At 38.0% G+C, this 72089-nt stretch overlaps 1 protein-coding gene across 1 annotated transcript; it reads left to right on the top strand.

The window, feature by feature from the left end:
• Nucleotides 1–23532: 23532 nt before the first annotated feature.
• On the top strand, nucleotides 23533–68696 carry PLCL1 (phospholipase C like 1 (inactive)). The gene is made up of 5 exons (XM_015813031.1): nucleotides 23533–25968; nucleotides 33556–33759; nucleotides 43845–43920; nucleotides 49279–49388; nucleotides 68497–68696. The coding sequence occupies exons 1-5, from the start codon at nucleotides 23548–23550 to the stop codon at nucleotides 68677–68679; spliced, it is 2994 nt and encodes a 997-aa protein (XP_015668517.1). The 5' UTR covers nucleotides 23533–23547; the 3' UTR covers nucleotides 68680–68696.
• The last annotated feature ends 3393 nt before the right edge of the window (nucleotides 68697–72089 follow it).

The raw sequence follows: 72089 nt of genomic DNA, 5'->3' as shown, positions 1-72089 counted from the left end.
TCATACATATTTTAGGGAAAACTGGTTTGAAAATGTTTGATCTCTTTTGTGTAAATATTCATCTAAAATAGATGAATAACTTAGCACTTGTCCTTGGTTTCCATGACCTGATTTAGAATTCAAGCTTTCCCCAGAAAAACATATTTACTGTGTGATTTCTAGAAATCTGTGTTCGTTACCAGTATCTGCTGAGTGAGAAATCACTTTGGATGATTTCTTGATACAATAAAGTTGCCACCTAATGAAGTTCAATTGCTTTTATTAATCACACTGAATAAGTAGATCCAGTAGAGGAGGAAGTCCATGAAATTTTTAGTAGGCTATCTCTGGTTATAAACAAATTTGACATATTTTTGAATTTTGCAAGATTTACATGCGCAGTAGAGAAACATCTTTGGAAATTGTATTCTGAAAACAGCTGAAATTAATAACTAGAAATATTAGGAAATATTTTTTTTTATTCTTGCTAGTTCAACAGAATTATGTAAAAGGGGTTGGATGCCATCTATCAGTAGGATTAACTCTAAATCCTCTTACTGAAGATGACAAGATGACATTTATTTCTTCCATGGTGATAAAAGAGTAATCCCCAGTGTAGAGACCAATATGACAGAAAACTAATTCATGAAGTAAAAAATGACCCAGTTAAAAGAGCTACTAGTAAATTATAAACAAATAAGACAATGTATTCTCTCGCTGTGTATTCTCATAATTATATTATTCCCATTCCTGTGTATATGTACAAAGAACCTGATGAACTCATTTCTGAAGAAGTGGTAATGCTTGCTAATTTTAGATGTCTTCAAGAAGGATTCAGCAAACAAATTATTTTAGCTACAGGTCAAAGGCAATTTTATCAAATATCCCTTTGAATGGAATTTTTCAACTGAATCACCAGATTATTCTGAGGAGTTGAATCAGTTTTGCAATTGGATGGATGTTTGTACACATGCACATATAGATTTGTAGGTGAGAATTTGAATGATTTGATTTGATAATTCAATCAACTACATGAGTAACATGGTCTTGACACTTTGAATTAATGAACAGTTTGAATTTAATTGATTTTTTTTTTAAAGCTAACTACTCTAATTGGATCAGGAGGGATTTGCAGACTCCTATTAAATGTGCTAGTCAAAACTCTGCCAAATTGTTATCTACTTTTATTATCAGATTCTAGGAATGGGCAACAGGAAATGTTAGCTTCTCACAGGCACCTACAGTTGAAGAATTCCAAACTGATCAGCCAGGAAGCTCTGCAGTGTCTAGAATGCTTTGTTGGTTTATTTCATTTTAAGCAACCATTAACAAATATCATCTGGGATAAAGTAATTCTATATGTGTGTTCTTTCAAGTAAGTTGCCAGTAGGATTTATTCCCTTGTAAATGTAAATGTGGTTCTGGATATCTAAGTAAGAGCAAACTGTTTCCTGATTTGCAAAATATGCCCCAAATTTCAGTTTAGAATGAAAGGTTGTTCAAAGGGAACTATGTTATATTAATCAACAACTCAGAGATAAAATAACACTTCCCGTGTACCATAATTCTTTAAAATACTTTTGTGTGGTTTGTGAATGAAGTCATGGAACATGAAAGAATATAAATTTTAGAAAGGATTAGAAAGGGAACATGTTGCATCGTGGGGTTATCAAAAGGACAACTTAGCTATAAAATGAAACACATTTAAATGATATTTCAGGCACCAGCAAAAACTGAGCTGGGTCATTGCTGTTGATACTGAGACCACACTTTACCTGTGACACTAAACAGGCCACTATAACTACCATTGATAGAGGTGAGGTCTCTAATTTGAACCAGATCTCTGGTGCTTACTTTCTTAGTTTTCGTAGCATAAAATGAAAGTGGTTTGACACTGTCTTCTTCTCTGATGTTTTTTTTTTAACTTCCCTTGGGATTTTCTAGTGGTCTTTCATCCAAGTAGCCTGAATGATTTTAGCCTTGCCTTAAATGCTATGTATGAGAAGGCTGAGATATTCTTTTCTTTCTGTCTTGGATAGTGAAAATGGCTCTTTCACAGACACAAAACCTCTTGGTTTGAGAAATCATGGCATAATAAGAAAAAGTTCATAAACTCACCTTACATGTCTGCATAAATTCTTTTCTATTTTTTTAAACACTGTAGCAGCCCGTTACTCCAAATGAAAATGACATAAGATAATCCCCTCCTTTCTCTCCTTTCTGTTTTTTTAAACAGAAAAAAAAATGCCTTCATTAATGTATGTTCACTGAAATTCTAAAACTAAATTTGGGAAGAAAATATCCTGGGGGGGGGGGTAAGTCCATTATTTGCACAGTGCATTCAGTGTCAGGTAGTATGGATTGTGCTTGTAAGTAAAAAATAATTCCCTGGGAAGGTGGGTGAGGGGAGAAGGGGAGGGGAAAGCAATAATGTACAAGTTCAATGGGGAAAACTAATGTATAAATGTTTGTAGGACAGGGGAAGAGACAGCCCCTTCTTAGGTACATTTCAATATTTTTTTCAAAAATGTGCTTGTTTGTGTTATTCCTCCTTTCCTTTGCCTCCATATGCTCTTTTTCAATATTTTCAGTGTTCTTTCTGAATTCTCCCACACCGCTGCTTGTGAGAATCTCTCACTGCTGAATTAAAGTGCTATCCCTTGTCCTTAAATTAGCGGAAAAGTACGTCGGCATAACATTTGCTGCCTCTGTGCCAATTCCTATCCTGCCTGCATTGTTTGTGTTGACTTGCTTCCAAAGGGGATTATCACGTGGACGTCTTGTTAAATAAAGCTCTTGGTGGGTCCCTCCTAACTTTGCTTCCCAGTTCACCTATCCTCAATGTCATCAGTCAATCAGTGGGAAAATATCTGCCATTTGCAATAGCCATGTATGGATGAGATGAGATCTGATGGCTATGGCAGAATATCCCGGATGTGTTGGAACTTTGAGGAAATTTATTGGCGGCTATGGAAGTTATAATTTAAATACCCTTTGAGATTAGGGAAGATTGTTGTTGAAAAAATAAATTAATTGGCCTTTCATATATGATATAGAAGTTATAATTTAAATACCCTTTGAGGTTGGGGAAGACTGTTATTGAAAAAAATCAATTAATTGGCCTTTCATATATGATAGGGGCTGCAAATAGGGAAATTACTTTTTATATATTGCATAAAAACAGAAACATCTTCCATTTCTGCTTAGATGATAGGACGTAGGATATAAGCTTATGTCATTATCGCATGTGGGGCTCCCAGGATCCGACAATGAGGAAAAGGCACTCTGCATATCTTTTAAACATGGTTTCCTTCATGAATAATGGACTTTAATATGAAATGTAATGTTAAGGTAAGCTTTAGCAAGCTCCAACTTCCTGAAAATTGATGTGGTGGTGGCATTGTTTTCAGTGGACTTGTGGAGATAACAGAGTTGATAAAGAGGGCTAGACCCTTACTACCCTCATTACTGCACTCTCTGGTAAGGATACCAGATGTCTGGCCAAAGAAGCACATCTCCTCCTTTATGTCCTCATGTCTTCTGTACAGCAGGCATAGTCTTAGGATCAAATTTTGTCTGGTTCTTTAAGTGTTTGGGAGCAGGGACTGTATTTGTAACAGTAGTAAATGATACTTTCATGTGTGGTGACCTTGTGAATTGTCTTCTTCTTTCTTTCCCTCATCGATCAAAGGACTCTTTAATCTAGAGTTACCTAATTTAATTTATTTCCTGATTCCTGCAAACAGCTTCAGTCTAGTACCTTCAAGTCTATGATCACCGTAACCTCTAGATCACATAACTTGTCATACATTTGGTGAAACTTGAAAAGAGCATTGTTGATTCTCTATTATGCTAACCTATGTTCTTGAAAATAATGATTTGTTGAAAAACACAGCCAGTCCTCAACTTATTGAGCCCAAAATTTATGTTACTAAGCAAGACATTTGTTAAGTGAGTTTTGCCCCATTTCATGGCTTTTCTTGCCCCAGTTGTTAGGTGAATCACTGCAGTTGTTAAGTTACTAACACGGTTGTTAAGTGAATCTGGCTTCCCCATAGACTTTGCTTGTCAGAAGGTTGCAAAACGTGATCATGTGACCCTGGGACACTGCAACCATCATGAATATGAGTCAGTTGTCAAGCATCTGAATTTTGAGGATGTGATCATGGGGATGCTGCAACAGTGGTAAGTGTAAAAATGGTCATAAATCACTTTTTTCAGTGCCGTTGTTACTTTGAACAATCATTAAATGAACTGTTGTAAGTTGAGGATTACCTGTACTGCCATTGAAAAGCCAGATTTTCTAATGATGGAAAAAATAATTTCATATCCATTTAGATCTAAGTACTCTTTTTTTGTAGTTTTTCAATATAATTTTTGTCTTGGATGCCAAGAAATTTAACCAGATAGTGTATGCTCCCCCCTCTATTTGTTCTCTTTTTCATTTGTGTATGTCCTCCTTTGCCTGTTCAGATATATTATAACCTTATCACAGAAGAATATGAACCTAGTTACTTTTACATTCATGTATCAGCTGAATATTCCTGCAATCTCATAGCTGTGCCCAGTTCTTTCAATGGGAGAAAGAACCTAAAATTTTAGTTATCAGTAAAAAGGCATAAAATACAATCACATAATATAACATAATAATATGAATAGAATCCAGATAACAATGGCAATCACTAAGATTAGCATTAATCTTAGCCAAAGGTGGGATGAATAAAATAGAAAGAGAGAATCTGACAACATGGAAAGATTTGCCAGGGTTCTGGTCAGATAGAAGAAGTGACAAATGAGCATCTTGATCTCTGTCAGGTTATTTCTTTAAAATAGGACAGGTAAGCATCATTTGAGATTCCCTATAAAGAAAGCAAGAGAGGTAGGTCAGGAACTCTACGGAGCTGTTCTCTCATGGGAATATGTGCTGCTGTGAGGGTTGTTTTTATAACAACCCTGCAGGACTGAAGAGGGCATTGCATCCAACTTGGCCATGGTATATTCCATGCAGAATTTCAGAGTTAGAATAGAGGAGAGATGGAATGAAGGCCCATGCCCATTTGAAAAGAAATCCACAGCACTGGATGATATGCTTAGACTGGTTTGGAAATCAGTATCCCAGATATGCTGCTTAAGATGACTCCTGGCATTTTTAGAGGCTAATGGGCAGAAGATCTCCAAAAAGGGACCTAAAGACTGAGCTGGTGAAAGTTCTTGTTAAAAATTAATGAGAAATTAATGAGAGCAGACCAAACTTTGGCAGCCACAAAAACCATACCTGTCTGTAACCATAAGGCAGCATTATTGAAACATCTCAGAATTGCAAGGATAGCTCTTATAAATCTTATAAATCTGCTTCCACACAATTCCTCTCCCTCTTCCCTCTGCTGCCTAGTTTGTGATCTCCCATGCCCCTTGGTTTATTAACCTAACAAAGTGTCAGCTGAAATCCTATGACCTCGCATGAATGATCTTATGAGAGCCAAAAAACTTATAATAACCTAGAACAGTTTTCCTTATATTTGCCTCCTGTTTGTCTTTCTGCTTTAGACCACTCTTTATATGGCTTCACCATGCAGTATTTGTACTATCTTATGTGCAGTTGTCAGAGTTAGCTGAGGGAAATCTGGGAAATTATCTAGACAATTATCTAGGTAATCCAGGTTAGAGAGCACTGAACTTGTTTTCTTGTGAAAAGATTATAACCCCAGTAGGCAAAGACCATTTTGTTTCTCTTCCAATACAAAGCAATGCTTAGCTTAGTTTGGCATCATATTAATGACAGAATGCAGCCAAGTGTAAAAATAAAGATATAAATAGACAGTCCTGGAACCTGAGTGCAAAAACAGAACTAAGGGGTTACAGAGATGTCAGTAATAAGTAGGTAGAAAGTTGCAGCTAGGATATTATTATTTTTTACTTCTGTCTGTATTTGCAGTTACCAGGACTGCATAAATTAAATAACACTAATTTGCACTGTAGAAAGATGTTTTGGACATGAGATTGAAGGTTATTAAGGACAATGGGAAACTAGGAAAAGGGATCCCAAGAGATTCTCTTGAAAGAGTTCCTCCTCTCAATTTTTTTTTTGTCCTAAGACACATAAGGAAAGGTTTGGGAAAAAAGAAACTATCCAACATGTTGATATTTATCGGCTAGCTGTATCTAATATATCCATGCATTCTTTTTGTTTGTTTTCATTTCCTGTGTTTTTGAGATTAGCAAGAAATGTTTGCAAAAGAGATATATTTGCCATGTGACTACATAAAGTAACCTAGATAAGAATAAGAGTAAAGCATTGAGTTGTGCTTCAGGTTACCTGTTTTAGACCATTACAGATGGAAATTAGAAGCAGCCCACATAGCAGAACTCTCCTGACCCCCCCCCCATTAATTAACAGAGTTAAATAAAAAAAAATCAATTTTCTTTCATGCCTTCCCTTTGACCCAAAGGATGTAATGCAGGCTCAAGGGCTTGCTTTTTTGCTTTTTTTTTTTTTAACAAAGGCTACTTGAGTTCTAAAACATTACCAAAATAAAGAAAAAACATATTTTGATTCTCTTTGTCTCATGGAGTCAACATAAGGCATGTGACATGGCCACAGACATTAAGGAAAAGACAAAATTAGGTGGCAAAATGGCGGGAAAAGGCCAGCTAAGAGGAAATGGGAATTTAATTCCCACACATCAGGGGCCACTAGGTCGGGGGAAGCTGATGTAGACACTGGAAAAATAAATTAATAATAAGAAGTACTCCTTCTCTCAGCTGGCCTGGGAAAGAAAGCCGTAGATTCTTTCATCATCCTGAAGTACAGGACTAACTAGAGCAGGGGTAGTCAACCTTGGCTCTTTTATGACTCGTGGACTTCAACTCCCAGAATTCCTGAGCCAGCTAGAGTAAAGAGTGCTTATGCTGCTACTGAGGCAGGACTTGGCCATTTGGCCCTTGGTTAGGTATATTTTGAAATATTGTAATTAGAAGAGTTAAGAAGCAAAATGGGACCTTTGGTTTTACAGTCCCATCCACTCCTCGAATATTGCTCTTGACTTGTTGAGCAAATCCTGGTGCACCCCCCAGTTTAACAGAATTGTTCCCCTCCTGGTCTGTAAATAGATCTGGACCGGAGGAAGGGGTGCGTTTAAAGGGTCCTCATTTTCCCCTTTATTGGCTAGGCTGCATAACACTCAATAATCCTGGTTGTATTTTCTCCATCCCATCCTCAATTTTGCAATCCCCTTCAAGAGGATCTTAACTTTTTAGCTGTTTTGCCCAGTATAATGATTGGGGAGCAGAACTGTTAGGTATTGCATCATAAGGTGGTTTTTTACAGGATAACAGTTGTCTCCACGTGTTTCTATGACATCTGCTTTTTCACCTCCCCCCCTAATAGGGTCCCCATTGTTGTGAAGATGAGGCCTTTTACTACTGCCTTCCTCCAAGGATCCAATCTAATCGATAGTACTGTACTCATCCTTCCCAAAAGCTTGAATGTCTGAAGGTGTTCGTGCTAAAGAAAGCTATTCCTCTTTTGATTTATGACTTCTTAGATTTTGCTATCATTACTGGGCTCTTGCAAGTAGCAGAAAAACATCATTTTATAAATAGGTTCTTTTAGACCACATTTCAGCTTGTACATTTCTTCCAGGTATGATGTTATATGGGGTTATCAAAAATGAATTGTCTAGTTTCCAAAATCCATCTTTCTTTGCTCTTTGATTTTTAAGATATTGAGCTTTTTTAAAAAAGATTTTTTTTTAAAAAAAACCCAGACAGTACTGTTGAATGAATTTCAGAAACAAATTGGTATGGAAGTCATAAGAGGGTAAGCTTGTATATTTCCAAAGAAATAATTTGTTAAGGACTTAATGCAACTGATTTTTCTTGTAGACACTTAATATTGCATCACCTTTTGCATATTTTAGAACCGAGGGAAAAAAACTACAGAAAAGACGTTACAATATATGAAAATATACTGAAATAAGTTAGGGTGCCATCTTAAACATCACTTTTATCAAAGTTAGCCTCCTTGAATTTGATCAGAAATGTATAGGACTCTTCTTAAAGTCTTTAGAATGGCTGTGCAAAGCATTCAGAGGGGCATCTAACAGTGAATCTTAATCAGTGGTGGGATTCAAATATGTGAACAACCAGTTCTCTGGATGCCGCTTCCGGAAGTCTATTCTGGGCCTGGGCAACAAAAAATTAGCTACCGGTTCTGCCGAAGTGGTGCGAACCAGCTGAATCCCACCACTGACCTTAATGTGAGAAAGGACTTGTTCTCCAGCATGATTGGATGGAGAATTCACCAATGGGTTATCTTAACCTTCCTGCTCCAATCAGGACTAAGTCTGAAGTTTATAAATATCAGGACTGCGCCATGTGCTCCCCAGTTTTTTCGACTTAGTCTTCAACATGTATGTATCAACACTTCTTTCAGCCTTTAGCAAATGTCTGTGCACTGTATGGAGAGGAACCTATGCCAAATTCTGTATCAAGCCTTCATGGGTCATGCAGCCCTAGAACCTAGTTGAATCTTCACGGTACCTACAAACAGTAGTCGCAAGATTGCATTCATCTTTCCCAAATAATTAACTTGATTGTTATGATTCACAGAAGAGGATTTGTCTGACTTAGCTGACTTGGTTAAGCATGTTGTGTGAATAGGTTGATTAGTTAAGCATATTGTTTATTTAATTTAATTTGTAAGGTCACCTGACTTCACTGTGACTTTGGGGACATCCAATTGTTGAAAGAAAAATCTTCATCAGGGTCCAGGCCAAGCCAGGAATAAACAAAATGGAGACTGCTTTAGAAAGAAGGTTGTAGTTTATTGAAGAGCAGAGCCAGACAGAAGCATGACTCTGGGAAACTGACCACATGTTGCTGGGAGTGGTGGGTTTTTATATCTTCTGGGGCTTTTGAGGTTGTTTCCTGTTCCTGTTTTGAGGCTTTGTATTTCCTGTGTCAGGTCCTGTCCTTAGAGTTTGGATGGGGTATGTAGATTTTAGGGGTCTTTGTCTTTCTAATTTCAATAGCTTCTAGCTTCCTGGCTCCAGCCTTTCTGAATGGATTATCACATCTGCATTTCTAAAAGCTGGCCTCTGCCTAGTTTCTGCTTGGGGGAGAGAGGCTGGGGCTAGTTTTTTTTTTTTTTTAAGATCTTCTCCATTATTCCTTTGGGGAAATATATTCTGCCTTTTTAATAGTCCCCAAAATATTTCTTTCTCTGGATTCTTCCCACACAATATTAAATTGAAAATATAAAAAACACTCCATAAAAATTCCACAAGCTCTAAAAAGTGATATATAACACATAAGAGGCCTGGCCACCCATTCTAGGAAAGGCCTGTGAACGAGCCAGGTTTAAAGAGCTCATTTGAACAAGGTCTGTATAGGAACCCAAACAAATCTCGGCAGGTGGGGGGTGGGAATGTTGTTCCAGAGGACAAGCCAGTTGAGAAAAGGCACCCTTCTAGGTCTCATCAGATGACACTGTTTAGTAGCCTGCCAATTCTGACTGATCATATAGGGTGGGCTCAGTCATAATTCAAGGCTCAGGACTCAGATGTTGAATCTGAAAAAGCTGCTCCAGCTGAACCTGTGGAATGTCAGCCTCAGGAGACACCAAGGCAAGAGTCGCGTGAGACTGATCAAAAACAAACACCACGTGGGTAGCTGAAGCAGTCAGAGAAGGATGACATAAGGTTTCCCAGCCCTCCCATCCAGCAAGAGACCTTGTGAATTTTATTCAGCCTGCAGACTAGAAGTTCCTTGTGCCTGGATTAACTTGACAGCATTCCTATTGTTTCTGTATCATTGGAGCAGCTATAAATCACTTCTAGCATTAGTATCTTATGAAAGTCTTGCTTAGCCGTGAGTCTCTTACCTTCTATTTTTAGCATTTGTGCTGTAAGAGAACTCCCATGGTTACCATTCACTAAGATTGCAGATTATATTCTTACAATAGAAAGACATTGGCTCAATGATTTTCAGAAGGATGGGAATTTGTGCAGCATTTTGAAATAGCGGATACAAATGTTTCTTGGAATTACAACATCATGACGACTAATATTCTGTGCAGAGATATTATATAACAATAAAAGTGTTTTTCTCCTTGTACTTTCAAAAGAGTATCCGATGTTTAAAGTAACTGCTTTTGCGTCTCTACATCAGGCTCTGTCACCTAGACAGCAGATCTGGAGGTGCTGAATTATTTACTTTACAGCATGGGAGATGCCAATGGGGAGTAGGAAGGAGTTCCTATGGCTTCTCTCCCAAAAGCTTTTCATCCATTTCTGATCTCACCTGGTTTCAGAGATGTAATGTGGTGTACATTAACATGCATAGGATGTGCTGACGTGTCCACTTCCCCCCCCCCCCAGGAGAGGTCCTAAATCATCTCCCATATCCTCACTGCACCCTTCCTGAGAAGAGCTGGCTAGGCAGGCTACTACCAGCCATTTTACTACTGCAAAATTAATGATATCACTAATTTGCATTGGAGAAAGTAGATGGTAATCCTAGTCCTTCATTATCCTGACCTGGGAGAAAGCTGGGTGCTAAAAGTAAGCCTCTTTCCCAGAAGGTTAACACTGGGAAAGATGTTGACAATGCAACATCTTCCAACAAAATGAATACCTATACAATTTTATCAAAAACTCTCTGACTATTCAGATCACTACAGCATAACCAACACAAGCCATGAAAAGAATAACAGTACCATACATCAAAAAAAATCTCAGAAGTCACAAACTAATTACCTGCATCATTGTAGCACACAAACCAAATAAAGCCCTTCAAAATATTGTAAATAAACCAAAAGACTCAGTATCCCAAGAAAAAACAACAACAGGAAATTACTTAGTGTAAGGATTGTGATAACCCCATGTAGAAAAGACAAGACAGACAGAAGACTAGTCGAGTGCATCCATGAACACGAATTATCAATCAGAAGATATGATAAAAACTCAATCTTGTGGACAGACTCAATCATAGTTTCAAGTGGGAAACTCTGAGCATCCTAGACCAAGCTAAATCCCAAAAGACTAGGGTATTCCTGGAAATTTGGCATTCAGATAAATCCTCTATTAGTAGACACATAAAGATAAGATTACACACCATTCAAAAGAGACAATACAAAAGCTAAGAAGGGAACAAGATGACCAGAACATACCTTTTCTAGCCTACACCTAGAGAAGCAAGGATTAACATCAAACAAACAATCCATCAGAAAACAATATCGCAATCAAGAAACTACCATGGAGAAAACCATACACCCACCAACACTGGCAGAGCAAGCTATTATAGAGCCACACACCACACACACATCAACACTTGTGGAGCAACCCCCAGGCTCAATAGCACTGATGTAATCTAGATGGAAAATGAAATGTCTGCAGGCAAACATTCTAGCTCAGAGAACACCAAGGACTCCATAATAAAAGCTAGAGCAAATTTGTTAGGTTTTTAGTACTCCTGAAATGTAACAGCATAGTGAAGCAATATTTATGGCAATAGGCACTATTTATGAGCATTCTGTTTTTATAAAGAGAAATTAACTTCTGGAGTTTTGTTCAGTATTTCTTGGTCTTTACTGCAGGGATTTGTAGATACTTTAACACAGTGCAGAATCCTGTTTAATAAGATGGGCAATTATATAAAGACAGAAAAAATAGAGATCGGGGACCTGATATTTCAAGCACATTGGTCATTTAGGTATAGTTTTCTTTTCTGTGGTAATTATAGTTCTACTTGAGTTGTAATTATTTTAAACGATTAATCTGTACATATACATGAAACATGCATATTTTGTAAAATCTTTGTTTTATTTTATTTGTACATGGATCTGGATAAATGAGCAGCTGTAGACATAAGACCTTCCAATGAAATCAATATTATGCTATTATGCTTTTATGGAGATGGATCATATCTAGAAAGGGGCTCCCCAGCTCTCTATATTAGTTTTTCAGAGTTCACTTCCAAAATATTGTGAGAGGTTTATGGGAAAACAGTATTGTTTTATCTTGCAAATTAATGCAAATGGTGGTTGACATTTCAAAAGGTTTCTGGATAATCTGCAGCTGATCTGAACTTTAGCCCAGATGTTGAGTACAGTATACAGAGACTGCCGAGAATGACAAAATTAATAAGCATATTCTTCATCAAATAAACCGCTTGCTGAAAGACAGCCCTTCTAAATTTCAGTGGAAGTCTTATAAGGATATTTAGCTCCCATAGAAAATGTCCATAAGGCAGCATGTATGAAAAAATAAAAAGAGTTCATGGGAAAAATGTGTGATGTGCTCTCATTGACTTCTAGTGAGATTGTTACTTTTTACACAGGAACTCTGAACCTTTTGTTTAAAGGATGTAAGAAAGAGAGCCAGAAGTAAATATGGAAACAAAAAGTTATTAGTTCTTTCAAAGAGTGGAAGGAGCAGAAAGTACATTCAGTTTACTTTATACAAATCTGTTACACTTAAACCTGAGTTTTCGCTACATATGAAGTTCCTTACTTAGTATTAGCAATATGCATAGAATCATATTAGGCTGGAATTTTGAGAGATTTGTACTCAGTGGTTTCTCTAACAAGAGAATCAGTGTTACAATGGGATGAAAATAGTTTAATTCTCAGGTCATGTTTATTCAGGGAGGGGTTTGCAGATACTCCTGGAATAACGTGTATATTTCAACATGATAGAAGCTTCTCCCTCACAGCTCTCAGAAACAGCTCTTTGCAATGTAACTCCATCAGAGATGTATATTGAAATAATATTGTATATAATTCTAAATAGAATAAAATTGTTTACTTTTTACTTCAGAACTACGTATCTGAGTGCAGCTATAGCACATCTCATACATATCAAAAGACACCAGATTAGATAAGCATGGTTGCACAAAGAATTTTCTGACAAACTGAGGGACAAAAAAAGACAAGTGCCAAAAATGGAATCAGGGACATGTAACTAAAACAATATCCAGAATCTGCAGGGATGGTATCAGGAAGGCCAAGACTCTGAATGAACCAAGACTTGCAAAAAATGCCAAAACTAACAAAAAATATTTCTTTCAATGTATAAGGAGCAAGAAAAAATCAATGAAACAATCAGTCTCTAATAGGAGAAGATGGCAAAAAAAAGTAATAGGCAGCAGAGATAAAGCAGAGCTACTCAATGCCTCCCTTCCATTTGTCTTTATGCAAAAGCAAAGAATAGCTCAACCTATTAAAAGCAGCATAGTAGCAGACAGACCAGCAATGCAGGTCAGCATAGATAATACATTGGTAAAACAACACATATCCACTTTAACCAAGTTCAAATCACCAGGACCAGATGGTTTACATCTCAGGGTACTGAAGGAGCTGGCAGATGTGTGATCTCAAAACCACTGAACAAAATCTTTCAGAGCTCCTGGAGCACAAGGGAGCTGCTAGAGGACTGGAAAAGAGCTGATGTGATTCAAGTCTTCAAGAAGAAGAAAAAATGGATCCAGGAAACTAAAGATCAATCAGCTTGACATCAGTACCTATGGAAATTCTGGAAAAGATAATCAAAACAGCAGATTGGTGAGCATCTATAAATGAACAAAATGATCACTAAAAGCCAGCATGGGTTTGTTAAAAACAGACTGTGCCAAAGAAACCTTATTGCCATTTTTGATAAAGTGACTAAATTAGTGGATGAGGGAAATGTTATGGCTATAGTTTACTTGGATGCCAGTAAGGCATTTGACAAAGTAGACCACAGCTTCTTTCTTGATAAGATAGATAGGGATATGGGATAGACAATACCACCACCAGATGGATCCACAGTTCATTGACTAACTGCACTGAGCATGTAGTCCTCAATGGGACTACAGGTAGCCTTCAACTTATCACCACAATTGAGCCCAAAATTTCAGTTGATAAGCAAGACAGTTGTTAATTGAGTTTTGCCCCACCTTTATAATTTTTTTTGCCACAGTTTTTAAATGTATCACTGCAGCTGTTACGTTTGTCTTTTTCTTAAATATTTGTGTATGTATCGAGACCAGCATTCCACATCTTTTATCTTACAAAATTCAAGAGGGTACTTGGTTGTGTGGTTCAGGAAACCATTTCAAGATATGGACATTACAGAAAACATTATTACTTAAGTAAACCCTCTACCTTAGAAATAAACATATTCACACATTTGTGAATAAGGTTTAGAGAAGTCATAATGATGAATCATATTTATAGTATTGGAATTGGGCAGATTTAAGCCCATCAGAACTAACTGCATGTATTTCTCTTTATTTCTTACTGAGCATTAGCAGAAAGTTATTCTGCCATTTTGAGAATTAATGGTATGGTCTTTTGGTCTCCGGTCTTCATAACAAAGGTGTTTAGAGACTTCATGTAATATGTGTATTGCCCATCCTTCAAATAAATACATACATTTTATATATTTAAAATCTCACAGAGTTTATATTAATGTAGAAATCGTAATTTTTTAAGATAAAGGGACAGAAAAGCTAAAGTACCTAATACATACCTGTTTTGATTATACCTTTAACTTGGAATTCAGTTAAATTTATTTGGTAGACAATATGCTTATTATTTGGCAGAAAAATACTCTGAAATTCATTCCTTCCTTCCCTCCTTCCTTCCTTCCTTCCTTCCTTCCCCCTCCCTCCCTCCTTTCAGATTTGCATGTTATTTTTGATTATTCGTTGATGTAAAATTTATTGTAAATAATAACTTAATAGGTATTGTGTTTGCTGTACTTTGAATTTTTGTGATTTTAAGCAGCTAACATTGAAGAAGACAGTATTGTTCAATTATCAAAGCATAGTTTTAATTAATTAGCAGTTTATTCACGCTAATGGGTTTCTTATGTGTTGACATCAAATTATTTATAATGCTTTATTATAATAAAGTACATTCAGATCATCACTTCTAGAAAGCACTTGAGTGGGACCCGTGCTAATTGGCTTAGATTAATGAACAGCCCATTATTGGATTGAAGATATATGTGGTTATATTCTAATTAGGCCCTCCCCAAACTGTTGTTAAAAGATACATTTATTCACCTTCTTAAATTTTAAGTTATTTTTATATATGTTTGGGGATTATTTTTCTCTATCCAATTAGGGATGTTGGAGCGCTGTTCTCCATTGACCTTGATTTATTATACTGTATTAACTTTTGGGTAAATAGATGCAATACTTTAGTTTAAGCAATAGCTTATTGTTGACTAGCAAAGTACAATATGGAGAATTATGTGATATAGATGCTGCTGTGTTGTACACTTACATTGTTAGGGCAGGAACTGGATATTTGAACTTGGAAAAAAAATATTATTTTTTATTTATGGAACAATCTAGTGGGTATTAAGGTAGCATTCCTAGTGTTATCATTTTTTAAGGACAAGCTGTTTCCCTTTGTCAATGTGCAGGAAGGCCTTCACATTTTTCATAACTTTCTCCTGAAGTCTGAAGTGGTGCAATCCAGGAAAAGCAGCACCAAATGATCTCCAGAAGGCACAATTTAAATCTCAAATACATCCTGGGAAAGGAATGAGAATCTCAACACAATCTTTCTCCTTTGATTTAAAACCACAGATAAATAGAGACTGTGTGGTACAGTAAACAAAAAGTTTTCTCAGGATAGGCAAGTACTTGGATCAACTCTCATTCAGCTATGAAACTCATTAGTTGGCCTTGGAGCACTTCATAGCTTTCATGTTAACTAGGGTGGTCAAAGGTTAACAGGGGAGCAAAAACCAAAAAGAGGGATAAAAAAGAGGGTTTGCCATTATTAGACAAACAAACCAATTAAATAGTAGATAGTCTGTGTTGTAAGAGTTAATAATAAATATTGCATAATATCGTGGTACATAATTTATTTTTCACCATCACCAAGGAACAGGGAACTGGGTTAATTTAGAATCTCAGAGATGTAGCTTTTTTTCTCTGCAGAAACTTCTTGAATAACATTTATTCCCTCATTATTAGTCAGTTCACTTGGGATGATTAATCACATACAAATAATGCATTTGTAAGGAAGCTATGTTAATTCTGTATAAATCACTAACCTTTGCTTCTAATCAGTGCCAAGTTGGGCTGTATGGTTTTATAAGAAAGGGGTGGATAGCTGCAGTTGATATAATATATTATATTGTGAATAATGTCACTTGCTTAGTTTGATTGGGTTTTTTTTTAAAAAAGCAAGTAATATTTTTTTAATGAGCAGACATGAACTTTTTGATGTACAAAAATGTCTCCTAAGCAGCAATGTGATTGATGTTCTAACCATCAGTTGTTAGAAAATGTTTAGAAAATTATATTTAATATGTTCTTTGTTGCTGTTAATGAGCATGTGCAAATATATCACATACTATCTCCATATATATATATATGTTGTTCCCCATTATTACAGCTTAATATTATGGGAAACATTTTAAAGTTTTGTCTAAGGCAGGCATGTCAAACACAAGGCCCGGGGGCCAGATGCAGCCCGCGAAGTGGTTTCATGTGGCCCGCGAAGCCATCCTGGAAACAGTGAGGGAACAGCCCCCGCTGCCTTGGCCCTGGCCCAGGCCAGCTGGGAGCTAATGTACAATTTTGTGGTGGCCATCTATGCTGAAATGCATTCAGTCTTAGCTCCATAACCCCCCCCCCCCCGCATGGCCTGAGAGGAACAGTGAGGCTCCTCCAATGGACCATGCCTTGGCACTTGCCCTGGTTCCCCCACCTTTTGCCAGAGACCCTCAGATCTGTCCCACTCCTGCCCAGGCCCCCACAGGCACCCTTGACACAAACAATGTAGAGCTGGCCACACCCACCCAGTAGGCCATACCCACTCCATCCACGCCCACCCAGTAGGCCGCACCCACCCTGGCCACACACCCCCGGCCCCCTGACGGCAACCGCAATGCTGATGCGGCCCTCAATGAAATTGAGTTTGACACCCCTGGTCTAAGGATAGAACAAAAGAAAAATCACTCATCTGGCTCTAATTTTAAGATGCTTCATCTTCAGGATTTGAAGTCCGTTCTTGAAACCCATTGAGGGATTTATGCTCATATGATTAGTATCCAGTGGGAATAATTTCCCAAATCTTTTCAAAGATTTTTTTCACTGCTTATCAGTATTGTCAAAAGGTTTGGTAGCCTATGGAGTATGGATATTGGAGATCTGTTCATAACATCAGTGCTCAACTAGCTCAGCCGAATTTGTGATATAACCATATTAACTTTCATCATCTGTTTCGTCTTTAAGATTAGTCTGATGCACTGATAATTGATACTAGAAAATAAAATGCATTTCTTCTGCAGGAAATCTTTGATGAGATTAGAGATTTATATTGATCACTCAAAGTCATTTCCCATAATTTAATCAACACATTTAAAATGTTTCCTGTTATAAAACTCTTAATAGCCTTAGATAATTTATCAGGATTCCTTGGTAAATACACTTCAGAGTTATTCCACATCTTCAGCACAAGCTAGAATAGTCTCATTATTGCTTTCATGATGATAAAGATTAAAGGATAGTATATTTGATATATCTAAAATTATCTGTTTTTGTATGATCAGTTTGCTGTTTTGTTGTTTCTATTTTTGAGTGTTGTGTATTTCAGTTCTTCAAGAGTATTATTCTCATAGTGATGACATGATATTGTTATCTCTGACCTGAAACAATATGGAATTCCAAAGTTTGCCTTATGGCACAATCCTGCACATCTCTATTCAGAACGATGTCCTTTGTATTTAATGAGATTTATTTCAAGATAGGTGGAATTTCTATCCTATTTTCTATAGCATGAGAAAACACTTCATAGTTTTTCTTCTTCTTTGGTTACTTATGAGGTTATTGTGGCTGACAAACAGGGACCTGAAAAAGTTCTCTGTAGAGTAGAATAGAATAGCATAGAGTAGGAAGGGACCTTGGAGGTCTTCTAGTTCAACCTCTTGCTCAAACAGGAGACCCTATGCCAGTGATGGAAAACCTTTTAAAGACCGAGTGCCCAAAAACTGCCCCATGCCCCACCCCCACACCGCCCCCCGGTCTGCCCGACTTCGCCTGCCCATAGGCCACCCACCGCCTCCATGGCCTGCCGCAGCAGATCGCCCAGGCAGTCCTACAGTGCCATGGTGGCCACGCCCTCCACCCGTGCCCCACAGTATCATCGTGTGATGGGGGTGAGGGCGGAGTCTTGTCCCTGCTGCCCAGCTGCCATGTCCCTGGCTGCGCTGCTTTGTGTGGGCCGCACCCAGGGGCGATTCTCCGGGGGGCTGCTTGTGAGGAGGGGGCTGCGGGGGAGGTGGGACTGGGGCGACAGCGTGTGTGCCCACAGAGAGGGCTCTGAGTGCCGCCTCTGGCATGCGTGCCATAGGTTTGTCACCACTGCCCTGTGCCACTTTAGACAAGTGGCTGTCCAGTCTCTTCTTAAAAGGCTCCAGTGATGAAGGACTCCCAACTTCTGAATCTTTTCCACCACTCTTTAAGAGAGGACTATTTTTCTTAGACAGGACTGTGTTACATATTTGTTAACCTAGGCTCCCAGAGCCACAACTATATTTAGAAAGCATACACCATACAGAGTGTATTTTGGAGTGGATCCTGCCCTGTGTACTATTCCTTTTTAAATAAAATAACAGCATAACTTTATCTGTTTGGAATTCAGCCCCATCATGAAAGTGGGCATAGGATTGTAGCTGTCTAGATTTTTTTTAACCTACTTCATCCTTAGATGTGATGAAAAGAAAGAAAAGTTGATTCACTAATAAATGCAGTTCTGAGAAATGCAGGAAATGTATAGGCTTATCCTTTGGGAACAATTTACTGAGGGTGCCAGCAGAGTTTGACGTGAACAAAGGAAGCACTAAGCTGTGGAAAATCCCTGTTGCATCTGTTTTAATGCTGGGATTTGCCTGAGAAGTTGCATGTAGAGTTCTCAAAATATATTTGTGGTCTCTTGGAGATTAAAATTGTATAATAATAAAAGGGATCGTGATAATAATGATAAATACTGCACAAAGCAGCTTCAGCAGAGCCTCTAAAAAAGTTTGTTCAAGAATTTTGGCTACTGTAATCTGGATAAAAATGAAATGTGATGTTATTATTTCTAGAACTTTCTCTTTGATTAGCTGTTTACTAGATTGCCATCAGAACAAATGCCAGGAGCAAGCATGTATTAATAATATTTGTTATCCATCAGAATACATAAACTGGACGGAGCAAGCAGTATCTATGGAAGAACCAGAAAATGCAGCTAATCCCTTGTAATCCTGGCTCCAAAATAAATGGGCAAATGATCTCTCTTTCTTAAATAAAGTGCCTTTTTGGAAAAGTTATAGAGTTGTTCCTCTATAATTAAACATGGTTCACTTAGTTTTTCCTCAAGGTAATCTTGGAAAAATGGAATGTACCTAGCATTCATTCTTTGGTTGCCACTTAAAATTTTGTGGAGTGTTATAGCATAAGTGTTATAGTTAGAATAGTATATTTTATTTGGCTTGAATTCAGAGGAAAAGATACACAGGTCCACCATACATAATATTTATTAAGCGTGAGGTTTACTTCTAAGTTCTACTTTAATACTTCTACATCATAAAAGAAACAATGGTACTCTTTAAAGCTGTCATCCATGTGTTTTTCTTCCCTATATTTGCTTTGTATTCACTGGGTTTTTTTTAGGACCAGAAATCCTCACTATGACTTCTCCTTCTTGTCTTGATATTCATGAGAATTTTTCTCATGATAACTTGTTTATTTAGTAATGTCAAGATTTGATCTCAGACTACCTTTATCCAGAGCATATGCTATATCATCTAGCTACGGCCCTACTCTCAGTGTAATTCTATCCACATGAGCAATTTACCTGTATACACATAATCAGAGGGATATATCGATTTAAAAGATATCCCTTCATTCATTTAGGTGCTGCTCTGGGAAATTTCTGATCTCTTAGAATGTTTTTTAAAGGATAAGTTTTGCTAGTGATGGAAGTGGGGAAATAAAAAGCCAGCAAGTCCAGACCAATATGCTTTTTTACTTCATGTTCAAAGCCTACAACTCTCAGTTAAAATATGGTCTATATACTGTGTTCCTCTATTCACCATTTTCTTAGCGCCTGGCTGCGTTTTCTGCTCCTTTTCAAAATGACTGTTATTGACTTGATATATCCCTTTAACAGCAACTCTGTATCACTGTTGACATTTAATTTTCAGTTTAAATGTTTTAATTAAAATCTGACATCTTTTGGCATGATAATGAAAATGGCCTGGAATTACACTTGCAGATTGCATTTACGTGAATGTATGAATTTCTTTCAAGAAAATTGACTTTACATTCATTCCTGTAGCAGCAGTACTGTAATTTGGCTACAGAGAATGCTTCCTTGGAGAGAGGACTAAAGTTTCTAATAATATTACAGATATATTAGACTACAATAGAAGCAAAGTAACTAATGTCGCTTATTCATCTATATTAACTGCGTCTTCATTGGTTAAGCTTATGCCAAGCTTCAGCCAAAAATGTAATTATTCAAATAATTAAGAACCTCTCCAATGCTGAGTAAGCAGCTCATTATCTGACCGCATTATCTAAATCATCTTGCCTCAGTCACTGCTTTTTAAGGAATGTGAGCTCCAGATGGTAGTCATGAATGAAGGCAAATATACATGTGCCAGGATAATTTTGCAGGATCCAATCTGGATCAATCACCAGATTAACCTCTGGTCCCGGTGATCATCCCAGATTGGATCCTCTAGACCAGTGTTTCTCAACCTTGACAATCTTAAGGCATGTGGACTTCAACTCCCAGAATTCCACAGCCAGCAATGCTGGTTGTGGAATTCTGGGAGTTGAAGTCCACATGCCTTAAAATTGTCAAGGTTGAGAAACACTGCTCTGTCTAGACAATAGTGATCATGGGTAACTATCACATTTCCTCACAACTTATTGGCTACAGGTATTTATCCAATGCTTTTTGGCAGGAAGCTCTTTTATAATCTGGACTATCCCAAGAAACATCTCAGGAATATGGAAAACACCAATCCTAAATTTACTTAAGTACAGAATTTGTTTAAGTATAAAATAAATCTCATCAATTTCATTAGTGACTGAGAATGTAAATAGGTTATATGTCCTAATGAACAAAATAAAAATACTGTACACATCAACCACTTCTATATTTCCCCCCTCTCCCCCGGTTCTTTACAATAGATGTAAAGTACTGATATTCTGTATTTTCTGTGGAAGAAGCTGTGTTCACATATTTGCATTTCATATATAAATGTGTTCAGCTTTTCTTTGTTTTTCTGTTGGGCAAATTTTTAACTGAACTGGCAGAAATATAAATAACTTAGAGTACTTTTTTGTGCATGCCTTGGCGTTTTATTTTTAAAAAATGAACACTGGATTGTCAATCTTGCACTACTTGTACAGTGATTATCAGAGTGAACACAGAGAAACAACTGTAAGGTTTCTTTTAAAATGTTTTCATCTATTCTCATGCAATGTTTTCTCTTTATCCTCATGATGAATTCTACTATCACCCAAGGAGAAGCTTACAATCACGTTCCACTGCTTTTCCCCATTGGTTATTTCTTTTTCTTTAAAAAGATGGTGCTTTGGATTGTCAAAAGCCATTTCAACAACAGTGTTAAATCCTGCTACATACTGGATGATCTTATGGATTCTCCAGTAAAGGCTTCACCCAGTGTTATCAGAGATGCTGTGAAATACCTTGCCATAAATAGCTGGGGGGGAAAACCTCATTTTTTCCCTGCATTCAGCTCTCCCTTGTCTGACTATTGTGTAGTCTCTGCTCTTCCACCTGTCTTCCAAGTCTTATATGGGAGGCCTTATAAAATTACAGGTGCAGTCCATAGAGTTGTTGTGCCAGTGTCTTGCTTTCCAAAAGCTTCAGAACAGATGGTATTCCTCTAATGTGCAACACACAACCTCACCCACCTACTGAAGTGCTCCACAGTTTGAAGCTCCTGTTTTCTCAGATATATCCCAAGGTCATTTTCTTCTCACTCTCAGAAGGTCTGAAGAATTTCTTTGCCATGTCCTGGGGCCAAGGCTTTTTATTCTGGGAAAGAATATCAGAGATGTTTCTTTCTTGCTCTCTTCTTTTTACATTTAAGCAGTTTTATGACATTGACATCCCCTATAACAAAAGGTAGCAAATTTAAAGATGTGCCACTCTATTTCCTTGGCATCTTATTTTAAAGTAGGAAGCACACCATCAGATGAGTGAAAGCAAAATATTACTTTATTTTCAAAAACTGCATCTTTTTAAATGCAGTATTTATTTATGATGTCCAGGTTTCCATTGATTACGGTAGGTGTTAGAAACTGGGAATCAACATTCATACATAAAATGATGAACACAATTTTTACAAAAATCACACTAATTCTATCTCTCACTACCATAACTAAATACCAAATGCCTTTTCCCCTTATGGATAATATATTCTCCAAAATACAGATAAAGCCAAAATCATCTGGAAGGTATGATATGGTTAGTAGCCAGTAGAATAACTGGTTAACAAATTACTGCACTGAATACTTAGTATTAGAAATACAAATAACCACAGAGCAAGGTGTACTATAATTATTTGGATGGGACACTTCAGTTCCTAAACCCGCCAGCTGTCCTTCATTTCATTTGTGCTTCAGTGTTAACTCTTTGCCCTTTGTATAATCGATATATATTGCCTGAATCCATAGGTCCCATTAATTTCAATATAGGTAGTCCTCGGTTTATGTCCATTTTCAGTGAACATTGAGGGTTTCAATGGTGCTGAAAAAATGGGGGTATCACTGGTTCTTGAAGTTCTGGCCATGGTAGCACCTCCAAGGTCACTTGAACGTGATCTGCATGCTTGGGTGCCCAGCTCACTATTATGCCCTTGCAGGGAGCCTCATGATCACCATTAGTGACCTCCAATGCCAGCTTCTAACAAGCAAAGTCAATAGGGAAGCCAGTGGGGGAAGGTTGCAAGTCACTCTGAAAAACTGCTCCTACTTTTTCCTCCTACTTACAGTAACCTCCTGCTGGCATGCAGCCTGAGCTGACACTCTCCCAGTCTCTTCTCTTCTTCTCCTCCCTATGGCATCCTCCCATCTGCAGAAGGCATGTGCTATCTCTCCCAGGCCCTCCTCTGACCTTCCCCTCCATGTCACCTTACCTGGAGCTCCTGCCTCTTTCCACTTAATGATTTGGGGTTATTATGGCAGCTGGGATTGATTGGGATTGCTGTTGCTAAGAGATGCAATCACATAATGTCATGCTTTATGCCTGCATTATTTAGCAAGGGCAATCCCAGTCCCAATTGCTGTCATAACCTGAGGACTATCTGTGTGATGCTACAATAATGATTCCAGTATGGTAAAACGCTTAGCCTAAAAATGAACTATTGTTCATATATCAGTTGCCAGCTGTGATTTTTTTTGTTTACTATGATTGTCACCTTTATATTTTGTATTTTATTTGTAGCTTGTCACGAGATCAGACAGGATTAACTTTTTTTTCCTTTTCCTTGACAGGATCCCTCAAAATGTGGACGCAAGAAAACAGTCTCCTTCAGCAGCATGCCCTCAGAAAAGAAAATAAGTAGTGCAAGTGACTGCATCAGCTTCATGCAAGCTGGCTGTGAACTGAAAAAAGTCCGACAAAACTCTCGTATTTATAATAGATTTTTTACTCTTGACCCTGATTTGCAGGCACTTCGCTGGGAACCCTCTAAAAAGGATTCAGAGAAGGCAAAACTTGATATTTCTGCAATTAAAGAGATCAGATTAGGGAAGAACACGGAAACATTCAGAAACAATGGACTTGTGGATCAGATTTCGGAAGACTGTGCCTTTTCCATAATTCATGGAGAAAATTATGAATCCCTAGACTTAGTTGCCAATTCAGCAGATGTGGCCAACATTTGGGTATCAGGTTTACAGTACCTGGTTTCTCGTACTAAGCAATGTTTGGATTTGATAGAGAGTAGCCAAAATACTCCACGGTTTGCTTGGCTTACCTCTGTATTTGAAGCTGCAGATGTTGAAGGCAATGGGATTATGTTGGAGGACACAGTTGTAGAATTAATAAAACAGCTGAACCCAGCCTTAAAAGAGTCCAAAATCAGATTAAAATTTAAGGAGATTCAAAGGAGCAAAGAGAAACTAACAACTCGTGTAACAAAAGAAGAATTTTGTGAAGCATACACGGAGCTTTGTACAAGACCTGAAGTTTATTTTTTGCTAGTACAAATATCTAAAAACAAAGAGTATGTAGATGCCAAGGACCTTATGCTTTTTTTAGAAGCTGAGCAAGGGGTTGCAGGTATCACTGAGGACGTTTGCCTCGATATCATTCGTAGATATGAATTTTCACAGGAAGGGCAGTTGAAGGGTTTCCTTGCAATCGATGGATTTACACAATATTTGTTGTCTCCAGAATGTGATATTTTTGATACCACACATAAGAAGGTTGTTCAAGACATGACCCAGTCTTTATCACACTATTATATTAACTCATCTCACAATACTTATTTGATAGAAGACCAGGTCCGAGGGCCAGCAGATATCAATGGCTATATCAGGGCACTGAAGATGAGCTGTAGAAGTATCGAACTGGATGTTTGTGATGGGCCAGATAATGAGCCCATCATTTGTAACTGTAATAATAGGGCATCACCTTTGTCCTTTAAATATGTAATTGAAGTAATCAACAAATTAGCCTTTGTTTCTTCAGAGTATCCTCTTATTCTCTGCTTGCAAAACCACTGCTCTATACAGCAGCAGAAAATCATGGCTGAACATATGAAGAAGACTTTTGGGACCAAACTGTACACAGATGCACCACTAGTATCAGAAACGTATCTGCCATCTCTAGAGAAACTGAAAATGAAGATTATTATCAAAGGAAAAAGACTGCCTTATGGTAAGGATTTATTAGAAGGAGAAATCACAGATGAAGATGAAGAAGCTGAAATATCTCGCAGAAAGTCTGAAGAATATTTAGGGGACCCAAAAATGTCCTGGCTATGCAAAGAGCTTTCTGATCTTGTAACTGTATGTAAATCAGTGCAATTCAAGGATTTTGAGAACTCAATGAAAAATCAGAATTATTGGGAAATGTGTTCCTTCAGTGAAGGAGAAGCCAGTAAAATTGCAAATGAATGTCCAGAAGACTTTGTCAATTATAATAAGAGATTTCTGTCTCGAATATATCCAAGTGCCATGAGAATAGATTCCAGTAATGTAAACCCACAAGACTTTTGGAACTGTGGTTGCCAGATAGTGGCAATGAATTATCAAACACCGGGGCCAATGATGGATTTACATACTGGATGGTTTCTACAGAATGGGGGTTGTGGTTACGTCCTTCGACCTTCTGTTATGCGAGAAGAGGTGTCTTACTTCAGTGCAAACACAAAAGGCATCGTCCCAGGGGCTTCCCCACAAGTTTTACATGTCAAAATCATCAGTGGACAAAACTTTCCAAAGCCCAAAGGAGCCTGTGCCAAAGGGGATGTCATAGATCCTTACGTGTGTCTAGAAATCCATGGTATTCCTGCAGACCGTACAGAGCAGAGGACTAAAACTGTTCAGCAGAACAGTGATAATCCTATTTTTGACGAGAGTTTTGAGTTTGAGATCAACTTGCCAGAGCTTGCCATGATCCGTTTTGTAGTCTTGGATGATGATTATATTGGTGATGAATTCATAGGCCAATATACGATTCCCCTGGAATGTTTACAGTCAGGCTATCGACACGTACCTCTGCGCTCCTTTGTAGGGGACATCATGGAGCATGTTACACTTTTTGTGCACATTGCAATAACTAACCGGAGCGGTGGAGGGAAGGCCCAAAAGCGTAGGCTGACGGCTAGAATAGGAATGAAAACTAGAGACTATACTATGCTGAGGAACACAAGCCTTAAGATTATAGATGATATCTTTAAGCTAGCAGTACACCCACTGAGAGAAGCAACTGACCTGAGGGAGAACATGCAGGTAAGGAAAACTGAGTTTTTTTTTTATTTTCATAATTGAAAGCTTGGTTTAACAAACTATCATATGAAATACAAATATTAGTGCTATTCCTGGTTGTTAGGTTTTTTAAAAAATAGCTAGGATTATAATCACCATTAGTAAAGATTATACTGGCTAAATTAAAAGAAATTCCTGTCTACAGTTTCTGTCTTTATAGGGTCAAAACACTGAAGCTTAGGATTTTTTTGCTTGCCTTGAAGTTGGAGGCTTCCAATTTCTCCATGTTATTCTTACTCTCCCAAATTTTTCTACAACAATGAGCTAGTTTTTATTTTTTTTAAGTGCTCCTCTGTGGTTGAGAAATGAGATTACAATGAACCTGCACTATTATTTGAGATGCATTGTTTGTACACTTCTATATATAATTCTTATAATAGCCTTCCCATTTTTTCTGGAAGGGAGGATGCACATATACAGTGCTGGATAATACAATTCTGTGTATGAGAGAGAGAGAGAGGGAGAGAGTGGGAGGGAGGGAGGAAGAGACAGACAAAGTCATACTATTTGGTGCTGTCCCATGAATTCAGAATTCTAGAAACTAGAAAATATTACTAATTGTAGAACACTGCTATTCAGAGAATATTATTATACTTATAAATCCATGAAATGATCATAAACCTGTACTTATTTAAAAGTAAACCCCCGCTAAATACAGTGAGATTGTTTTTATGTAATCAAGTTTGTAATATTAAACTCTTCTGAACTTTTATCTTCTTCTCAAGCTTGTTCTCAGTTATACATGGACTTGCACGTATAAATGTCTTTTTAAAGCATCAATTCAATTGTTTAGATAAGCTGTTTCCTCTTAATTTTTCATTTTCAAGATATTTAGAAAACAAGGCTTTACTTGTAGAAGAGTCATGGAACATTTCCCATCACAAGAGCAAATATATTAGTAATAGGTTCAGTTACTGAATCTATCTATCTATCTATCTATCTATCTATCTATCTATCTATCTATCTATCTATCTATCTATCTATCTATCTATCTGTCTGTCTGTCTGTCTGTCTCCCACAGTATGTAAACTTCAGTGATTTATGATTGGAGACCAAATAACAAATAGCAATGTGACACATAATATAAAACAAATAGCAAGACAGATTCATGACAGATTGTTAAGGCTCTTCTGGGCAATCCCTCTGCTAAATGGTCACCAGGCCCCACAACTCCTGGTGGTAGCATTGCTACTTTCCTGGAAATTTTTAGTGAGAGATTGGAGAGTAAGAAGCAGCTAATTTTTGTATTTGACCAATTCATACAGTAGGAGAGGTGGGGATATAAACTCTGCATACCAAGTACAGAGGAGGAGACAGTGGCGTATGATAAGCGTTCCTGACTTAGTAGTGATAATAGCATCAGAACAAATACAAAATGATTGTATTAAGAGAATGCAATTAAAGCTTTTCACTTCCAATATGGAAGGTAAGGGATTAAATCATGCAAGCGTGAAGTATTCTTCTGGGTAGAAAATGTATTGTTCTGTAGATCGAGACAGCCAAAGACTGGAAATGATCTGTAACCATCGCAATCATTAAAAAGGGTGACATCTAACCCAGTATGCTTACTAATAAATGATATGCTAAGAATTTTTATGTAAAACTGAATATTAACTGTCTCAAGAAAAGATTTTAATTGTGGAACAAACTGGTTTTAAGCGAGGCTTTTTGATTTGGGGGAAACACATCAACATTTTGAAAACAAAATGCTGTTTTTAATTGACCTGAAAACAGATTTCTGTTCAATTTTTCCTGAGGCAAAGCCAGCTTCTTCCTTTATTGGCAATCATGAATAACAGCTAATCATTATGTTCTGTGAAGGTATCTTACTCCAGTCAAATGTAACATTCTGCCACTCTCACACCCTTAATTTGCATGCAAACAGGAGTTAAGCAAGGATATATCCTTGCCCCCATCTTATTTCATTGTTATGCTAATGGTGTTATATGGACCATTTCTAAACATGAATCTTGATGTCCACTAAAGCACAGATTATTTTCTGTGCTTCTTTATACTGATAACACAGACTTTTTTTCTTGAAACCAGGATGGCTTTTTTTTATACGTGTTAATCAAATACTGTCTGGATGAGGATTTGGAAATAAATCATTCCAAAATGAAGGTGTTCCTTTTCACTGAGAAACAACAGCAGTAGAAATAGTAAAGTAGTGATTTTCAAATTGAGCAAGCAAAGCTGTTCCAGTACTCAGGTATTTTCTTCCAGCCCTTCTCCCTGAATACATGGGACCCATGAGGCAACAGTCCTGGCTCAAAAGGCTGCAAACACAATTATTACATTTGCCAGATGCAATGAGAATACTTTAGTTCCTGCTGCAAAGTAATGATAAAGTTTTGAGGTTTGTTGTTTTAGTGTTCAGTTTTTCATTGATTCTGACCTCTCTCCCTCTAAAATGATTTAATTCAAATGTATTACGAATCTATTGTAAGTGCTTTCTTCTATTCCCAATACTTTGGATAGAATTAAAAGAATCTGCCACCTTAAGTATTGGCTGAGACAATACTTTTAGGGTTTTTGGCTGGCTCAGCTGATTTTTGATAAGTTTATTTCTGCTTGGAAAAAAAAACTTTTGCCATTTTTTTTCTTTTGTGGCATTTCTTCTTCAGTTTTAATATTATATATCTTGATAGAGCTATGCTGTTATGATATGAATAATGAGTGATTTTATATGTTGCATTACAATGTATATTGTGTTGTACAGAAGTATAGAAATTCTATGCAGCTTACACTTTAGGATTAACAACAATAATAACAAAAATAGATAAGCAGCCTAAAGAAATAATATGTAGTAATATGTTGGAGGGGGAAATTGCAAACAAAATTCAGTCACAATTATAAGACAAAAATCCAGTATCAGATAGTAGATCCAGGGCTTTTTTTCTCATAGAACGCCCAGAACGGAGTTCCGGCACCTTTTTTGGATGGAACCTTGTAGGGTAGGCAAGGTGGCTTGTATGATGTGTGTGAATTCCGGCACCTTTTTTTTTTTTTTTTTTTAGAAAAAAAGCACTGAGTAGATCATACTCTATTCCAAGTCCCCTGGAAGAGCCAGATTTTTAGATCTTTACAAAAACATAACTGGATCAGGCTTGTATGCCCTTCAGGGGGAGTGCAGTTTCATAGTAGCTTACAGCCCAAAGAAAGCTAGATCGCCTAGATCAGGGGTGGGGAACCTTGGCTCTTTTATGAGTCATAAAAGAGCCAAGGTTCCCCACCTCTGGCCTAGATCCTCACAAGAGACATTGATTTACAGTTTGCACCTGGACTATCTCAACTGAGGCAAATCTTACTATCTGAGAACAGGAGAAAGTTGATCCTATAGGAATACAAATCTGAGGTTATGAAGGGCTTTATAAGTGACAACCAAGTTCTTGAAATGCACCTTGAAGGTCACCAGCAACCAACACAGCCCACAGAGTCAACCTGTGTAAAATGGGGAGTGCCTATAACTATTCCCACTGCTGCATTCTGGACCAGCTGTAACTTCTGAATGATTTTCAAAGCTAGTCCCATGTAGAATACTCTAGTAGTCAGGACAGGAGTTAACTAAAGAATATATGACTGTATGAAGGACCTTCCAATCCAGGAAATATCGCTATTGGAACATAAGATGGATCCATTCAAAGGCCATCGTGATCATAACTGCCACTTGTTCATTGAGCTGGATCCAAAAACCCTGAAGGATCTTCAAATTATGCAGAGTTCCTCTGAGAGACTACAACCACGTCATAAACTAAAAGTGGTGAATCTCTGTAAATGAACGTTTCTTAATTTCAAAATGATCAGTCTTGTAGAGTTGAGCTTAAGGGTATTTGTCCCCTCCAAATCCTCAGCCCCCGGACCTGGATGGCATTGCCTGGATAGTCTGTATCTGTTTCAAATCCCCCTACGTATTTTTCCAGTATGTAAGAAAGTGGTAAGAATCTCAAGCAAGTGCATTGAGCTTGCTGGATGGCCTGGAAAATTCTGAGAATTGCAATTCCTAAAAATCTGGAAGGCTCCAAGTTGGGGAAAGCTGTGTACAGCAAAACATCAGTTGTAATTAACATAAAATGAATGAGCTTTTAAAATTTTCATTTAAACAGCAATGTTCTGCTAATATTTGTAGGTCAATGAAGAGAATGGCTTGCAAGCATTCTTTTTATTTAGCCATAAAGTTGAGGTTTGCTTAAATTCTTATTGGGAAATTGTTGGATTTCTTTATACAAAGGAAGCCTATTGTAAACTAAAAATAAATGTTAATATTGCCAAACAACGGAAAGTTGCCTCTTCTACTGTTACAGGCTGTAATCAGTTCCATACACACAGATGTTCCATTCAATTTCTGTTCTGTCTGGATTACAACTATAGTAGCCAAATGTAGGTTCAGAGCCAAGTTGGCTGGAAGCAATTCAGGTGGCTTTTTCAGGACTCATGTCTGTAAAGGAATGCTGCATCTCGCCAAATTCCCTACTGCTGAATTGTGATAAGCAACAAAAAGTGTTCCTCAGAATTAGGGGTTAAAGCTTGTAATAGATCATGGCTCTGTTCAAACTTCTTCAGTTCATTCTTTGGTAGACCCAGATCTGGAAAGGCTGTGCAATTTGAGACCCCATTAAACAAATAATCCATCAGCAAAAGCCTATAGCCAGCTACTACACATCATCCCTGCATTTGGATTCTCTGACATACAGTTAAAAACAAACTCCTCGTGAACTGGATGGTGGGTTGAAATCAGCCTGCTGGGTCTGAATTACAAATGGATATGATAACAGAGAATATGTGATTAATTACTAAGGCCCAATCATAAATGCAGTTCACATTTGTTTGATTTTGTGATTACTCATTTATTGTGGTATTCAGTACAATTGTCCTGGGTTAACAAAGTCAATCTAAGCTCAGAATCAGCTAGATACTCATTTACATCAGTGCTGCAGCTCTTCTCTCATAGAAAGGGCCAGGCTGTCTTCTGACTTACTAATACCATGTCGGAAAAGAGCACCATTTACTGAGTGCCTTCCCTTCCCCCCTCCTCAAAAAAAAAGCAAGAGTGGAGAAGTCATGGGCCCTACACAGCTCCATAGCACCCAGACACGGCACCACTGAAACTCAGAGGTACCGTATTTTCCGGCGTATAAGACGACTTTCTAAACCCTGAAAATCTTCTCAAAAGTCGGGGGTCGTCTTATACGCCCAGTCGTCTTATACGCTGGAAAATACAGGTATTCTATTTTATTCCTTTACACATGTGGTTTGGCATATTACTCATCAAGTTTTCTCTCCCCCCCCCTCTCTCTCTCGCTCAAACTCTATATTTTAACTGGAAAAGTTGGGGGTCGTCTTATACGCCCAGTCGTCTTATACGCCAGAAAATACGGTATATGAGTTTTCAGAGGCCCATTAAGATTTTTTTTGTATTTTTATTTTCAAAAATAGGGGTGGAAATGGGAGGATAGGAACGGGAATGGAAAGCCTCTGAAGACAAAGTACTGTAATCTCCACCTTTAATTTTTACTTGTTTCCCCAAATGGTTTAAAATATTGTCAGAGTTCTAGGAGCTGTTTGAAGAAGAATTGAAGGTTATTATTATAGGTGGAAATGGGAGCAGTTTGCTTACCAGAGGCTTTCTGCTCCCATTCGTACTCTTAAAAGCTCAGAAAAACAGGTCAAAGATTAGCCCTGTTCCTGTGACATCACCACCTTTCTTGTAATATCACCTAAAACAGTGATGGCGAACCTTTTAGAGACCGAGTGCCCAAACTGCAACTCAAAACCCACTTATGCATCGTCGGGTGCTGGGTGGGTGTGGCCCATTAGGTGGGTGTGGCCAATTGGGTGGGTGTGGTCCATTGGGTTGGCATGGCTGCGGTGGTAACAGCAGACTGGATGGGACTAAAAAGTTCAATCAATCAATTCCAACTTTGCGAGAAGTTGAAATTGACTAACTGATTGAACCTTTCTTTTTTTTACACATGGCGGCAGAGGCCTAAAGCGAAAAGATTTTATAAAACCTAGCTGAAGGCCTAGGACTGGGGGCGATGGTGCGCGTGCCCACAGAGAGGGCTCCGAGTGCCGCCTCTGGCACCCGTGCCATAGGTTCGCCACCACTGACCTAAAACATTGCTACTCCATTCTTGGAACTAGAGTAAGACTAGATTTCCCATTTTGTAAGACTTGGCTCCAGTAATTCTTTATCGCAATAGCTAAAGGCATCATGTTTGAAATGTAATTTGGAACAAGATTTTGGGGTTGAATTTTTATCTTCAGTACCTGAAGGTAGAAGATCTGCCCCCTCTCTTTTAGCCTTCAGGAAAAGCCTTAACACTTGGCTATGCTGACTGTCATGGGGCCCAGAAAGAGAAGCTATTGGCTGGAGCTAATTGGTGCACTTAACAGAGAAGACATCCCCACCTCTCTGCTCCAAACCCATGTTTTTATTTAGTTTTAATTTTCGTAATGTTAATTCATTTTATATTTATAATTGTTTGGATATTTGTATATTTTATTTCAATGTAAGCTGCTCAATCTCGTTGAACTATGAGATGGATGGCAAATAAATTTAATAACAACAACAATAACAATAACAATAATTTGAATATGAATGATAGACCTAAATGTGTTTAGGACTGTTGTCATTTGCAAGAAACAAATACAGAAGAACGCAAACAAAAACATTTCATGGGGTGAATATTGGACATTATCCATGCACTAGAGGATGGCAGATACTAGTTTTTCTCTTATTGTGCTAAGTTCAGTCCACTTTCTTGGCTTCGTCAATGGTCTTTGCAGCAAACCACAGGGTCACCAGTATAATGATACATGCACAGTGATGCCATTACACACATGCCCCCATTACATACTTGCATCCTAGTGTCTGGTGCAACTATGTAAATAAATAATGACATATGTGTGTTGATGTTGTTACTCATGTTTTCATAATTTGCCTTGCTCTCCATCCATAGAGTGTTGTCCCTTCAGTGCTGCAACCCAAATTCTCTAGCTTTAAATAAAAGCTAAAAATACTAATTGAAGATGCTGGGTGTACCATTTCTTTCTCTTCAGTGTTATAGTGAATACACTGTGGTTCTGATTTTGAATATTTCAAAGTACTCGAGCCTTTTTAAGTGCTATTTTGGTTTGAAAAGAAATGCACAGAAGTATTTTGAGTTTTATAGCCATAGTTCTCTTCAAAGCAGTCAAAAACAAGATGAATTGGTGTCAATCAAATGTATATCTCTGTGAAAATTTGTTCTTGCAGTTTGTGTATCCTATTTGAGATATGACCCTCTAGTCTAGAGGTCCTACCAATACTGAATGTGATAGCTACACTTGTCTTCTTAATTTATAAATTATGGTAGTCTGTGGAAATTAAGATAGCCTTCGAAGCCAACAGTGCCATCCATCCCTGCTGCTACCTGCAATGGCACTGTTGTCCAGTCATGGAGACACTAATAATATAATACTGATTCTGAGTCTCACCAGTCTGTAAAATACTGTACATAGTGATAATAGTTTGCAGTGAGAATAACTGGCTTTCTTTCTTATTTTCAATAGAATTCCATTCTCTCTGTGAAAGAACTTTGTGGCCTCCCACCGATTACAAGTCTGAAGCAATGGATTTTGACCTTGGTTTCACGGCTTGTGAACAGTGACAGTGTCCCTTCAGTAGCGCTCTGCATGAAGGACAACTTTCCTTATCTAGAACCATTGGGAACTCTGACAGATGTGCAGAAGAAGGTTCTAGCTGCTTATGACCAGGTTTGAGCTTGCCTATAGTTTTTATTTGTATTATGAAAAATATTTGAATTCGAAAAAAAGGAAGCAGGCCATTCCATCTGCCTTGCACAGTACAGAACAAGCGTATGCTCTATTAGATTTTCTATTAGTGTGGCAAAAAATAAGCTTTTTGTCAGAAGAAATCCAATTCTCAGTCACATTTTAATAAGAGCTTTAACAACCGATCCACAAATGTTTTAAAGAGCTAGATATATTTAGCTCACCAAAGAGAAGGTTAAAGAAGACTTGATAGGCATCTTTAAATATTGGAAGTGCTGTTGTGCAGAAGATATGAAAAGAGACAAGGTTAAACAAGATCAAACCCAGTAAATGGAAATTTAGAAAGCATATTTTCGCAGAACATTTAGAGATAGTTTTTAACATCATGAGGGTTTTTTTTCCCATAGAAAAGACTATTTTAAATGGTGATATTTTTTTTCTGGAAATATTTAAGCAGAGTCTGGATATTTTAATAATATTCTGCACTGGATGAAGAATTGGAATAGCTGGTTTTGACATCAATATCCAATTTTTTGATTCTGTGATTCAGATTGTCACTGAAATTACTTTAGGACAGAAATGGAACAGTTGGCAGATTTAAGAGAAGAATTGATATCGGTTCTAACAAAAAATACATCCCATATTGGTAAGAAGGGAAATTTTGGGAGTTGATGGGGAAGGCTAATAGAAAGCAGTAGAGAAATTGTGACAATGAAAGACAGAGAGATATACCTAGGAGAGTGCATCCCTGAACACCAGCTAGTAGTTTATTATTTATTTAGGATTTGATGAGAACATGACAGAAAAGCTGTCAGAAGATAGAATGAAAACTTAATCTCCCACCCCTGGATAATCTCAATCATACTTCCAGCTGGGAAACTGAGAATCCTAGACCGTGCTAAATTCAAAAATGCCATCAAGCTTGGCATTCAGACAAATCAGAGATCAGTAGACACATAGAAATAAACCACATTTACACACCATTCAAAATTTAAAAAGCTAAGAATGAAACCAAATGACCAGAACACATCCTATCCATCACCCACCATTCATATAAGCAAGTATTAACACTAGGCATAATCATCAATCAGAAAATGATAGTCTAATCAAGGAACTACCAAGGTGAAAATCACACCCCCACCAACAAGGCAGGACAAGCCTTTGTATGTAAACTGGGAGCAAACTCCACATTGACTCACATTGAGGATGTTACCTAGTTCGTAATGAAATGTCTGCAGCCAAACAACTAAGTTCAGAGAGCACCAAAAACTCCACAGTAATATAGATTTTTTATACATTGCCTCGTATTTGATGATTATTCAACAATAATGTATATCTTTCACATTGCCTCATGATGTGCCTATTAGCAAGTTAGTTAAGTGTGGGCTAGACAGTATGGCAATCATATTTATTTATTAAATTTATATGCTGCTCATCTCAGCGATAAGATGATTCTGGGTGGCTTATAGATGATAAAAAAGGTGAATATAGAAACAACTAAAATTTTAAAAAGTTATATAAGAGCTAATACCAAGCAGGTGGATTGCATGAGGGTGAGATCTTCTTCTTATCCCATCAACTACCTCCAACAAAGAAGGCCTCCATTGGGTCCCAAGCCAACTGGCAAAATCAGATTTTACCCCTCCTCCCCCTCAGAAGACCAAAAGGGTGGGGGCAGATATCACCTCTGACAGTAGAATCTTCCACAGGGAGGGGCCACAGCAAAAAGCCTCTTCTCTTCTACACTGAAAGCTGAAATTAACATCCAGGGTCCATATCCTTTTCTGCTGGAGGGAGTGGGACAGGGTAAACTCCTTGGGCCCCGGATCCATGCCATATATATTTATTAAATTTATATGCTGCCCTCTTACTATCAAAGTGACTCCTATACAAGTACAGATAGTCCTCACCTTACAATCACAATTGGGACCAGAATTTCTGTTGTTAAGCAAGATGGTTGTTAAGTAAGCTGTGCCAAATTTTACAACCATTTTTTACCATGGTTGTTAAAGCAAGTCACTGCAGTTGTTAAGTGAATCATGGCTTCCTCCATTCACTTTGCATGACAGAAGCTGGCTAGGAAAGTCATAATTGACCATGATATGATCCTGTAAATATACATATGATCATTGTAAATATATGCTGATTACCAAGCCAAATTTTAATCACATGACTATGGGGATACAGTGATAGTCGTAAGTGTGAGGACTGATTATAAGTCACTTTTTTCATGGCTGTTGTAATTTTGAATGATCACCAAATGAATGGATGTAAGTTGAGGACTACCTACATTCAGAAAATGTTACAACAAGGATCAGACCTGGGTCCTTTTATGTTTTAGTATTTTATTTGTGTTTTTGAATGAAGATGTTTATGAAGTTTGCAGATAATACAAAACTGAATAGTATAGCTAATACTAGAGTCTAGAAGACTGAAAGAAAATCACAACTAAAATAATAAAACAAAACGAAAAAGCTTTAGTGTAGGGACAATGCCACAACTGATGAGGTTAATCCAAGACACAGTTATTCCTATTGTTTTATCCAAGCCCTCATCTCAAAAAATAATGTTAAGATTATAGCTCAGATATTTTAGAACAGAACTGTGAGTTTTTAATGTAGTAATTGGCATATTATTGTTATTTGCAGAGATTTATGATAGATCTGATGTTTTAGAATGTACAGGTGATTTTGATTGTATTGTTGCCTTGAATTTATACTCCGAATTGCCACAGACAGGCTTGACTAGGAGCAAGCAGGATAGAAATATGATAGATAAATAAATCACCAAAACATATTTTTTTCTAAACCAGTGACCTTAAGTTTGATTTATTCCAGTTTATAGGTAATAGACAGCACCCCAAATTTACATATTAATGAAATTAGAAAAAATACTTCTCATTTATTTACAACTAAAATATTGGCATATAATAAAATGTCATGTTCTCCTTGCCCCTTCCACTTCCGAGTAATTTCTCTGATATTTCCAGAATTTAGATTAGGTAGGCAGAGGATTCTAAAACCAAATTTAAATAAAAGGCAAAGGAATGCATCCTTGATACACCTCTCAGTATAAATGAAATGAGAAAGCACGTGATTAATAATCACCTGTCATTCAGGAGCTGACTGAAATACATCAATCCAAAATATAAAACACTGCAGAAATAAACCAAAATAAATCAAAACTTATTTCAAAAACTGCCAAGAGGCTATTTTAAAGCTTGCTTGACAGCCTATGAAATTATAGCTGCTAGAAGATCTAGCCTGTTTTGAGTTAAAGCAAGAACATCAGTGAAAAAAATCTGTTATTAATGGCCATATATAAATACAACCTCATATTGTGCAGTACAGTGAGAAGAATAACCTATAATATGTAGGCAAAGTAGCTTTTAAAATCTTAAGCCTCCATGTTTATCAAGGAAGCGTAACACATGTAAAAAAAAGGAGAAAGAAACTCATTTAATTCACATTTGAAAGTGATCCTATCTACTTTAAAAAATTTTTAACAATGTATAAAGTAAAAAATTAATATTCAAAAGTTTACATTTCCTGAATTTTGCAATGCAGTTTGTCAACGATTTAAAGATGCATGCACTCAGAATGTACAAAATTTATGTTGTTAAGAGACTGTTCTTTATACAATTGTGTTAACCAGGCCATTTTTTAAACTTAGAAATGCATATACCTGTATTGAGAAATACAATCTACAGTATGCTACATGAAAATTTTAGTATAGACTTTTTTGGGGGGAAAAAACACAAATGGTTGATTAATAGAATTTCACAAATTGCAAACATGACAAGGTGGAAAGAACCTCCTATTCTTATTGGAAGTAAATGTCAGATGCTTGGCTCCTAGTGAATAGGAGGCAGAGACTTCATTGTTCCCATCCCAGTTACATTCTATCTCAAATCTTCCCTTGGTTCTGCACTATAGTTAGAACAGGGGTCTTCAAACTTGGCCGTTTTATGACTTGTGGACTTCAGCTCCCAAAATTCCTCAGCCAGCGTGCCTGGCTGAGGAATTCTGGGAGTTGAAGTCCACAAGTCATAAAACGGCCAAGTTTGAAGACCCCTGACTTAGAATGAGGAGTTCAGTTGCTGATATGGGAGGCTTTTTAAAATTCTTTGCTTCAAAAACCTATTCCGCATTGGGGTGAGAAGATGATTTTAGGATGGACGTGCCACCCAAAATCCCCTCATCTTTCCATGCACTATGGTGAAAATTGTCTTCCACACCAGTTTGGGGTTGTGATTGGGCTGCAGAGCTAAGATCATGGAGACAGAGGCCCAGGTCTACTTTTAAGCCATGGAAGTTTGCTAGGGGATTTTAGGCATCTTGTCCTCTTTTAGCTCAGACTACCCTTGGGATAAGTTGCTGGGTTAAAATCTGAGTAGCACTCAAGGAGTTTACAGTAAATACAGCACATACTGGGACAAAATAAAAATAAATACATAATTTTAAAAGCATCATAACAGGGGAATGCAAGCATGTATAAAATAAGGACTTTAACCCTTAGTCACACTTCTGTTCTATTACATTTAAACATTATATTTATTATGAAAAGTAATATAAAATAGCTTGTGAAGCAACTTGTTTCCCATGCTTTAAAAGTATTTTGACCAGGTAGCCAATCTTACAGTCCAGAATGGGCCAGTTACCAGGTGGTTAGTTTGTTTGACTAGCTTTTCATTTGGGGGGGGGGGCGCGGAGTATTTTTAAAATATTCCTTTAGAATCTGGATTCAGAATACTTCGTTTCAAATTGAATGTATTCTTTTTCCTTTTATGACCTCTACTCACATATATGTAGACACTGAACTCTAACATATTTTTATCTTATGCTTTGGGTTCTTTTAACATCATCTTTCCTTTAGCTTTCATGTAAGATTCTTCACTGAAATGACTCTGGATTCATTTGCATTCCAATTTCTCAGACTATGCAGTCATCTCCTTTATTGTGTAGTCTGAGGAAGTGGCTGGCAGCAAGGCCCCATAATTAATTTTGTTCTTTTTATGGAAAGCAAAGAATTTATGCTGTGTGTGTGTGTGTCCCGGTAGGGCAATATCTGGAACATAATTGCTCTCTCACTTGTCCTGCAGTTTCTCCCTATACTGGTCGGATCTGTTTTATTAGAGTTGGGTTTTTGTTTTGTTTTTACAATTTTTATTTCATTGCAATTTCCAAAATTATGTCTATTTGAATATAGTAATGCAACTTGTATTAATGAGAATATTCTCAAAGCTATAGAACTATTTGTCATCCTACCTCACAGGGTTGCTGTTTTGGGGAAAATAGGTGGCAGGAGTATTAGAGCTACTCACCACACACACAAGCACACAGACAAACACACACACACACACACACACACACAGAGAGAGAGAGAGAGAGAGAGAGAGAGAGAGAGAGAGAGAGAGAGAGAGAGAGAGAGAGAAGTAATAGGTGGGATAAAAATCTAATCATCAAAATCCCATCCTCCTCTTTGTTCCAAAATGGAAAGAAAATAATTTGTTTTTCTTTTTTTTTCTTTGAGATCATTGTAGATGACATGGGGTTATTTGGAAATGACTGGGCAACATTTTTATTTTAAGATTTGCTTATCTAGCTGAAAGGGGGGGTTGGAGTAGAAGACCTCCAAGGCCCCTTCCAACTCTTTTAATCTTTTATTTATTTAAAATATAGTATTTATTTAATCTATTAAAACATTAATGTTTAAGCCAGAATATAGTTTTTTAACTAATTTATATCTTCTGCCTCTACTTCTGTTGCATGTATGCTGTATATTTTAGCCATTATTTTTAAGTTAACGTAGTGTTTAGATGCAGCTTTGGAAAAATATTGTTTTAAAGGACAGCATGTACATTTTAAAAGTAGAAATAATGTATTATAGCAGTGAAGTGATTGTTATACTCTGCCGTGAAAGTTCCTGAATGATGCCATCATATATTTTAAATTAAATTCATGCATGAATAATTAAAAACAGGCTTTACAAAAGAGAGAATCTAAAATGACCTATATCAGGGGTGTCAAACTCAATTTCATTGAGGGCCACATCAGCATTGTGGTTGTCCTTGGGGGGGCGGATAGGTGTGGCCAGGGTGGGCGTGGTCTACTGGGTGGGCGTGGCTGGAGTGGGTATGGCCTACTGGGAGGGCATGGCCAGCTCTTCATCGTTCACATCAAGGGTGCCTGTGGGGGCCTGGGCAGGAGTGGGACAGATCTGAGGGTCTCTGGCAGAAGGGGGTGGGACCAGGGCAAGTGCCTAGGCATGGTCTACTGGAGGAGCTTCACTGTTCCTCTCAGGCCATGCGGGGGGCGCTGGATGGTGCCGCGGGCTTCCTGGAGCCCTGGGCAGCAGAGGTCAAATGCCCAGCTCAGCCCTCAAGCACCCACGGCACCACGCCCAGCCCCACTTCCCCAACGGGATGCCCAGCTGCACTTATCTCCTCAAGGCTGCTGCTGCTGTGCTTGCTCTCCTTAGCCAGGTTGCTCATGATGGGTATGAGGGCAAAGTCAGAGGGAGGCCCACTCCCTCTCCATGGGAGGAGACTCGGCTTTGTATCCAAAGCTTCCTTAGCAATAGGATGGGAGACCCCCAGGATAGGCCAGGAGGAGGGGGCAAGGGTATGGTGAAAGGGCAACAGGGCAGGACTAAGGTAGGACTTCCCTCAGACCCTCCCTCTCCTTCCTTCCTTCCTTCCTTCCTTCCTTCCTTCCTTCCTTCCTTCCTTCCTTCCTTCCTTCCTTCCTTCCTTCCTTCCTTCCTAAGAACAGAGTGGTGGGAAAATATTTGAGATGAGGGAGGGAGGAAAAACAGGCAAGAAACGCAGCTGGGGAGGTGTCACCCTTCGTGAGGAATGAAGAAATGCACCATCGCCTGGAAGTGGCCAGCACATGGCCCTCGCCTACTTCACGTATCTGGCTTGGTGGGCTTTGGGGGAGGAGACGCCATGAACAACGTGAGAGTCGACGTTACCTGCGCAATGCCGTCCAGCCTCCAGCCTGCCTGGTTTCAGCAGGCAGCGAGGTGCTCTCCTCACAGTGCTGAGAGGCTGAGCCAGGCCGCGCGAATCCGAAAAGAAGCGTGATGCCACTTAGCCCCCACCCTGTCCGGTTTCGGCAGGCAGCGGGGCGCTCTCCTCACAGCGCCGAGAGGCTGAGCCGGGCAGTGCGAAGCTCGCCAGCTTTGCACCTTGCTACCTGCTGAAATCGGGCAGGCTAGGGGCTGAGTGGCGGCATGCTTCTTTTTGGATTCGCGCCGCCTGGCTCAGCCTCTTAGCGCTGTGAGGACAGCGCCCCACTGCCTGCTGAAACCCCTCCCCCCGGAGCCCATGAAGCCGGATATGTGAGGTAGGCGAGGGCCATTTGCTGGCCACTTCCAGGTGATGGTGCATTTCTTCATTCCTCACAAAGGGTGACACCTCCCCAGCGCGCGCCCAGGGGGCAGGGCCAACACGGCGGGGCTGGTCCCTTGCTGTTTTCAGACGGCCTTGTGGAGCTAAGACTGAATGCGTTTCAGCATAGATGGCCACCACAAAATTGTACATTGGCTCCCAGGCGGCCTGGGCCGGGGCCAAGACCACGGGGGCCATTCCCTCACTGTTTCCAAGATGGCTTCGCGGGCCACATGAAACCACGTCATGGGCCACATCCGGCCCCCGGGCCTTGCGTTTGACATGTCTGGCCTATATGATCTCCTCCTTCTCTCGCAGATATAGGGGACTGTGCATAAATGGCACATCATCCTGAGATAGAAAGACAAATGTGTTGACACGATACAGTATTTCTCTCTTTACTGCAACGTTATGTATTGTGTAGAACATTGGACTGCATTATAAACATGATCAACACTGTACTGTACCAGAGTTGTGTGAAAATACAAGCATGTAGCCTGGGCCCACTGGCCTCTGAAAACCCTTTTTTGTAGCTCCTCAAACTCTCAGAAATTATGCTTTCAAATTTCAGGGGCTCAATGCCAAGAAATAAATGCTATTTCCCGTTGTTTTTCAGCTGTCCTGTATATGCACGAAAGAGCAGGAGCTGCAAATTTTTCCCATGAAAGCTGCAGTTATGTTGTACAAATACTGCATTTTCCTACCACTCAAATGTATATTTTTAAAAAAAAAATCATAACACAAATGCCTTTAAAAAAAATCCCAGGGAGTGTACACTGTTTTTGTGCTTGCTAGAATGTTGTATGGAATGTGATTGAGCAAAAATCTTGGTGTCTAGTAATGCTTCCACCAGGACACTTTCTTGATTTTTGCACTTTTATTTTGTCTTCCTTTCTTTTATGTTGTAATAACAATTATTGGAAGCCATATGCTCTCCTATTAAGTAACAATATTTTGACATCCATTCAGTATCGTTTTTTTAAAGTGACAAACTGCTACAAGATTCCCCGCTTTCTCCTAAGGAAGATTTGTTCCCTCTCTCCCTTTCTGTGTGTGTGTGTAGAGAGAGAGAGAAAGAGAGAGAAAGGATTATCTACTACTAAAACTCTTGTTATCATGACCTTTAATTGGCCAAAACAGTGCCTCATGGGGCAACATGGTTTTAACCAAGGTACCTCAAATAGGCTAATTTACAGAATGTGTCCAAAATCTGGGAGCCATAATTCCCAAGGGATTGAAATTTGAAAGTTGTGGCTGCTTCAGTGCTACTGGCTTCTGCTTCAGTCAGGTGATTTTCATTTTCAACAGTCCATGACAGTTTCTATAAGGTCCCAAGAACCAAGAAAGACATGTGGAACTGCTTCTGAGCCATTTTCTTTATTGTCCCTCATCTATAGTCAGAAATCTTGCTAAACTAAAGCAACTATTTGCATCACTTTAGCTATACATTGAGAATTGCTAGGGAGGACCCCTAACGCTTTCTCCCAACTACACTGTCTAAGCTTTACTGCCTCTTTGATGCTGAAATGCAGCCCCTCCCTCCTGAGTATCCAGACCATATTCCACCACAGTTTCCCATCCAGTCTTGTAATCCCTCACTCTCTCTCTCTCTCTCTCACACCAGCAGCAGCCACCTACTTGCCTGCTGGGAAGAGGAGGGAAAGGGAGGAAAGAAGGAAGGCAGAGCAGGGGAGCTTTCCAGTGCTCTCAGCTGGATTCCCACAATCCCTGCCAGATTTCCACAGACTCAGTGGGGAAGCTGGCAGGAAGTCAGAGCCCCTGCTCCCACTGCTTGTTCACCCAACTTTGGTCATTCTAGTTCTCTCTTTCTGTAAGGAAATATATCTGAAATGATGACCCAACAGGGCATGATTGTCTAGTAGCCTTTAATTCTTTGGAGGTATTACATTCTAATTCTCTCATTCTCTCTCCCTCTCTCTCTCTCTCTCTCTCTCTCTCTCTCTCTCTCTCTCTCTCTCTCTCTCTCTCTCTGTGTGTGTGTGTGTGTGTGTGTGTGGTGTACATGCACATGCATGCACATGCATGCACATCCTTTTTAAAATGGGGGCAAATAGAAACAGCCTGATGTGATACTGGCTTTGTTACATTATATGAGCACTGGTTAATATGCATTTTTTTGTGTGAAATATTATGAAGGCTTACTTTCAAGTCCCATGGATCTGGATGAAACAAATCCCAAAGTATTACATTTATCCTCATGTGGATGATTGTTACTGAATAGGACTTGTCTCTTCCTTGCTGGAGATGCACAGCACCTCCCAAATTCGCTCTGAAGGATTACTTAATATGGAGAACATTAATATGGGGTCCATACTGAGGGCTCAGCATGCATGGAAGATTCCACTCCCCATGCAACTTGACGTACAACTTATTTAGAATTGCTCAAGAGATAGATAGCTTTGTAATTATCTCCAGCCTTCAATTCCTACTGCTAATTACTTGTTGCATTTCCTCCTAATTGTCAGGATAATGTCTACTTGACATTAAAAAGGTTTATTGTATTTCTCTCATCAGCACTCTTTGCATTGAATGGCAAACATTTTACAGAAATGAAAAAAAACAACCTTTTTGACATGCTATGTTACATTGAACATCAAATAGTTGTGACAGAAATGATCAAACTGACATTTTCTTGTTTGATTTTCTCTAACAGATGATTCAAGAGAGCAAGTTTCTTGTAGAAACAGCAGATACTGTATACGACAAAATCATTCAGTGTCAGAAAGCAGGTAACACTCTTTGATTAGTGTGTATTATAATAAATTTTATCTATGTCCAAGGAACTGTATGTATCATAAGGAGCCCAAACATTTTATAATGTTGAGGCATTACATTATTTTAAAAAATTGGATTTGAGAATTAATTTATTTGATTTCTATATCACAATTTTCATAGCACATTTTTAAATTTCTTGCAATGGTAATAGTTAAAGAATTGGAGCTGAGGTGGGGTGGAAAATTTCTCAAAAAGTGTAAGTGTTTTTATAATTTGTCCTGAGAAGTTCAGAAGTTCAACTGCTGGCATCTGGGAATGACTCCTATTTGAAATCTAAGGTCAGGTGAGTGAAAAATGGAATTATACATTCTGAGTGAGAAAACATTGTGTTTTTCTGCAGCACAGGCACAATAATCAATACATAACTGACTGAAAGTTCAGTACTGAGCTTTTCAATTAATGCACAGTTCACATAAAGCTGATCCTTTTCTTAAGGTTGGGTTTAGTATCAGTATGCTCCCTGGATTGGTAAATGAGTGTAATGGCTCTGCATTTGTCTACCTGTGTGAAATGGAAGTAATTTCTGCTTACTCTTTAAGATCTCACATGTGTTTTTGACTGATGGTTTAATGTTCGGGTCCCAAATCATCTGCTGGTGTCCTGTACACATTGCTACTCCTGAATGGAAGAAAAACCATAGTAAGCCTTGGGCATGCAGACCTCTTCCTCTTTTCTCCAATTACCAGGTGGAAAATGCCAGATTTTTTCCCTTTCAGTTTTAGTCAATCATGGTGTCATCTGGATCTGGAATTGTAGCTAGCACTAATAATTTGGAATGAGTTTCTTTAAAATTGCTTGTGGTTAATATTAATCCTTTTTTGTTGCACCAAACAAACCCACTCCCTTTAACTACAATACGTGGTAAAGCTTTTGAAGTCTTAGTTCTGCCCATGCAGGTAATAAAAAGAAGAACACAGAGCATATCCTAATAGCTTGCTGAAGTGTATTGTACTGTACTCATGTGTGCTGCACTAAGCTGTTGTTTAAACACCCCTTTACAATTTTCTAAATAACTGTAGGTGGTGAAATTTCATTACAAGATCCTGTTTAGGATATTGTGCAGTAATTAGTAGAACCAGATGGTGAAGTGTAATAATAGTGAGACATAATTCCTAAATCTTGAAGGGAATTAGGCTATGGTTTGTATTCTTCCACACAATCCACCCTTACCATTAACATTCTCTTTTCAATCAAACAAGCAGAAATAAAGCAACTTTCAAGAGTAGCACTCAAGTTTATATGGATAAAAATATACATAGAGAGATAAAAAGTATAAAGATAAAACTGATTGCTTTAAGCCATGTTATATGAATGCTCGATCAAGTTCACAAAACATACCAAACCATGAACAATTAAAATGACAGTGGCTGTGTTCACTATTGCATGCTAAGTTTGACTTCCCAGACTTGGGAATTCTGAGAATTGTAGTAACCAACACACCTGGAAGATGCTTTGTTGGGGATTGAAATGTTAAGAGAACCCAAGTAAGCTACATTTTTTCTTAGTATAATTTGTGGAAACATGAATTGTCATTCTGAAAAATTAGTCAGTGAATTAGTATTTTAAAGAGTTTCATTTTTATCTGCAACAAAGCAATGTGCTACTCAAGAAATATGACTGCCTTTTAAAAATGTTAAAATCCTTTTTCCTTCCTAGAAGCTATGTGTATATATGTGTGCATTTTGAGTCACATAACCGGGTTAGAGATTACTCTAATTAAAAAGTAGCATGTGTTTAATTAAATAGATTTTCATTAATTTAAGCTTTACAAGTGTCTATAACAAGCCTGATTACTTTGTTAGAAACGGACTTACTGTAATTATATTTTATCAACCAGATTAATATCACTGTAACAGTTTAAAAAGACCCAGTTTATACAGTATAACTATGGCTTGAATTGATTTTTAGTGAACCCAGTATTTAGCATACCCCTGCATACATTGGATAAAAGTAATTGCTTGCAGTACTGCTTGTTTTCATTTTGTTCTCAGCAATTAAGCTTTTAATTTTTTTCAGAAGGAAATAAACAAGAATAAATAAATATGTGGGAGACTGGCAGATCTGCAAATGGAGACTATGACTCTTCATGAAGCTTTGGGACAACCCGCATGTCTTTTGTGACACTCAGTGTTTGAGTAGGATAAAACAGTAACCCAAATAGAAGTTAGGGGTGCAGAAGGATCAAGAGTTGACGAGAAAGAGATGATTTAAAACATGGCAGACATGTGCATAGCACTGCTTAGAAATATCTTTAAATCAGAGACATCAGTGCTGTTGCTTTAAGGCAGGGATCTTCAAACCTGGCCCTTTTATGACTTGTGGACTTCAACTCCCAGAATTCCTCAGTCAGGCACGCTGGCTGAGGAATTCTGGGAGTTGAAGTCCACAAGTCATAAAAGGGCCAAGTTTGAAGACCCCTGCTTTAAGGTATACTTGACAGATGCAAACCTTAAATCAGCTTTCACCCTTCCAATTCAGATTGTTACAAATTAGGCTGTGGCTGTTCTGACGCCTTGATATTCTTCACTGCCAATAGTAACTCTCCTAAACAGTTACCTTTTTCAGAAACTGGCAAAGAAAGACACAGTAAAAGAAAAGAGCAAGTGCTGTGCAGAGGAAGAAACATGGGGAAACAGGGAAACTGTCCTTAGGGACCTACATTCAAGAATGTAAATTCCAACTCCTCAGATTCCCAAATCCAAAAAAAGAAATTTTAAAAGTTGAATTCCACTTCAACCCCTGATACTTTTTTATTAAACTTTACTAAAACTTGCATTCTTCAAAATATCCTGAAGTAGCTTTGTATATGATTACTGGATATCATCAGTTTTTCCTGGAAAGATTGCTTGATTCTTTCATTGGAAGTGGCTACCCAGTTTAAAGCTTTATAGTAATTCCTGTTTTTTTCAAATGGCATGAACTACCCTATAATTAATAATTTAATAAATGATTCATTGTAAAACCATAATTTGCACTGTATTTTAGATTTGTTATTTATTTGTATTTTGCTGCATTTGCTTTTTACTTATTTTTTAATCTTTCTTTGTAGTTTCTCTAAAATGTCTAATTAAAAAAAGTTCGCAAGTGCATCTACAACACATGCTTTACCCCCAAATAAATCGCCTTCTTATGGGAAACAGTAATGAGCTGAACTTTTGCCACATCACTGCAACAGTGGCAAAAGTTCTAGTCCTGCTCTTGATATGTTGGGCATAATCTTTGCTCTCACAGGGTTCATGAAGAAAAGATGTTAATTGAATGTATGATGTCTTCTCCAGGCTACAGTAATATGTCGCAGCAAGAGGGAGTATTGATCACTCTTGCCTAGCTAAGCAAGGTTGTCTGGTTAGTACTTGGATGGGCAACTACTAAGAAATATAGGCTAATTGGAAAAGTCAAACAAAGGGAAGAAACTATTTGCCAGGAAAATTACATTGGCACATGGATACAGGCTTTAAGAATTTAATTTTGTCTCAAAGAAGACTCCTTTTTTATCCAGCAGAGCACCATCACGTCAATCCTAAAGTTATTTTCCTTAAAAAACAGAATATGATATTTCTGTGTTCAGGAGCAGGATAGTCTTTTGGATCAGAACCACATCTGGAATTTTAAAAGGTCACGAGCACTCTCACAAAATGGCTACCATGGGAGATGTACCTGTTTCATAAATAGTTGCCATAATGAGCATGATCAGTCACATTAACAGAAAGCAAACTATGTGGGTTGAATGAAAAGGAATATTTCCATTGTTTTAAGTTGCCAACACATGGCTCTATTAACACCCTAAAAGATCTGACATGTTCTTTAGAATCTTCTTCTTTGCTTCAGTTGGTGGAAAACTGTAAAAAAAAAGTCAATATTCATGAAATGAACCTTTTGCGAGTACTCTTTAAGTAGCATTCCATAATTGGATTTTTTTGGCTGCTGAAAAAGTTCTTCCAATTGAAACTTGTCACTGAAATTATGATGACTGTATTGACTGTATTATATCATGCATTGCTGGTCCAAAAAATGTAAGAAGGTAAACCAAGAACTGTTTCGTGTGATTAAGAAAAAAAGAATCAACCCGTGATATCAACCATTAAATTTCATATAACAAATTTGATTAAGGATATTCAACATATCATTCAAAGGGAATTGCTGTCCAGCTTGACATTTCACAGAAAATGGGTCACAAAATTGATGTGTTTCAGTGTTAGAAAGTTAATAACAAGATGTGTTCTTTGCATGCCAAGAGTAGAGATAAAAGTTTCAAAAATTGAAATTTGCCAAAAATTACTGTCATGGTGTGATAAGGAAGATGAAGAATTGTTTCAATGTATTGTCATAGCCATAAAACACAGGCTCATTATTATGACACAGAAATGAAGCTTCAGTCCATGGAATATAATCACAAAGCTTTAACTGGAGGTGGAGTGGGGAAATCAAAACCCAGGAAAATTCATGGTCATAGTCTTTTGGGGAAGCAGATGTATATCTCATATGGATTTCTTGAACCTGGCACCACTTATCAACTCAGTGCTATATTGCCACACATAAAACTTTGGTATGATTGAAAATAATTCAAATTTGGAACTACAAGAAAGGTTGGGTTTTTTTGCAATACAATAATGCTAGGTCTCACATTTAACCCAAAAGGCCATTTCAATTGCAAAGTTGATCTTATCATGTTATCCTATCCACCAAATAGCTCAGAATTAGCAGCATATAACTTCTACATTCCCCAAAATTGAAGAAATACCTTTGCAAACATCTGCTGGATTCAAATGAAGAGGTGGAAAAGACAATTAGGACCTTGTTGAAGAAAATTATTTTGTTATGGTTTTAAGAACATTGTCCATTGTTGGCAGAATCATGTAGAGAATGGTGATGATTATGTGGAGTAGTACTGTAAATATTGGCAACAAGAAAGCTTGTTCCAAGGATTATTTTCTTGTTTCATTTATCCAAGTATCCCCATTCAAACTAAAGTTATGGAGCTGGAGCCATTACTTTCCATTCAACCTTTGTAGATTGCTTGCTTACTTACAAGGTTGCGGGACCTAAAGTATTGCTGCAATAAATGGTGCTATTTTTTGGTATTTTGGAGCATAGTGGTTATAAATTAATTATTGTTTTATTGAAATATGCTTTTAAAACTTAGGCAGGGAAACTGCTGTTCATCAGGATTATGTTTGAAGGCACACAGGTTTTGCCAGCACCAGATTGTTTATCTATTATATGTAAAACTTCATGGATCATAATAAAAACTTTTCAAAAATTTACTTTCCTTCAATAATTGTCTGTAATTACTTTGTCACATATTTTGTTAGGCATGGAGCTCCATGAAGAACTACATAACTTAGGAACAAAGGAAGGCTTGAAAGGAAGAAAACTCAGCAAAGCAATTGAGAGTTTTGCATGGAATATCACTGTGCTGAAGGTAAATGTAAACTGAACTGTTTTCCTTCTATAAAAAGTCTGTTTTGGCTATGTGAGCTACTGATACAATATTTTTTTCTCCCCACAAACAAATAAGTATTGAGCAAATAAGAAGAACATGCTTACAGATAACAAGCTACTAAAGTAATTCTTAGTCAAATAAAAATTTATTGGCTTGGGTATAGTACAGTTCAAACCAGAATCAGTTGTTTTGCTTCTATGGATACCAAGGAGTAGGCTTCTGTTGTCTCTGCAAAAAAAATTACTTGAAAGGCTCTCTTTCTCTCCGAGGTCTAGCAAGCAGTACCTAGGAAAAGATCTTCTTTGTTGCTAAAGACATCCACAGTGCTTTTATGCCACCACTAGCAATCTATCTATGGCTCACGCAAGCAGACAAAAACTTTGTAATTGTTGAAACCAGATTCTTGGGGGAATGTGTTACTCAGTGTGTTTGTCTCTTGCTTTTCTATTTCTGTCAGGCGCTTCTAAGCGAGCATTGCTCTTTGGTGTTCTTTGCAGAAAAGAAAGCTTGATTGGGGCTATTAGCAATAGCAATAGCCCTTAGACTTATATACCGCTTCACACTGCTTTACAGCCCTCTCTACATGGTTTACAGAGTCAGCATCTTGTCCCCAACAATCTGGGTCCTCTTTTTACTGATCTTGGAAGGATGGAAGGCTGAGTCAACTTGAGCTGGTCAGGATCGAACTCCTGGAGTGAGCAGTGAGTTAGCCTGTAGTACTGCATTCTAACCACTGCACCACCACGGCTCTTTAGGACACATAATGTCCGTGCACTTTGTGACATAACCTGCTAAAGTTTTGCTCTCAAAAAATAGTGGAGAGCCCGCCTCTTTGAAGCCATTTACTTTGGCTCTTATATTTGATGTGCAACCAATAGGGAACCATAGCAGAAATATTATTTCAGCCCATGTAGCTTTCAGATGTGACAGTATTATCACAGCACTGAATGCAGATAGACTCACCAAATCTAAAATATTGTGAGAGGAAAAAAGAAACTTTATCACCAAGGCAGTTGCATTCTTCATCAGTCCACTATTGGTAGAAAAAAGAATACATTCCTGTCATCATGGGTATGTTTCTGAACTTTTATACTCCCCCCCACCAAAAACTTTTAACAAAAAAAGGGAGCATTTTCAAAAACTAACTTACTGTTATTAATTATTTTGCTGAGTGTGGACAAAATTACTTGATTGGATTGTGAGTTATTATTACCCAAGTCTGTAACTCATTACAAGTCGAACTATCCAGTCTTTAAAAATTTAACCAGTTCTGCGATTTTTACTCTCTATTAGAATTGAAAAAAAAATCTGCCGTTGTAGATGATTTGTGTGCTCTGTCTAGCATTGATTAGAGAGAATGGAGCCCCAAATGGCAATATGTTTTCCTAATATCCAAGCGAGAGTCAGATTTTATGAGGAAAACACATTTTTGTGTATATGTACACAGACCATCTCCTTTAAATACCCAGTTACCTCAATGGAGCAATATGTTTTCTGAGGAGAAAAAAAAATCGAACTTGTTCAGAGTAAACATGCATACGATTGTACTATAATTAGTTATTGTTTTCCCCATTCATCTTCTGGATTCAGAACAGTTTCTAGGGAAAAAAGATTAGAAAATAACTTTTCTTTAATGCAGCTGCCAATATGAATACTTCCAGATGGGGAATTTTTTTCAGTCTAAGAGCCATTTGCTCATCCTGAGAGCTTCTGGGGAACCCTATGCTGGGGAAGGAGGGATACATGCATATGTGTATCTCTTAATATCATACAACATTTTCCTTCGTTATTTCTGCAAACACATTTATATCTGCCAGTGTAGTTTCCCACTACTGTCCTATGCACACTTTCACACTTGTCTACATCTATCTCCATTGTTTTCCTATTCATAAATACCTTTCCACATCCACATGACCTCCATATTCTCATCCCTGAAAAGAAAGAAGAACCTAATTTCTTGGAGATAAATCTCAATTGTGAAGAAGAAAGCAGTAAGGTAGATTTTGAGGAGATGAAGGTGGGTGGAGTGGTCAGTAGAAGGTGTGGGGCTAAGGGAGGAGGTAGGGCTGGTGGGTGGGAGGATGTAGTGTGAGCCGGGGAACACCATGGGCCAGAGGTTCCCCATGACCAGAATAAATATTTAGAGATGATTCAATGAATGTACTCACTCTAAGACAGGATGACATGTTTAGTGGAATATTTTTGTAGCATATTAAAACATTTGAGTCAAGACTTTGAAACATCCCCTCTTAAAAAAAAAATAACGTTGACAAAGTAGCATTTTATTTCTAGAAATGTATAATAAAATGCTAGGCTTACAAGGTGTCCAAGAAGAAGAAGCATCCAGGTTGCCTTGCAAAAATGCCAGCAAAAGGGATTCATGTGTCACAATGAAGAGAACAGAATGAGTAGAGCTGACTGTGGCCTTCCAAATAATTTTCTGTGGTTTACCACAAATACTTTGTAGTTGCTGAGGATCCTGAGTAGCAAGGCCTGGCCGCTAAGCCTCAGATAGGCAAACAGTTTAGGGCATGTAAAGTGTTCTGGGAAGAGAAGCATCGTGGTGGAAGCAGCACTGAAACTCATGTCAGCTCAACTTGTGCATTTCCCAGTAAAAGGACAGAAGAGTGCTACTTATATTCCACAGTTTTCTGGGCACAAGGTGAGACTTAAAGGCAGTCCAGGAGGCTGTCGAGCCTAAGGGAAAAACAGAGATTTACTAACAGAAGGGCTATGTGTAGCCAGTCTAAGCAAGGGTCTCACCATGACAAAGGCAACAAGCAAGCAAGTTAAATCTCTTCTAGGTGAAGGCAAGAAAGATTGTGCCAGGCAGAAAGAGGAAAGCAAAAAAAAAAAAAGATGTAAAGAAAGATCTCTCTACCCAGCTACGAAAAAGGAGAAGGAGAAAAGCAGGATTTTTGTACCTCTCAATAGGTTGAAATTCCTAGATTATATCCTTTTAGATATGATCTTGAAAAAAATATTACATATCAGTTCAGTAATAAAACCAAATATTGATGAAATGAAATGAAAAATGTTAATGAAAAATGCTTTCAGCTAAGTCATCAAAGTGAAATGGCTTTTTCGCAGCTGTTTTGCATGCATGTAGCTCTGTTTTATTCAGTGCCTTTATACTTCATGGCCTGCCACACTATTCATTTTCAAGTTATTAGATATTTTTGAATCAGTGTATAAGACTTCAGTATTACAGCCCTGAAGCTAATGAAGTAGTCCGAATATGGCAGTTGTCGTGATTTGCATTTGGTGGACAATATCTTCTCATTCAGATTTAAATCCAGTTTAGTAAACTATTCATTAGTGTGACTACTTTTCAGAAATAAGAAATGTCAGAATCTTTGGGTGATTACAACTGAGCCCTGGGAATCATTGACTCAGCAAATAACAAGCTGCTTAATCATTGCAATAGGCATCTTTTCTTAAAAAATGGTGGAGGTTTATTTCAAGCCACATCTGCACAACCTTGATTATCTATTAGTGTCCCTTTGAACAAGGTTGTGGTTTCCAAGATGGAAAGAGAGTTTTGGAATTGTAAAAACAAAGAACTTGAAAAGGAAACAGACTTGTGCCTGAGGTTTGTTTTATCCAGACCTGAGGCTAAGTTCAAATCTTTTCTGCAAATATTCAAGATCAGACCAAGCTAAGAATAATCCTTCCCCTGGTAACTCAATGAGAACGGAGAGAAGGAGTGGGAAAAAGAGAGAAGGAAATCGTAAAAATGTAAGAGGTGAGAGGAAGCAAGGTTTTGCTAATGGTTAGCTTTAGCTCTTTGTAGATGATCCGGGACAGAACGTTCTCTTCAACAAGAACAGGATTCAAGCTACCTGTAAATAAAAAATTATGGAATATGCCTTTCCTTATTGTAAACTAGGCCAATAAATGCATAAAATTTCTAGTTTTAAAATAATGAGGAGATAGAGAGGGTTCCCTCATCTCTGAGACCTCAAATATAAGAGAGGAAATACATTTTCCCCTTATCATGGAGAAGAAGGATATCCATTTTTGGATATCTTTTCAGATAGATTTTCTCTCAAGGAAAAGGGGCTCATTGTGCTTTGATGCCAACAACCACTAGCAAAAGATGAAGAGGGGAATTTGCAGTTCCCCCTTTGCCTTGACCCTTGCAAAAATTCAGTGCATATTAATGAAGAATGCTTTGGGAATTGGAACAGGAGGGGGAGTGCCCAAATATTCTAGTAACATGGAACTTTAATGAATCACAATAATTCATGGGTTAACTTTTGCTGGGCATAGGGAAAAAAAACATACATTGGATTTCAGCTGCCTAATATAAGAATTAGCAAGTCAGTTACCATCACTCTGTAAAATAGTACACTGTGTTTTATTGTAAACAGTAAGTATAGCCTAAAAGAATATTCCCTTAGATTTACAAACTTAATATTGATTTTCTATGTTGTTTATGATAAAGAAGGCTTGCCGAGATAATGTATCTCCCTTGGGAAGATAAAGTAAAATCCGTTTGTTTTCTTCGCTTCAGAAAGAAAAAAAATTCAAACCTTCAGACAACCATTGACTTTATTTATTTGATACTCAACCCAAACCTGTAGCGAAAATAAATATTTCCTGCGAAAATAAAAGGTCACGTCTGATAATGAACTTTGAATTATTTATCATAACTAGACACATCCTAACAAAAAGTTGATTGCATGTGTACAAAAGACACATGTTGATCCCTCCACTGCAGTAAGAGCTGATTTGCAACCGTTTACAGAAATATCGCTTCCATTTGGAAAACTGGGATCAGTCCGACAGTATTAAACTATTTATTAAACTAGTTTAAAAGGAAAACTGATTTACTCGCATTGTATTATAAAGGAATGATCAGAATTCAAGCAGTTTGTCCACATGGAGTTGGAAGGACAGGTTGTCAGGCATCCATTCCCCATCCCACGATCCAAAAGTATCTCCTAGCACCTTTTTGGTGGCTTCCAGAGCAGGCTGCAGGAAATTGAACTAAAATGTTAGTTTTATTTTGCATGCTGTAGTGGTGGCCATAGTGTCTCTGCAGCTCCCCAGAATGGGGCATTTTTCATGAGGGGTTAACGAGTAAAAGTATCTATTCCCGCACTAGAACAGATTTTAATAATGGCCCTTGACGTGGGCCTTTTAAAAAGCTGCAAACATAGATAGTTAATAGATTACATTACATGGCTTTTTGTTGACAGATTTACAAACATCTTTGTGAGTGCTTCATTTTGTTTGTTCACAGCACCAGGCTATCATTTACAAAGCTAAAAATAAGCATGTGTCTGCATGGTTTTATTAATGTGCAAGACAGTGTTCTCAACGGGTTTTGAGTTGATTATTTTCTAGCTGCGGGAAATTGTGGATTAATTCTTCACAATAATTTCAAGGTAGTATCGGTTTCCTCAAGGTGGTAGTTAATAAACCTGAGTCGTTTCCCCTCCCCTCACAATGTCTCCAGGCTGCCAGTGCCAGTTATTGCATTAGAGAGCAGGCATCACTTCTGCTTCAAATAATGTCAGTCCATCAAACTTTATTGCAGATCACTGATCCAGACTTCAAAAGAAAGTTATGTATATAGTACAAATTACAATGCAACTTGCATAACGAAAAAGTCCTGTAGTTGTGCATAGCCTATTTTGCTGTCAACAGTGTGCAGATTTAGAAGCTACAAATACAGACTTTGCAACTGCAACAGTTATCTTGGGATCTTTATCTGCCTAAAGAAATTGCGTATGAAATTCTATCCAAACTAGAAATGAGCTAAAGGTGTTAGTAGATCATTGTGGATGTCTTGGTACAAAAGGACAGGATCCCATGATTCAATGCTCCCATCCTAGCAGGGACAAAGCATTTCAGGAGAGGGACTTTTGTGGTTTTGCACTTCAGCACCGCTGATGGTAAATTATTAAATTTCAGTAGCATACAGATAGTCCTTGAGTTATGACTATAATTGAGACCATAATTTCAGTCATAAATCATGACGATCATAAAGTAGGTCATCACGTGAATAGACCTGATTTTATGATTTTTTTTTCTTTGTGTAGTGGTTGTTAAGCAAATGCAATGATTATAATGCGAATCCACAATCATTAATCAAAGTCGTTGAGGAGTGTGATGACTGATGTGGTTAGGACACTGGGTTGGAGATTAGCAAGCCTGCATCTGAAACCTGAGTGAGGATGCGTGGTGAGGTGAGCTCCCATCATTCGCTCCATTTTTTGCCGTCCCTAAGCCAACATCCCATTCTTGTGAGACGTAGCGAAGACAAGGTTTCCAAAAGATTGTGAGAATGGGGTGCCGGATTGCAGAAAGAATGGGATACCGGCAGTGGTGGGATTTAGCTGGTTCGCAACACTTCGGCAGAACCGGTAGCTAATTTTTTGTTGCCCAGGCCCAGAATGGACTTCCGGAAGCGGCATCCACACAGAGAACCGGTTGTTCACATATTTGAATCCCACCACTGGATACCGGGTTAAAGAATGGCGTGAAGCAGTGAAGATGAGCAGGGAAGAGCAGAGCATGTGAAGCTCAGGGTGGTGAAGGCAATTGGGGCTTTGCAGAATGATATGGAAACTCTGGCCATGATATGAGGCTGGAGGCAGCATTTCTCAATGGCAACGGTGGCACTGGGGCTAAAGCAGAGGACTGGGGGAAGAGGCAGCCAGCTGGAGACCCCAGGCCTCTACTTCAGCCCCAGACCCGGCACTGCCACCACCGCATACTAACGTGCAAAGTGGCAAAACAGCATAGATGGGGAGACAGGCAGGTGGGGAGAGTTACAGCAGCTTTGTAGTCATTTATACTGGCAGGCTGACAAGTGCCCTGTTTTTGATCACATGACTATGGGAGTACTGCAATGGCCTTAACTTTGGCCATGGATTGTAAGTCCATTTTTTCAGTGTTGTTTTAATTTTGAATGGACGCTGAATGAATGGTCGTAAATCCAGGACTATCTATAATTTGATCAAACAGGGCTCTTCTGATGTTGTTATACTTAGTGGTTTTTGCACTCATCCACTTCATTCAGCATGTGGTCTTTATCTATGTGCCAGATCTAAAACAAATCCTTCCAGTTCTCAAGGAAGAAAATAAAGGAAGTTGCATCAGCTGCCTATTATTTTCCCATTGTTTTGAAAAGAAAAAAAAATGGTTGGCCGGATTGTTCAGACACTTTATTCTAGCTAGAGCTGATCTCTCTCTTTTTAAATCAATAAATTCCATTTTACGTATTTTAGAGAGGCAAACCAATATTAGCAAATAATCTTATGTTACCTTACACAACATCAAAGATCACATTGAGTTCTATACTTTAAGAAGAAGCATGTGTCCTTATAGCAATTATACCGACCTTGTTAGCTGCAACAATTTTTAAACAAGAACTTTGATCCCAATACTTTCAGAAGGATAATTTGTCAAATCAGTGTTTTAGTAAACATAAACAGTCTTCCTTTTTCCCTTCCTATCATTTTTATCTTGTCTTGTTCCTTTTAGATTATAAGCCTTAGAATAAGCCACCGCGGGAAATCCTTTTTGAGCAAAACTGTAGGAAAAAGACGAGGCCAAGAATAAACAGGAAATTAAAAAGAATCTAGCCTCAGAAAGGTGTCTGGAGAAAAACAAAAGTTTGAAAGATGAGGAGAAGAGATCCATGCTGCAATGGACAGAGCAGCCTTGAATCCACAATTGCTACCCAAAAGAAGCTATTGAGATTGATCCTCACAGACCTGATGTTCTGCCATCCTGAGTTGAACACTGAAGTAAAATAAGGCAATAATAATAATAGTAATAATAGTAATAATAACAACAACAACAACAACAATAATAATAATAATAATAATAAATCTTTTAATTCCTCAAAATAATAAATCTTTTAATTCCACAATTTTATAATTTAAGACAAATTATACCATGGGTCTGTAGCCTTTTTGCCTTCAAGGATTATGTTAGGGGCGATCGTATAAATTGTAAGAGGGGCCAGCAAAAGTAAATATAATTTCATTTTCATTAAAACTAAATTAACTCTAGTATATATTAAAATGTTTCTTCACCCTATATTAAACAATTTGCTACTTCTGGCACACCAAAAAATATATCAGAAATAAGCTTTGTCACAGCTCTGATGGAAAAGAATAGAGATTCTGTTTTTATGGGGACCAAATAAACCAAATTAAGGAGATTCCTTGGTTCCCTACAGCTAAAACTAAAAAAAAATTAAGCTTAAGAAACAACTACATTTTTTTCTGTTCTCATAATTAAATAAAATTATTTGCTGCTAGAAATCTATTTATTTATTTGTACCCACCTTCATTATTTTTTAAAACAACTGAAGTTGGCAAACATATCAAACAAATCTTCCTCCTCCTCTTTTCCCCATAACAACAACTCTTTGAGATGAGTTGGCTGAGAGACAGAGAAATGTAGCTGGACTGTTTTCTCTGCTAGTATACTTTTATTTTATTGCTTTGTTGCTGATTTATCTTATTTCTGGGATGATGTGTATCTTCTGTTACTCCCCTTACATAGATTAATTATGTTTAAACCACCATAATGAAAGATGTATTATGTGAGAGCCTGGAAGCAACAGATGTTGTAATCAATAGGATACAATTTCCTAGTGAATATGCTAAGTATCGGAGTGCAGATTCCATTTGCTAAAGAATGCAATTTTAAAAAAGTCTCATCCTGCTTTTGTCTTATCTTATCTTCTCTGTTTCTTTCTTTCTATGTTTTTCACTTATTAGTTCTCTTTACTTTCCTTACTTTTCTCTTTCAAATTTTCTATTGTTTTTTTCCCCCAAAAAATTATTTTTGCTCTATTTTATAGAGCTGCTACTTTTCCCCCCTTATGTTCTAACACAGAGGTCCCCAACCTTAAGGGTACAAGGGACCGGTTATGTGGAGAGAGATTTATCTGTGGACCAGAGGGGGTGTGGTTTTGTGTGCTGCCTGCATCCTGCGGATGGGGCTTTCCTTGTTTGTGCGGATCGGTTGCTGGCATCCCACGGCCCAGTACTGGTCCACGGACCGGGGGTTGGGAACCCCCATTCTAACAAATGTAGCCTCTGCGGGTAGCCCCTGTTGGCCCTTGTCTGGACTTTGACGTTAAGCAGAGTTGGGTTGATAAGTGCTTAGATGGAGGGCCTGCAGAAATCTCAGGGCTGTGGGGCTAGATGAGAAAATTGTCCCCAAAGAAGGCCATGCCAATCCCTGATTTCCTATTGTCAAGAAAGCTGCAAGTGTACTGCATCCACTATATGTTATGCTTGACCAGAAGCAGATTTTACTTTTTATAATGGTAACCATGCTTCCAACTCTTCTAAAGGGAAGCATGTCCTTTTACCACGAAAGCACCTTTCATTTTTATTTTTTATTTTTCTGGTAACAAGGTTTTTAGCCTCACCTTTCAAATTCTTTGGCTGATTTTGGACACATTATTCTTGGTTTGGTGTGTATTTTGGTTTCATGCAGCAAAATGTTTTGGGCGAGTGTCCCCTCCTGTTTACCTCTCCTCATATTGACAGATTCTGTTAGCTTTAACGTTGTGCTCACTCTCAAGATCTCATCAATCATTCCTCGAAGGAACCTGCCTAGGTGCTATCTATCATCACTGGATTTAATTAAACCAGAGCCTGCCACATTTTTCATTTTTAATCTCTGATTGTGGATAAACCCTTCATGTTAGATTGCTTATTATCATTACCAGACCCTCTGGGATATTCAACTGTTGTGGCCTATGGGGCTGACCATGACTGTAGATTCCCCATTTGAAAATGGGCAGACCAAATTATTTATGTAGGTAGAATTGTGAAACCAAAGCCGCTGAGGACAGAAGAGCAGTTTGTGTTGCAGCGGCTATTTCCACAGGCACTGCTAGGCAGGCTGCTTTACTGAGCTCTTAAGGTGTTGAAGAGGATTTGTACAAGAGCTTTTCGGAAGAGCTGAACTGCTCAAAGGATTACAGCGCTCTCAACATGAATTAGACTTTGCAATAAAAACAATGCATGAATCTCCAATGAGCTGAGCTTGTATCCTTGACAACTTAAAACTACCTTTAAATAGGCCAAGTGCGCTGGAGAAGACAGGGAGGAGTGCAGAGCAGCAAAACCTCTCTTCATTCCCCTTTTCTAATTGGTGTTTCTTGGTAGGAGAGTCAGAGGTGATCTCTGAAGGTTTTACTGTTAGAAAACAGAAAAAGCTGACACCGTTTACATCAGAATAAAACAGGCCTAGAAACCCTGCTCCCAGGAAGGGCTGATCTAACACACTCACTAGTCTCTTCTTCCACTGAGGTTCATCATATTGTCATTTAATAGAATATTGTCATATTCGTGGATAGGTAGAGGCCAGAAAGCACAGAAACAGAGCGATGGATGCTTTTAGTAAATATGATTTACTCCAAAATGAACAGATTGAAGAAAATGTCTCACTTAGTTTCTATTTGTTTCACACAAGAAGTAAATGCCAACCTTAATCTGCCACTTAATGTACTAACAGGAGAGAGCTGCAGTCTATCAGAATGGGGTTGTGTTTTCCCAACTTGATGTCATCCAGAGAATAAGGGAAAGATGGGAGTTGTAGTTTATCTATCTGGAGGGTGCCTGTGTGGGAAAGTGTGCATAGTGTTCTGTGTTTTACTCCTCCTCCTCCTATTAATTATTGTTATCTTTATATGCCACTTTATATGCCAAGGAGGGGAGGAGTGGCATATAACAGGATTAAAAATACGTGTGAATTTAAGTTTTCTAACTGCTTCAACTTATAAGCAATGCCAGTGTTTCTGTATAGTGGTAATATGAAAGGGGTTAGGAAGGAATTACGTTAAAAGCTTGATTATGAGGTTCAAATTCTTTGAGGCCTTCCCAATATTTTGGAAACAGTTCTACATACAGAAATATCCCTGAATCACTGACAGTCCAGTTTGATTGGAAGGTTCCTACACAGAAATATAAGAGAGTCACTATGTGAGATGGGTGGCTATACAAATGTGTGAATGAATGAATGAATGAATGAATGAATGAGAGAGAAGGCTTAGCAGATGTCCTGCCCTCAAAGCTAAGCACTATTTGTCCTGGTTAGCAGATCATAGGCTAGAAGTTGGAAAAAAAAGTCTAAAAGAAGGCAGTGACAAATCACTTTGATACTGTTGACAAGAAAAGTACAGAGAAAGGTCTCTAAAGTTATTGGGAGTCATGAAGACTTTCCATTTTTAAAATTTCTGTCTTAGACATATTGATTTATATGATTTAATTTGATTACTTGAAAAGAATCTGTGAATTAAAGTCAGTCCGTGTTTTCAAAAATCTAATAAGGTTTGAAAAGCTATCCTTTATTTTAAAAGATGAATTTCCTGCCTTTAAATCCAGGTGCATACAAAATTGTCATGCTTATTCAGTTTTATTTTAAAGAAAGCCAGAGCCAACTTTTCAGTCTGCTTCCAATTGACAACATATCTATGTATACAGGATGTTCTCAGACTCTTAAATACCAAGTCCGAGAATCTAAGATTTGACACATGTTACCTTGATAAAAAGTGCCAAGTGATGAAGTAAAATGCTATTGCTTATTCTTCTGGTGTCAGATATGAAAGGATTTGAATGGGTGCTGTGTGTTCCAATGGATTCTATACAGAATATCTGAAAATTAGAAAATTCTGCTCTACATAGCTGTCCTTTAACATCAGATTAGCTCTCTGAAAGGATATTGGCAGGTCATTATTATGCTTTCAGGGAAAGTCAAAGAAAATGTCCTGTGTTTTTTTTTTGTCTGTTTTAGGATTTAAACTTATTGGGTACCTTTGGGAGACACTCTCTCAGCCCTGCTTATCTCATAAAGTTGTGCTGTGGAGAAAATATGAAGGATGAATACTTCATACACTACCTGAACCCATGCAGGAGAGATGGGATGTAAATCTAATGAATAAATAAACTGATGGAAAACGTTGGCTGCATATATTCAAATATAAAGATCTTTACTGACTATTTTATGAGTTCTAAAGTGCTATTGAGATTATTCATATTAGAAGTGGTCATGTTTCTCTGGTGGTTTTAGATTTGGCTTTTTACAACATATGGAAAAGAAGCCATGAGATGCCATGTTTTATTTAATTGGAGGTGCTACAGCAAATAAAGGAGCTGCATTTTTCTTTCTCTGTGTCTTCAGTTGTTCACCTTTTTAAATATCTAGACAGCAGTATAAATTTTGCTAGACCGTAACAAAATTAGCTAAATTAATCTCAGGCATTTTTATTCATAAACTATTCTCTTGACTTTTAAAATTTGAGAAAAGCATAAAGGATTATAATGAAATAATGGAGGATTCTTTTGTTGTAGATCCTGATTTACACATTAAGTAACATTAAGGGCTGCAGAGCAGAGTGATAGCTTATTGCCATCTTTTATCATGAAACTTACATGAATAAGTGAAAATTACTTTTAATTCTATAAAGATGAAGAAAAACTGTATTTTTGAGGCAGGAACCTTTCAAGTGGGTGATTGTGTAATAGCATTGTTCATGGTGCAGTTATGCTTTAAGATACGGTGCAGAAGAAATATATGACATGCAAAATCATATGTATGTAGAAGGAGAACATTCCCAACTTTATTACAAATTGGCTTTGTCTCATTAGCCATTGAATTTCCTATAGCTTTGTATTTAATGCAGAGACTTACTAATACTTATCTGAAAAATGGTTGGAATTGTTTTCCAGTAGAGAAGAAGGTTATGCAGGGTTATGAGGTTGAGAACCCAATCTTCAAGTAGGTAAAGGAACTCCCTGACCTGTTTTTCTACTGTGCTGTTTGTTTGTAGCCTTTTGTCATTAAAGATATGCCCTTGACGATATTTGGCAAGCTTTCTTATTAATGAGAGAGGATTGAGCCAAGAACTTTCCTCTACCACAAATTTTGCTGTGAAATTGAAAAGTATCTAGAGTTCAACGTTCACCCCTTGTTTGAAGGTGCACAGTGTAAACTCCTCTCCCCCTTTCTGCCTAGAAATCTAAACAACCAATTCTCTTCTTTTTCCAATTTCAGAGTTGTAATTTCTCTCCTTCTCCCCATGTGTATCTCACAGATTGCCTGTAATGCTATACCTGCAGGAACCCAGGCAAATATCAAATATGTATCATGATCCAGGTGCAACCATCTGAAAAATTTGTAGAGTGCTCCTCCATGGTTCTCCTGTTTTCAGTATTTACCTCAGCCAGGATAAGCCATGGTCTATTGACATCACAGCCTTTACAATATGAGATAATATTACAAGAGCAATAATGCAAAAATTGCAAAGACCAGTAATATTGGTCTTCGATGTTGGTATTGAACTGTTGTAATGTAATATTTGTGATTCCCACTTGGACTACTGCAATACTCTACAGGGGCTGCCCTTGAGCATCTGGAAGCTTCAGCTGGTACAAAATGCAGCAATACAAACTGTAAATGGTGTCAGCTATTTGGCACATGGAACAATACTGCTTCAGGGGCTGCATTGGTTGCCAGTGTGTTTCCATGTACAGTTCAAGGTGTTAGTTGTCACCTTTAAAGCCTTTCATGGCTTGGGACTTGATTACCAGAGAGACCATTTTCTTCCAGTTGCTTTTACCCATCCAATCCATCCGCCAGGAGGTGTGTCTTCTCTGATTTAGGCCCTCCCCTCTGGACCATTTTCTCTCCAGAGATTAGGGCAGTGGTGGCGAACCTATGGCACGGGTGCCAGAGGTGGCACTCGGAGCCCTCTCTGTGACCACCCGTGCCGTTGCCCCAGCCCTGCTTCCCCCCGTGACCCCCTCTTCTCCAGCAGCCCCCCTGAAGGAGACCTGCCCTCGAGCGTGGCCCAGACGGAGCAGCGCAGCCAAGGACATGGCAGCCAGGCAGCGTAGACAAGACTCTGCCCTCACACCCCATCATGCAGTTGATGCTGCAGGGCGCGGGCAGCGGGTGTGGCTGCCATAGTGCTGCTGGGCTGCCTGGGCAATCTACGGCGGGCCCTGCAGGCGGTGAGTGGTCCTGTGGGCAGGCGGGGCAGGGGATGGAGGGGCAGAGTGGGGGCAGGGCAGGGGGTGGAGCAGGGGCGGGACCAGTTTTTGGGCACTCAGTCTCTAAAAGGTTCACCATCACTGGATTAGGGTTAGCTATACAAATTGAATGAATGAATGAATTGAATTGAAATGAAATGAAATAGTCATACCTACATTCGTATTTAGTTTTGATAGGGTGGGCTCCAAGATGGCAGGATTCCCCTGTCTCCCTTTTAATTTTTCCCCCATATATGTTGACAGTACTTACAAATTAAGACTTTGGTTCAGTGTTCATGAAGTCAGAGTAGATTGCCATATAACCATCTGTCTCTTATTAGGAAGCCCCCCCCCCGTACTTAATCAACAAAAATGGTGCAAACTTTTTCTACATTACCAGGTACATTTAACTCAATGTGCTCCAGAGAAAGTCTTGTGAAAGAAAAGGAGAAAGCATTTTGTGAAGATGCTTATGGAATAATACATTCTGCTTTCAGATAAGCTCTTTACTATTCTACTGGAAGGCCTGATTAATAGCTTCCAGGCTTACATGGCATCCCACCAAAAGCTGACCTGACCTTTCCTGTGTTGATTTGATATTTATTTCTAGAGTCAGTGATAACAATAGTAACAGAAGGAAGTGAGCAGCATGTTAGAAGGCAAAAAGATAGACATGTGCTTTTTTTCTTTGTTCCAAAGCCTGTTTGTACATGTGTACCTGGATTCTGTGCTCTCAGCTCAATGCAGCAACTGACTGATTTTCCAAGAATGATTTGGAACTGCATTATTTTTAGGTTTAATTTTGTTTAAGGTGTTGATATAATTTCATCGGCATTTTTCTTTAAGTGATTTTTGTTCAGAACCTATTTTTTTCATTGCCAGCAGATGGGCATAGAAATGTTTAGTGGTTACAACATATCTATTTGCTCTTTCTCACATGCACTCATATACACAAACACAAACACACACCCATGTCCTTCTCAACTAGGCTGGCACAGAAGCCACCAAGTCTGGATCCAAGGATGACTCAAAAAGTGGGCAGGCTTCAGAGCCCCCTTTCCCCCCCCCAAGCCTTTCCTTTGTTGAGTCTCATGTCTGGTAGTTGTTGATGGCACTGGGGCAGGCGTTTCCCATGTGCTCAGGCTCAATTTCTTTTGTTTGTTTTCGGTGACATTTTTTTTCGTTTCCTTAATGAGTTGGTTCCTTCTTAACTACTTCCGCTAAGGCAGTGGTGGGATTCAGCCAATTCGTACCACTTCGGCAGAACCAGTAGCTAATTTTTTGTTCCCCAGGCCCAGAATGGACTTCTGGAAGTGGCATCCACACAAAGAACCGATTGTTCACATATTTGAATCCCACCACTGCCCTAAGGGTTCCTTTCCTGGTCTTTGTCCATCCTGCTTATGTGCCTACTTCAGCTTTAGCCTAGTCTCACACTATCTGATCTAATTTGGAGACTCAGTAAATTATAAAGTACTCCAAAGATATAGGCCAATTTGTCTTGATGTCTGGAACTAGAACAAGAGTCAGAAAAATAGAACTCCATTTTCCTTTAATATGGCATGACGAAAAGTCCAGAAATAGTTGTCCTTTCTTTTGTTCTTCACCAGAATATTTCATTATACTATTGTATATGCCTGTGTTAGAGCTTTATATTATGAAAAAGCATGCCTAATTTCTTAGAAATGGGGCAGGTAGGGGGAATTATGATCCTTTAGAAATTGTTTTTTTGTTTAAAGTACTCATAAATCAAAATGGGACAATAAATCTAGATCAGGAAGTATTCTTATAAAAATACAAACCATTATATGGAGAAGGTTTTATTCAAAGAAAGGGATGATTGTAAAACTTGATGTTGGTCTTTCCTAAATGCAGTTGATTGTTGGAAGTTGAGATGGGTCTATAAAAGTTGATGTTACTGGTTACTAGGCTGGGTTAATTAGCTTTAAAAATACTGTCATACATCTATTCAAGAGTAGAGACTGAAAAATAGTGTGATGGAGGGAACCATTAAATAAAATATCTCTCTCAATCCTCAGTATGCTGTGATTGATGAAACCAATAGTGGCTGAAATGTAAGGACTTGAGGACAGATCTGTCTATAATCACCTTTTCTACACATTATCTGAGCTTGCTCTTCCCTCTTCTCTCTCTGTGTATGAAAACATCTGCTGTATCCCTTTGCAATGCAGTGCAGTTCTGAAAAAAAATCAGGAATAGAGTTTCATGGAAATACAAAATTAGAACAGAGATCAGATGTGTCTGCCTTGCACAGACTAAATTAAAAATTAATCTGTATTACCCTGCTCTATGTAATGTTTTATGTTTCAGCAGATTCCGATGCAGATCCTGACTATAAACATCACTCTAAGTACTACCAATTACAGAAAACTAAATGCCTTTTGTCCCAGTGTAAAAAATTGTACTACATTTTAGATTTGTTGCAAAAAGTATAGCCCTACTATTATTATAATGTTCAAAGCAAAGATAAAACATTCCTTCTAGTCAGTGTTGTCCTTGACCCACAAACAAACAAACGAACAGACAAACAAACTCATATGTAATGCCATTCCATCTGTCTATTCATGCTCTTTTGCTTTGTTCCACATAGGAAAGTATGAAAGATTGGCAAACATAGTTGTCAGTTAATTTCACATATCTTTCTCAGGTAATTTCATGACACACTCTGTGGTTAGCAGCACTGGAAAAGGATGATATGCTAGAGAGTCACTCTGACAAGCAGAGAAACCTAAGCTGCAAAAATTATAATCAATTGTTCATATGTGTAATGACTATTAATATGATGTTCCATCTATTCCTTGAGGGTTTAAAAAAAATCTAACTAAAGAAATTAGTTTTATGGTGTTTTTTTAAAGATTACTGTTTATCCTGGCATAAGCTTTCATAGACCATAACCTAGTTTATTGAATGCATAAAGTTCACAAAAGTTAATGTAATAATAAATGGATTAATCTTCAGTGTTCCACAATAGTCTTGTTTTTAATGCAAGAGATTGATCCAGTTACCCCTCTGGAAAGTATTTGCAGGTTTTGTGTAATTTCTGTACTCCTATTTCTATAGGACTTACGAAGCAATTTTGACATTCACATTGTCAACCTACTTTAGGAGTCTGATGCAAAAGGTTGACGTAGTGATCCTACCAAGACCTAAGCTTGAACAAAGGCTCCATTGTGCCATTAAGTCATCCAGCAGAATGGTTGAATTATCCCAGATGTTATCAACTTGTGACGCAATTCTCATTGACATTGGTGTTCCCAGATGCTTTTGTTTCCAGACATTGTTGACTGGTGCTGTACCTTGCCAGCTACCATTGTCTCTCTAAAGTTGTTTACCAGGATGGGTGCAATACTATAGTGAATGCAAAATTACTTGGCTTGTGTCAGTAGCTTAAATCATAGCAGATTATCTTCCCATGTCAAATTGCATTGGAAGGCAACTGAGGATGAATGGAGAGTAGAAAACAGAGGTTTGCACTGGAGGAAACATCAACATTCATTTATTTCTTTAAGGTATTTAAACATTTATATAAGTTCACACATTATGAAGATGAGGAATGTTTTAAGAGGGAAATGTTTTAGGTTTTATGTTCAATGGTCATTTTACATATATATTTGTGAATATTGCATGTTAAATATTTCTTCATTACTTTAGTAAGACTTATTAAAAGTCCTTTTCAGTTTCATCTTCTGAGCCTGTAAGGTATTGAGAGCTCTCCTAAAAATGATTTTTCTGTCTTACAAACTTTCTGCTGACATGATTTTCCCCTTGGATTATGGGATTTCAAATGATATGATTTCCCCTCCAAACCAATACCAATGCATAACTTGCTTGCCGTTTTCCTGGTTTTGAACTGTAGGTAGTCTTTGACTTACAACTGTTCGTTTAATGGCAATTCAAAGTTACAATGGCGCTGAAAAAAAGGGACGGCCATTTTTTTTCCATTTACAACAATTGCAGCATCCCCATTGTCACGGAATCAAAATTTGGACACTTGGCCATTGGCATGTATTTATTACACTTGCAGTGTCCCACTGGATCATGTGATCACTTTTTGTGACCTTCTGACAAGGCAAAGTCAATGGGGAAGCCAGATTCACTTTGTAACCATGTTACTAACTTAACACCTGCAGTGATTCACTTAACAATTTGGAGAGAGAGGTCGTAAAATGGGGACAATTTAGCAATGGAAATTTTTTTGCTCGTTTAGCAATGGAAATTTTGGGCTCAGTTGCAGTTGTAGGTTGATGACGACTACCTGTACAGATTCACCATTCTTTTCAGTATTTTTTTTCTAACTCGCTACTTGGTACTCCAGTGAATATGTCTCCTGAATAAATCATAGCACAGAAAGGAATATGGGTGAAAGGATGTATCTGGTTCCCCTCAAGCAGTTCAAACTTACCTAAAGAATTTGTAGAGTTGGCTGCACATGCATACCAAGCGCATGCCACATCTCTGCTCCTTCCCAAGGCCTTACATGGACAATGATTTTCATGTGTATTGGTATGCACAAAGGACCTCTGCATGATGGAAACCCTGTCCTACTTAGGTTTTTCTATGAACGTTGTACCTCTTAGTGTCCTTACAATAAGAAAGGATATTGCCATACTCCCCATGTGATAGCACGATTGCACCATGATTCCTTTCTGTACTATGATTTACTAAGGAAGTTTAGGCCCTGATACCTATCCATCAGAATATGCTATCTGAACCAACTACTGTATATATGTGCCAATCTCCCCAAATTAATTTCAGAAATTCAACAATTTAGAGCCAAAATAAATAGAAAAAGATTGATATGCTAAATCAGAGATTGGATTGCCAGCCCACTTTGTCCTGGCCTAGGAAGACCCTGATGTCAGCTCAAAAGGAATTGCTACCATGAAGCAGCTGCCTCTCAAAGCAGGCCTCAGATCAGATGCACACAGAGCCACTTTGTTCTCTGTCCAAAACACTTGTGACTGCAAGGGAAGGAAAACCAGATACGAAACCTTCATTGTTCACGGCTTTGTATTTTATTTTGATTCCCTGTATTTCTTGTGTATTCTTAGGGACAAGGGGATCTACTGAGGAACGCCAAAAATGAAGCCATAGAAAATATGAAGCAGATCCAGCTGGCTTGTTTATCATGTGGACTGAGCAAAAGTGGAAGTGGGAACTCGGATGCCAAGGCTAAGCGAGGTCCTGAGCCAATCGAAAAAAAAGAGACAAGCAGTGAGAATGCCAGGCTCTGAACAAAGCCAACGGTGTCATATATTTCAATAGTCCAAAATTATTTTTTTAACACGTTAAAAAAAAATGAGCGAAAGAAAGATCCCACTAGCATCCTCTACAGGGCATCAGAAGTATTAAAATTCTCATAGTGCCAGTGTTTTACTGCTGTCATTTGCCTAAATTTAAACTGTCTGGTAGTGACATTCTAATAATTTCCAGCTTTGTGTAGGTCTATTTGTTTGGGGAGATCCTTTAACATTTTTCCATGAATTACATTATTGCCCTTTTATACTTTGCTCTACCAGCTTTTGACAGTGCTTTTTTCAAATCTGTAATACAGGTTTTACCAGCAAAACAAACAGAAGACAGAAAAAGAGCTCAACCTTTTATTGGTATGAATTAATAATGGTTTCCTCAACATAGAAGAATAAATTATTAACTTTTTCATTAAATTAAGTTAATAAATTATTAAACACTTTCTCCTTTTTTTAATGGAAGTCAGTAGGATTTCTGATGTACATTCCATGGACTTTTGCTAATCACGATTTGAAATGCATTAATCTGATACCTATTAATGGAAGAAATTGGTCACTTTTTATTTCAGAAAGGTGGCTGGGGTTCAGTCTGAGCTCTACAAAATATGCTACAGCTCTGGACAAAATGATTCCAGGCTTTGGTTATGAATTGCAAGTTTATAGAATGGAACATAAAATACAAAGATAATTTAGCAAGGCTGAAATATTTCTCACTGCCATTAGCTGAACAAAGGCAATATACACAATTCATGTTTGTAAAAGATATCTTAATTTTGATTTTTCATTCATAGAGATAAATCTGCACAGGTCACGTGAGCAAAGATCCATCTCATGATTGATGCCAAAGCAGGCTCTTAATTTGCAAAAGTTCCTCCTCCAGCTTTCCTTACCAGGTAGAGCATATGGGATGGCAGCCTCTTGGTTCACTGTGAGACATGAAGTGTGAATTACAAGACCTTTGCACATTTTCTAAGCACCATCATGCAATTGTTGAACCTTTGTGCTTAGGTGTATGTAGTTTTTTCAACATTTGCCATGTTTCCTTGGTTACATTATTGTGAGAATACTTTCACATCTTTGTAGTATATATCATGAGAGACAATGCTAAGATAGGCACCTGATAGTCTTCTTTTATCAACTCCAGCAGAAATTAATGCAACCAAACTGAACTGATTAACATGGGATAAGCAGATTTAAACTGAGTAGGTGAATTGAAGCTGCCATTTGACTACTAAATAAATGCCACATGATCATATTTACCAAGTTTCTAAGCAGAGCTCCATGTGCATTGATGTACTGTAGTTATACAATATTTAACATTTATGTCACAAAGCTAAAAATAAGTCACATGGGTGATGCAGCATAGAGGAGTGAATTGCTAGCAGTGCTTCTAGTGAGTCAGGCACAGGGTGATCCCCATTGTTCCTTCCCGTTTGCCCAAATCTTATTTGTGTCACATCAGATTCATTATGTGTTTTGCCACAGGTTGGAAATGTGAAGCAACACAGAGAATAAGAGCTTAAAAAACTAAATGGCTATTATAAATTCTCAGCATGTTCCATAAAAAACATTTAAATGTTGAGAAGAAGAAAGTTGGGTTCTGCTGTTGTTTTCTTTGCCAGTAAAGCTGGAAGACAAGTGAAAATGCCTCCATGTTACCATTCTTCACAGTGCCTGGCTCAAATACTTTAGCGATGGTTGTGTATTTCAGATTTCTCTAGGCTTCAATATATATATATTTGCATTTCCTGAGTTAGAAGCAAGAGTTCTATGAATATAAGAGACTGTATTTATTTAAAGCAATTGCTTTTATTTTGAAAAGCTACCTTTTAATTAATTTGATTAGCAGATGTGCTGACTTTTCTCAATATAACAAAAAGCCAATTGTTAAAAGTTTGTCTAAAACTATTATATGCATTAAGTTATTTTTTTTCTGATTTCTTAACAACACTACAATGTTCATGTTGCACAATTCTGAAAGAGTAAAGATTTGGGGGGGGATGACCAATGTTTAAGATTGAGTTTATTTATTATTATTTTTATTTCAAAGACTTTATATAACCACCCATACTGTAACCACAACTCTGGCCAGTTTTCAAGACAATAAAAATTGTTAAAAAACAGTAAAAGGCTACTGCCCACTCAAATAACATTCATTTAGAATTAAACCTTCACTATCACATGAAACAATATAGCAGTCAGGTCCTTGACTTAGAATCATTCATTTAACAACTGTTCAAAGTTATCAATAAAGGAGAATATTTGTACTGATGATGTTACCTAGTTTGGGTCATGGAATATCTGCAAGAAAACAACCAAGCTCAGAGAGCACCAAGGACCCCTCATATTCAAAAGTATGAGGGTATTGAAAAAAATTCACACTTGCAGTTGTCACAGCCATCTCCATAGTGATGTGCTGACAACCAGTATGTATTAATGCAGCATCCCGAGATTACATGACCACCATGTGCAATCTTCACAGAGGACTTCTAATGAGCAAAGTCAATGGGGGAAGATGGATTCACTTAACAGCTATGTGATTTGCTTAAGGACCTCAGGAAAAAGGTCCTAAAATCAGATATGACTTCTTTTACGCCTGCATCGCTTAGCAACGAATGTTCTGCCTCCTGTTGTGGTTATATGTTGAGGACGGCCTGTATACAATATAAACATATCACTTTGCATAAATCATTTAATAGAAATTTTATGAATATGGTTATGTGTATGAGTAGTGAATGAATTTATCTACAGATTCAATTTTGGAGTTACGTCAACCGAAGAACTAATTGACTCAACATTAGGCCATTCAGGATGTGCATATAATCTCGGAATGAAGAGAGAAATGTACATATCTCCTTATCAGTTCCTATATTTTCCAAAACAGTTTTAAAGATGTTCATACGTGCTAAGCTTTGGTACGTTTTCCTGGATTGGTTACCAGCAGGCTTTAGAGCATGTGATTTTTTTAATTGTGTTTTGAGCATTTTTCTGGGCAGTAATGTTCACTGCCAATAGGCCTTTTATGTTTCCATGAGAGGATAAGAAAAAGTTACACTTTCTTCCGTTTGTGATTGATCTCCACCTGCATGCTCAATCATATTAATGCAGCTGAGTAGCAGCAAAAAAGAGATGATAACTACTATGCATTCTTTAGACAAGGCAAAAGAACTACAGCGAGCTCTTTACTTTGTCATTACGAAGTCAAGGGTGTGTTTCTGGGAGTTCATGTACATATACATTGGCTAATGAATATGCACATTGCCCAAGCAAAGTTTTAAGTGCATATTCCAAAGATGGGGAAACAAGGAACTTGACTAGGAAAGATTCACAGTTCCCTCCAGAGTGTATATGGTGGTTGATGGCCATGCACATTTAACTGTGCAGATAACTTTGCC

Source organism: Protobothrops mucrosquamatus, unplaced genomic scaffold, assembly GCF_001527695.2.
Source record: "Protobothrops mucrosquamatus isolate PMUCROS unplaced genomic scaffold, P.Mucros_1.0 scaffold129, whole genome shotgun sequence".
Lineage (NCBI taxonomy): Eukaryota > Metazoa > Chordata > Lepidosauria > Squamata > Viperidae > Protobothrops > Protobothrops mucrosquamatus.
The sequence above is the reverse complement of the archived record's forward strand: the minus strand, read 5'-3'. Positions and strand labels throughout refer to the sequence as shown.

Excerpts from the sequence above, each read along its gene's own strand:
- PLCL1 (XM_015813031.1), top strand. The coding sequence starts at position 23,548 with ATGCCCTCAGAAAAGAAAATAAGTAGTGCAAGTGACTGCATCAGCTTC. Across the intron at positions 33,760-43,844 it reads TTCTAGCTGCTTATGACCAG|ATGATTCAAGAGAGCAAGTT; the intron begins GTTTGAGCTTGC and ends TTTCTCTAACAG. Across the intron at positions 49,389-68,496 it reads GGAATATCACTGTGCTGAAG|GGACAAGGGGATCTACTGAG; the intron begins GTAAATGTAAAC and ends GTGTATTCTTAG.